Source organism: Cibotium barometz, chromosome 27 (genome assembly GCF_041138505.1).
Source record: "Cibotium barometz isolate CiBa-2024 chromosome 27, ASM4113850v1, whole genome shotgun sequence".
Classification (NCBI taxonomy): Eukaryota; Viridiplantae; Streptophyta; class Polypodiopsida; order Cyatheales; family Cibotiaceae; genus Cibotium; species Cibotium barometz.
The window spans coordinates 5,551,596-5,623,684 of record NC_141072.1 but is presented as its reverse complement, the minus strand read 5'-3'; the positions used below and the strand labels follow the sequence as shown (position 1 = coordinate 5,623,684).

General features: G+C 44.3%; 1 protein-coding gene and 1 pseudogene across 2 annotated transcripts; both read left to right on the top strand.

Annotated features, from left to right (window-relative positions):
- Nucleotides 1-11,791: 11,791 nt before the first annotated feature.
- Nucleotides 11,792-69,820, top strand: TRM82 (Transducin/WD40 repeat-like superfamily protein). 2 transcript variants are annotated; one of them, XM_086821039.1, is made up of 10 exons: nt 11,792-11,983; nt 27,981-28,133; nt 28,258-28,438; nt 58,553-58,609; nt 58,722-58,792; nt 68,325-68,397; nt 68,480-68,539; nt 68,621-68,727; nt 68,894-68,954; nt 69,056-69,820. In XM_086821039.1, the coding sequence occupies exons 1-10, from the start codon at nt 11,853-11,855 to the stop codon at nt 69,428-69,430; spliced, it is 1,269 nt and encodes a 422-aa protein (XP_086677165.1). In that variant the 5' UTR covers nt 11,792-11,852; the 3' UTR covers nt 69,431-69,820. The 2 variants fall into 2 exon arrangements, with proteins under 2 accessions (XP_086677165.1, XP_086677166.1); XM_086821040.1 differs by lacking the exon at nt 27,981-28,133.
- Nucleotides 16,918-18,887, top strand: LOC147623021 (uncharacterized; annotated as a pseudogene).
- Nucleotides 69,821-72,089: the final 2,269 nt, after the last annotated feature.

The window sequence follows — 72,089 nt, the reverse complement described above, 5'->3', positions numbered from 1 at the left end:
TTGCGAAGGGGTGTCTCGAGAACTTACTTTGTCGAAGAGAGGGTTATTTCGCACCATAGGTGCATGGAAATATGGAAGTGTTGTGGAAAACCCTCTAAGAAATGATATATATATATATATATATAGCAAAAGAAATGGTCGTATGCTTTCAGAATGAAAAGGTAAAGGGTGTTCACTTCTTAGGGAAGAAAGAATGCACGTTCACTTATTGGCAGATGGAACGGGCGTTCGCTTCATATCAAAAGTGATTGGGCGTTCAAAGTTAAGTACTGTGTGGAATGGGCGTTCACTTCTCAGGGGAGAAGGAAAGGACATTCACTTATGGATTGGCATAGACGTTTGCTTCAGAGTTGAAGGATGGAATGGGCATTCGCTTCAAATCAGAAGAGAACGGGTGTTTGAAATTTTGGTCGGGCATGGCAATGAAGCCATGGACATTCACTTCCAAAAGAGCAGGAATGGACGTTCACTTCAGATGAGAAGGAACGGGCGTTCAAGGTTGGGTGCAGATTGGAATGGGTGTGGCAATGAAGCCACGGGCATTCGCTTCAAAAAACTAAATGGAATAGGCGTTCACTTCAGAATCAAAAGAGAACAGGTATTTGCTTTGCAAGATCTAAGTTAAAAGATAAGACACAAGCGTAGCAGTTGCAACTACAAAACGGGCGTTTGCTTCTCTTGCAAGTTTACGAATGGACGTGGCACTTCTAGAACGGCTGTGGCACAGTCAGCAGACTGGGAATTTTTAGAATTGATTAGGGTTTAATGGCTACAGATCTCGCAGCCTCCCTGGATATTCTCTATCAGTACAATATCCCTCTAGATTGAATGCACTTCAATGCACTTTATGCCCAATTAAATGCATTTAATCTATTTTTAATGCCTTTGCGAGTTTTAGGCAGCAGATCTTACCAGATTTGGGTTGTAGAGGGAAGGAACAAACATGGCAGATTTGCCATGGCTGTTTCTTGATAAGCGAACGGACATTCACTTCTCAATGCTATTTGATTTCAAGGAGTTGGAGCGGTGTACTATGTATATATTTAAGTAAACTGGAAACTATGAAACTCGATCTCGACATACACCTGGGTGTGTCCTGGGTAATCGCGAGCCCGAAACCGTCTGGTCAGAACCCTCTAGGATCCTCCTTAGGTGTCCTGGCTCGTCACTCAAAGGCCGCTTTGTCGATCCCTCACCCATTGCACCGAGAGTGCACCATTTTTAACCGTACCGAGGGCTAGTCAAGACCTTGGCGGGCTTTGCCGCGAGACGTCCTTCACTGACTCCCCGGTTGTTGCAACGTAAACTCTCCTTAGATTAAACAATAAAACAAATGCTTCCTCCAGCATTCCGGTGTAAGACAATCCTTTACAAAAAAAAAAAAGAGTTTCTATGCAAGTAGGATTTTTCCATTGAGTTTGTTTTCATCTCACGAAAAGCTATTTCACTAGAAAACATCTCTAGTATTGGTTTCACAAGACCTTTCATTCAAAACCCAAGGCACTCACATGCTTCTCCCGCTCTCGGTGAAAACTTGAATCCTTCAATGCTTGATCAAAAACAAAAGCTCTAGGTAATTATCATCAAAACACAAAACAAAACAAGGTTAATCAACCTATTGGTGGATTTGCACTCCAACCAGGCTAAATCAAAGACTCTAGCTAATGAATCAAGTGAAGGACCCCAAGCCAAATGCCTTCCCCGCGGCGGCGGTGTCGGACGTTAAGGAATAACATAATAACTTGCATACATAAGAGAAGAGAGAAGAGAAAGATGCATGCAAGGGTTGAATTCGGTGAATGGCACTTGGCCAACCCTATGAGGGTTAACTCTTTGATGTGGTGAAGCTGCTAGGGGCTCACTCCACACTCTCCTTGTGTCACCCAATGAGAAATCCAATGCTAGGTAGTGAGCAAGAGGGAAGGAGCTATGGAGAGCTCAACCTCTACCTCATGCTAATCATATGAAAATGGAACATGGTAGATAGCAATGAGAAGGTAAAAGAGAAGAGAAGGGTGGGCACTACCATTCTAACTTACATACACTAACAATTAAAGTAAGTAGGCAATCACACAAGCAAGCAAGCAACCATAAGCTCAAATGAGAGAGAGAGAGAGAGAGAGAGAGAGAGAGAGAGAGAGAGAGAGAGAGAGAAGGCAAACTCAATTAAGACAAATGGAATTGTCCCTTTTTATGTTCAATAGAATGTCTTATATACATGAGCTCATATTTACAATGTCCGGCCGCCCAATTACAAATGGGGGCTTAAAAGTAGTCTTCCTAGTTTTACTAGCTCTGTGTACATCAAATCCTCATGAGACTGGCGCTACACATGCCATACGCTCGATCATCCCATGTCTCATTTACAATTAGCTCATTGTGCGGTTACAAAAGGATGTGTTACAAAAAGTGGCGTAGTAGCCGCACGAAAGGTCATGTTAACCGGAGTGGTTAACAACTTCATTCTTGGTGCATGTCCCTCTTATACTTATGTTCATGAGTGTGAGAGTAGAGAGGAGTAACAGTCCTTGTATGAAGAGAGACAACTTCTTAGTGTGACAGCTTGAGAAAGGAGGCAAAGGAGTGGAGCTAGCCACCATAGTGTAGCTTAGAGTCTTCCAGAGATATGAGCTTGGAGCCAACAAGTTTCGCACGACGTGTTAAGGTATGCATTATCCATTGCATTAGGAAAGGGGTAGTGTAGCCATTAACAAGTACCATTATATAACACTTAATATATGACTACTGTTTGTAGTAGCAAGTGACTTTTGTTAAGTCCAAAATGGGGTTAACAATGGTAGAGAATCTTATTGGGGAGGGAGGTAGGTCTTCTTATACATACTCTTATTGGGGAGGTAGGTCTTCTTATACATACTCTTATTGGGGAGGTAGGTCTTCTTATACATACTCTTCTTCTTTAGAAAGTTCATGTCCCCCCTTTGCTTCACGAGGGCATGGTCTTATGGGGGCTTTTTAATCCTAGCTCCTTTCTTCTTCTTTTGTTCCATACCTATGAGAATTTATTTAATGCTTACAATGAGAACATTGTCTTCTTCTAGGTCCTCTACAACAATCCTCCTGACTTATCTTAGTTAGCTCTGCAAGAACTTCATCTTCCATGGGGAAGTGGAGGACATGTAATATGGCTTAAAACTCTTATAAAGGAGATACGTAATTACTAGCTTATTTTGATGTTGTGGTAGGTATGCATAATGCATAAAGCTCCTTGTTCAAGTAATAGGCCCAGTCATCCTTCAAATTGTTGTGGATCTTTTGTAACTTGTATAGGTCAATTTTATTATACCTATCCATGGGCTTGATTCTTATTATTATTGCTACTGCCCTTCTTGTCAATTCACCAGCCTTCTCTTTGACATTTGTGTATTCTACCCCATTATTTTTTAAGACCTTTTCCTTGATCAATCATTTGGGAGATCCTCGCGCTCCACTCTATGCATGTGTGTGGATACAAAAGCTGCATGGCTTGCTTGATGTCATTCTCCCTGATCACAAGTCTCCTTGTGGACCCATCAAGTAGTGTTACCTTACCTATCTTTGTCCTCTTATCATAGGATTTTATAAACTCTACACAAAGGTGGGCATTGATGATCTTTAGTTGCTGCATGTATTGGTCCATTCTAATTGCTTCCTTTGAATTATGGGGTTTTAAGGAAGAGTAGGCACTCTTGTGAATGATATTGAAAAGAGACCTTGCCTTTTGGTGTTGATACATCTTTGGTCATTATTCTCTTATTCATGTTTCTGAGGTATGGCAGGTAAGCTTTTTGTGCCCTAGACACCTTCTCCTTTCCCTTCTTCTTGGTTGGGGTGGTTTCAACATCTCAAGATGTTTCGAGCTTCAAGGATGCATAGTCCAAATCTTTGTTCTCCTTCTTTTAGGGATTCATTCTATAACAACGAGAATAAGATGTGTTAAAGTCCTAAATTAGCTAGTAGGGGGACTCTTAAGTTGCTTTGCCTGTTCTTTTTATTTCTTTTTCTCTTTAAAAAAATAAAATAAAATAAGAGCTAATGTGTTAATGTTATATCTGTTGTTAGTGAAGCTTTCTACATGATCAATGATGCTTTGGATAAGTTGTCTGTTAGTAGGTGTGAAAAACGAGATTGGTTTTTCATAGTCATGAATATTTGAGATATTCACACCCAAAAAAAGTCATCAATTTGAAGCAAAATCAAGTTATAATGGTTCATTAATATAAATGGAGTTGAGATCAGTGAGCAAGAAGTTAGTTATTTTGTACAAAATGATGTTAGTTGGATGTATGAAGGTTAGTGGAGATGAACGATGGTATGAGAAAAGATGGATTTCTAAAGATTTCTCTTGGTGTGAAAAACCAATTACGTTTTTCACTGATGAATATTCACCTCAAAAATTCCTTCACCAATGGAAAATGAAGTACCTAGCAACCCTCAAGAGGATGTGAGTTACCCCTTGTTGGATGAAGTCATTTTGGCATCAAAAGCCACTTAGTTTTTTCATGGTGTGAAAAGTAAACTAATTTTGCATGTCCAAATAGAGACACATATTTTCGTTGTAGTTGTTTTTGTAGGGGATAAAAGAGAGTGTTTGGTCACAGTATGACAACATGACTAGGTTTGTTTGTAAAAATTTTAAGGTTTCTACTTTAGTATGTGTATGACCACAAAAGAACAACATGATGACATGTCACAGAGAAAGAGAAGATTCATGGACATGGTTTTGACACATTAACACAAGTGCATAGAGAGAGAAATTCACAGTGAAAGCATAGTGAGGAAGCGCTTGAACACATGAAAGATAACAACATCAACCATCAAATCAAAGGGAGTATTGAGTGCCCCCCACCTCAATGTAATAGTTAAGACGATGGCATGGAAGAGCACAAAAATCGAAAGTGATGAGCAGGTTTGAGGCAAAATATCAAGAAGATAAAAGAGTGAAAGTGAAAAAATAGTAAGAAGATAAAAGAGTGAAAGTGCAGGATAGCAAGAATAGCTAAGAAAAAAGGACAAAAGTCATTTAAATATGGACAATGAGTGGTAAATATTGGGATATTGATTCATAAATATGGGTCAATGACACGTGTCAACAGTTCACCCCGCCGTTGAAGTTTTTCACGCGTGAACAAGTTATTCATGCTCGTAAAAAACTATAGTTTTTCATGTTTAAAAAAAAAATTTATTCTTTTTGTTATTTTACCAAATGTAGGCCCTTCCCACACCTTCTAGAATTTGGTTGTCACCTGAAATAGCACGTTTCAAGGAATTTTTTAGGCATAAAAAACTTGAGATATTCATGACCGTGAACATATTTTTCACGTCCATTTTTTTTTTACTTTCACACCTCTGAGTTGTTTCATTGAAACTTTTGATTACTGTGCAGCACTTTGCATGATTTTTATTGCTTTTGAACCACATGAAAAACTCAAGATACTCATGGTCATGAACTTTGACTAGTTTTTCATGTTGAAAAAACTTTTGATTTAGATCCTTTTGAGGTGATTGTCTCATTCTTGTGATTCTCTTGACTTGTTGGGTATGATTTTCATGCCTATTGGAATAACTTTTTTGGATGTGAAAACTCCAAATATAGTCATGAGTATCCACTCATTTTTCATGTTAACCCAACTTCAAAATATCATGTTTTAGTATGTTTCCTTTGACCTTTGTGTGGAGTGCCAAGCATGAATTTTGTCCCACTTGGATAATTTTTTTTAGGCGTGAAAAACTTTGAGATTTTCAAAACTTGATTATCTATGGGAAGTGATGCGAGCCCTTATTTATATTCATTATTTGTTATAGGATCCTTTTTCTTAACTTCCTCTGAGTCTTTGTTTCCCCTCATCTTCAAGGCCTAGTATCCACTTCCTTCTTTTGCCTTGAGGGATACTGTTTTTTAGAGATGTTATAGTTCCTTTTTATGCTATATCTCCTCTTTGATGTCTTTAGTTTTCACGCTCTTTCTGAGTAGTTTCTTCCTGTGTGTCAATCCAACAAGGTGGCTCTTACGCCTTCTTTCTCTAGACGAGTGTGCGTGTCCTCTGTCTATGGTCACCTTCCCATTGTTAGCCCTAGTTCTTTCATTCAATTGTTTCTTGGCCTTTGGCATTCCTATGTTTGTGCCATTTATCTTTTCTAGCTCTTGGACCCTCTTAGGTATCTAGATTGTAGTACCCTTGTGTGTTTTTAGAATAGCGTTTGGTACCTAGCTGACCCTCTTAGGTATCCAGATTGTAGTACCCTTATGTGTTGTTGGTACCTAGCTGTTTTTCTGGTTCATTTTTCCATTCTGATTGTTGGTGGTGCTAACCTTTCTGGATTTGTGCTAGGGATTTCTTCTTCTTCTGCTTAGGTATCCAAACCTATTTATTCCCATTGTGCCTTCAGGAGGTTCACACAAGAACCTCCTATTTTCTAGTTGGTTGATTTGAAGGGTGACAGTTCTTAGCAGCGGTTGAAGTTGTAGCCCAGACTTTTCTTAATGTAAACCTCTTAGCTTCCTTGATCATCCTTTGAGTTAGGGCCACCTTGCTTTTGCTGAGGATGAGCATTTCAAGATATGAAGACCAAGGTGGTATCTTTGTTTTGACTTCCTTTGTTTGCACTTGGATAGTTTGTTCTTTCGATTTAATTACACCAATCCATGCTCTTTCTAGAAGTACCTACCCTTCTATATTACTTGTAAGCATAACAAATACCTTTTCGGCCATAGGGTTTATTGTTGATAAGGATTTGAACTTTTAAACAGCCTTTGACCTTTACCACACTAGAATAGAAACTACGAACACTTGCATTAGTTAGTTCTAAGTCTAGTTTACCCAGAGCTTCCCTTATTTCATAGGACACCAAGCTGTGTCAATTAGAGATATGCTCGTGTTGTTGTTTTCATCCACAAAAACTTGAATGTTAACCCTTGTAGGCTCAATATCCAAGTCCTCATCCTCCATGGATGATAACGTAGCCATATTGGTTGACAATGTCTTTCCCATCAGTGGCTACGCTATCATCCTCCATGGATGATATCATAGCCATATTGGTGTTGATAGTGTCTTTCCCATTAATTATTTAGATTTTTAAATCCTAGTTGTAGCCTCCTCCTAGGCAAGTCTTTTCACCCTATCTTCTCTTCTTTCTTTTTATGAATTCAAAGAAGCATGTCTTAGGTCAGGGGTCCAACATAGTCTTTTAGCTTACTCCCATTGATGTACCCATTAGTCTCAATACCATCAAGGGCCTCAATTCTAACTGACCCTGTGGAGTAATTTCAACAATCATGAATGGTCATTATCCAATCTCTTTGCTATGGTACAACAAATCGTTGACACTCATCATAACCTTTGATAAATTTTTTACATCACCAAAGTGTTGGCCACCATGGGCCTGCTTGGAGAACCTTCCTTGTCGTCACTTCCCCAGCGAAGTGTCCTCCTATACTCCTAGAGTGTGCATCCTCTAACATATGTATAAATTCTTCCTCACAGATGCACATTCATAAAATAACACTTTTTACCTAGCTTATGTAGTTGTCCTGCTATTAGTCGATATAGTATCACTAGCTTAATAAGCCACTCCATCTTATCTTTGTTCAATGGTCGATCTTACAGAAAACCATATTGGGGGTATTGAGATATTTCATTGATCCAATTAGGAACCATGTCTATTTTGAATAAGTAGGCATCTGAGAGATCATCATATCAGTTTCCCATGTAGGCTTTGCCATTAGGAATCCGTGACATATGATCAGCTAGAACATGTTGCGTTCCTTTTTTTCTAGTGACTATAAAGTCAAACTCTAAGAGTAAGAGGAACCATCATATAATCTACCCTATTATACAAGGCTTGTTGTGACAATATATAAAAATTCCTAGTGATCCACGAAGAGTATAAAGTTGTTGGCTAAAAGATAGTGTATGTATGTTGACACCGTATAAACCATGGTCAACCCTTCTTTTTCTATGGTTGTGTAATTCATTTTGGCTTCATTCAGTTGCTTGCTAGAGAAACAAATAGGGTAGTCTAGCTTGTGCTCCCTTGGTTGTACCAGTATGTAACCAATGTCAAAATTTGATACATCATTATGCACATGGAAGATTATGTCCTAGTTTGGGAGTCTTAAGATAGGTGCACTTGCCAAGGCCTTCTTTAGCACATCATATGCTTGTTGTCACTCCTTGGTCCACTCAAAGACCATTAGTAGTCTTTCTATATAATGACCCTGAGATCTTTGTATAAAATATAATAAACCTTATGTAGTACCTAACATGTCACATAAATATTTACACTCCCTTTAGGTGGAGGTAAATCCAAAATTAATTTGACTTTGCTTTCATCTATGGAGATACCATTTTTAGACACAATGTGTCTCAGTATAACCCCATGCTTTACCCAAAATTGAAATTTCAAAGAATTCAAAGATATTTGATACAATATCGACAACTTTGAAATACCTTTCTCAAGTAAGATAGGAGGTTTTTCCACTTGGAGTGACCACACAAATTGTCAATGAAAACTTCCAACCATTTCTACAGATAGTCTATAAAAGCTGTATATAAGCTACTGAAATATTGTGGGGGCATTAGTTTGTTAGGGTTTTACTGCTCATTTGTACTCTCTCCTTTGTACTTACAGAGAGCTTCATCTCTCTCCCCTCTGAGCTAGCCATTCTCTCTCACACTCTACACCCTTGTGTTCGTATCATTAAGCATTGTGTGTGTGTGAGTTTAACCTTGTTTGTGAGCTAGCAGTGGTATCAAAGTAAGGTTGGTATTTGGTGTTTTTCAAGCTTTTATTGAAGCTTCTCTTGCAACTTTGAAGCCTCCACAGGTTTGGTGCTCTACAACAATACCTTTCATAGCAGCAATAGCTCTCTCAACTTTCATTCCTTTGAAGCTTTAATAACTTCTTTCACAATAGTCAGTTTGTCTCCAATAATTCATCTCCAACAGTAGGCGACTCGACTTCAACAACAGTCGAAGTCGTCTCTAACATTAACGACTTCAAACAGCACCTGTACCTCGCAGGCATCATCATGCTTCTTCTATAATTGGTGTCTCCTGCTGCCACATTTGTCACACTCCATCAAGGATCACATCATCAACTCCCCACTTCTTCAACAGTCCACACATGGAGGATAGGAGGTTGTTAAGACACTGCTTTACTTGAACTTGACACATGGCAGATAAGTTCTATGATCGTCAACCAAGCCAACATACCTAGCACATGGCAGATAAGTTCTATGATCGTCAACCAAGCCAACATACCTAGACACATGCCCCTCAAATTACAATTAATCAAGGAATATGGGATTCTAATGATGCATAAGCTTTAGAATTATTTGCTTTGTCTATCACAAGGTATATTGTTATGCATATCCATTCTTGCAAAACTTTTAAACTTGCTTGGGACACTTTAGAGACTATGTATCAAGCTAAAAATGATGCACGAGTTGCCTTTCTTAAAAGATACCTTGATAATGAGAAAATCCAAGAGAAGGTCTCCATGAATGAAGACTTAATAAAGTTGTAGGACTTAAGAGCAAAACTTCTTAACATTGATGAGATCATTCCTAATAGGGAAATGGTTAACATCACCCTTAACTCTTTGTATGAATCTTATCTGGGTTTCAACACTCCCCTTTGGCTTTCTTTGAGAGGCTACTAGCTTATTAATATAGGAGGAGTAGTCCAGATTGAATATAAAGTCAAGAGAAAGGTGGATAGGTTTAAGACTAGACTTATCGCAAAAGGCTATGCCCAATAGAAAGGGATTGATTATAAAGTCTAGAGAAAGGTGGATAGGTTTAAGACTAGACTTATCGCAAAAGGCTATGCCCAATAGAAAGGGATTGAATATAAAGTCAAGAGAAAGGTGGATAGGTTTAAGACTAGACTTATCGCAAAAGGCTATGCCCAATAGAAAGGGATTGATTATAAAGTCAAGAGAAAGGTGGATAGGTTTAAGACTAGACTTATCGCAAAAGGATATGCCCAATAGAAAGGGATTGATTATAATGAAACTATTGCCTCCACTGTCCGTATGACCAACTATCAGATTTGTTAGTACTTTGGCAGCCCACCATGGATGGAAAGTGTACCAATTGGGCATTAAAACAATATTCTTGAATGGTGACAATCCAGTCAAGAACAAAAAGGTATGCAAGCTTAAGAAAGCTTTATATGGTTTAAAACAATATTATTGAATGGTGACAATTCGGTCAAGAACAAACGTATACGAGCTTAAGAAAGGTTTATATGGGTTGAAACAAGCCCCTAGGGCTTAGCACCAAAAGATTCATGCCTATTTGAATGTACAAAGATTTCAAAATAGTCCTGTAGAAAGCACTTTATATGTCAAAAAGAACAAGTAAGATTTACTTGTTGTCATTCTCTATATAGATGGCATGATGTTAAGTGGCACTAATGAGGTTTTGATCATAGCTTTTAAGGCTGACCTTACCTCAAATTTTAAGATATCAGATCTTGTTCTTTTGCACTGCTACTTGGGTATACAATTTGTACAACAATATGATGGCATAGTCATTAAGTAGTTTAAGTACATTAAGGCAGCGCTCAAAAGGTTCAATATGGAAAGTTGCAAACCAATCTCTGCACCAATGGAACCTAGGGCAAAGCTCAGTCTACAAGATCTCGGAGAACCATTTGACATAATTACTTATGATCAAGCTGTTGGATGACTTATATATTTGTGTAACTATGGATGTATCTTGTCGTTGAGCTTTGTGTGTGTGTGTGTGTGTGTGTGTGAGTTCAGCTCTGTTTGCGAGCTAATAATTATTAGGGCTCCATAAATTCAAGGAAAAGATACTTTTCAAAGCTTTAGGAATAAACCTTCTTATACATTAACTAAATGACACAACAAAAAATTTCTATGAAATTTTATGACTCATTTACTCTTATTATGTAGCTTGTAGTGAAGTAAAAGTCCATCGTCAAATTTACGAACGACTATATCCGCCACTCTTATACACTAACGAGTCACAACAAACTAATGCACATACAACATCTCACAAGATTGCTAAATATCTCATCTTAGTAGTCTTTAAAATTAAGGAAAGAATCAAATATGAAATTCTAGAATAATATAAAGTGTTACTCTATTAATCGTAGCTTGCAATGTAGATTAATAAATGACAAATTCCAAACTAAATTTCAAATAGATTTATGAGTTAACTAAATGACAATTTTTTTTTTGGTGAGAATTTTGTTAACTCCTTTACTCTTATTATGTAGCTTGTAAAGAATTAAAAGCCCATTGCCAAATTATACGAACAATTATATACGCCACCTTAATATACTAAGATGTCACGACATACTAATTTGCACATGGCATCTCATAAAATTTCTATCTATCTTATATTAGATCAATAAAGCCCACCTCCAAACCATAGAGAAAAAGTTACAAAATATTCCCAATGGTAGAGTATGCCATCTCCATTTAGTGAGATTGCACACCATTTTCACAATGCCGCCTCACTTAATACAACCTCAAATTTAGTTCCACTATCCAGTACAACATGATTAGTCCCACCATCCACTACATCTGGCTAGTGGCACACTCACAACTCAAAGCACCCAAAAACCATGCAAGTTATTCGAAATATATGAACTATTTTGGATCAACATAAGCCACAAATAAGTTGGACATTATTAATTAGTTACTTCAATTTGAAACATTATGTATGGTCGTATGATTGCATTCATATATTATATTTACACAATACGTATTATATTCACACAATACTTATATTGTATTATATTATATATACGTATTATATTTACGCAATCACACTGAGTATCAACAACACGACTAAGGTCTAGGGTTCCGCTATCGCCATGGATGAAGAAGAAGCTCAAGAAGAGACCTTTAATAGCAGGGAGGTGGCGCCTGCTCTTCTGGCGCTGCACCCCCATGGCAGATATGTGGTGGTGGCCGTTGGAACCGAGCTTCGCATCTTCAACATCCAGTGAGTATCTTGAAATCCATGCTTAAGAATTCTTAATCACATGAGTGACAGAAACCACAAGAAAATCCCAAACATTTAAAATTAACCTCTGTTCCAACGGCTACTATACCCCCCCTTTTTTTTTTCTTTCTTCCAAATTTGGCTTGTGTGTTCTAAATATGGAATTAAAGGCTAGGGGTAATGTAGATTCTGTGAGCAGTGAAGAAGAGCCTTGAGCTATGGTTTAGGAAGAGGATTTATGGCTGTGCAACAGCAAAAGAAACATGCCTTTGAGGGTAGTCTAGGGCAAGGGGCACTTGTCTACAGCACAAGCCACAGCACCCAGATTGGTGGATGACCCAGCGTTAGATGATATAAATTGTAATTGTCCAGAGTTCCATATAGCTGTCTTGTGCCTCTCCCCTTCCTTTTTCTGTCTGTGGTGTGCTGGCTGAAATCTATGTAGCTCGTTGGCAATTTTAGGGCCCCATGTTGTGTCTGACCAACCTCAAGGGTACCGTGACATGGCATGGAACTCTTACAGTTTAGGCAAAGAGCCGGCTTGTGAGCATTGAGAGCGTAGGCCAATAATGCAAGCAAGCATGGACAAGTGCTCTTGGTAGATATAGTGATGCCGTATTCTAAATGAAAAAGGCTTTTGTCCTGAATAGTAGATGAACAATCGACATAATGCAAACACCAATCGCCCAAACATTTTCAAGACAGAAAGCAAACATGGGAATGTGGCTGGCCAACATTTGGGGTCCAATGCCATTCTCACCTATGCCAAGGCACCTTCTCTTTCTCGTTTTGACAACTATGATATGGACTCCTATGCAAACATAGTAGTAGTGGGGTTGCCGTATTTATTAAAATGTTGTGCCACAAGGGCTTATGACTCATGAACAAGCCCTTAGTTGGTGATTGTTAACACAATAATTAAGAGTGCTTGTTCAAGAATTTTCAAAGATCTTCTCAAGGGCTACAAAAGAGGTGCAGTTAGAAACACTGAAAGTAGGTTTTGCATTATGTAAGAAAAGAAAAGCATAAGGTAAAGCAAGGCACATTATATATATACATGCACACACTCAAAAAATAAAAAAGGTTAGAGATGTTCAAGACTTAGGAGACTAGCTAGAACTCCCATTCCCGAAGGCTTCGTTGTATATGAGAACTAAGGTGGTTAGCCTTAGTGGGGTGACATTAGCCACAATACCCTAACTTTTGAGTTGTCATGTGGTAGTTGCTGGTTATTTTAGAGTCTTTGTGTGTGTATCCATTGTGTACGTGTACCTTGTTTGTGTCTGTATGTGAACAACCCTTGTACGTGTGTGTGAACACTTATTGATGTAACCTCTTATAGCTGTTTATGTGTGAATGTCATAAGCTTAGCTGTGTGTCATTGCCCCCTTTAATGTGATATGTCAAAGATGAGGCCAGCACCTAACTAGCTTGCGCTACCCTCACCCTCGCGTAGTGTCAATGCCTTCGTCGTGCCTTACTATTACTTCATTTTGTGATGTTGTCACCATCAGCATCTGATGGCACGTGTTGCTATTGACGAACAAGTGCCCTTGGCCACCGTCAACTGAGTTGAGCGCCAACAGCCGCCTAGCACACTGCACCACGTCCGCTTCGTCACCGACTCACCACCAAATCGACCATTACCACGTGTAGAAATCAACATTAAAGTCTTGGGGGGTCTTCAAAAATCGGGTGAAATTCATCAAATTGATGTTTTTACACTTAGATTATTAGGGCTTTTTTTTTGAAAATTTTAGTACTTAGCATGAATTTAAAAGCTTTGCAACACTAAAAAAATTGAGGCTTTTCAAATTTGAAGCCTATTGCGTCGAAATGTGGCTCCCTTTCTTGCATCTCTTCTGTAGCGTCTCCAACTTGCATCTCTTATGCTGCTGAAGGCCATATTTTAGCTGTCATCAGTTTCTACCACCATGGATCTCAACAGAGGCATCATTTCCTTCGATAGGTCCTTTGGTGCTAACTTTCCTATGTGGCAGCCTAAAATCTGGCTTACTCTTGATGTGAGAAGGATTGTGGAAGATCATCAAGGGTGATGAGCCGAAGCTTGAAGGTGTCCTTATGGAGCCTGCGGTGGTAGCCGAGACAGGCAAAAATGACAAAAGCAATGGCATGCATAGGGTTGGGATTGGTAGACAAACTTGTGCATCACATTGACTTCGACACAAGACAGTAAATGAGGTATGGACAAAGCTTGAGAATTTGTTTGGCAACAAAATAAATCTCTCTTACATGCTTCTCTGTGAGGGCAAAAGAGACCAAAGGACCAAATATATGAAAGATCAGAGTAAAACACACAGCATGCAATGGTGATGTGTATATAAAAGATGAAGTCCAGTACAGGAGCTCTATGTGAGACTCCAAATAAGCAGAGAAGGCTGCTATCCCAAAAATGCAGACGCCAATCCAGGAGTACACTTGATGTGAGCGCCTAGAAGTAAGCACTGATGTAGGCGCTTTATTGGGCTAATCATTGCTTGATGAAAAACGCAGAACTGTGCTTTGTAGGCCAGTTCATATGCTTTGTGGGCGACTTGTTTCATATGCTTTGTGGGCGACCTGTTTCAGTCCAGCAGAAGGAGGCGAAACACCCTGTGTGGTGCTGTCCGTGTTCTGTCCAGCAGGAGGCGACTGTGTGCCGTCCGTGTTCTGTCCAGCAAGAGGCGGCGAAACACAGTGTGTGCTGTCCGTGATCTGTTCAGCAGGAGGTGGCAATACACTGAGTGTGGTGCAGTCCACGATGTGTCCAGCAAGAGGCGATGAAACGCAGAGGAAAAAACGCACATTGAGGTGAGGGCGCCAAGTCAATGTGGGTTGATGATTATCATTGATCGGGGGGTGGGGGGGGGTGGGGTTGCGGGGGCTCATATTTATATGAGGTGTTGGTCGGTCAGCAGAGGAGTCGGCTAGAAAAAAAGGCGTGGCCCTTTTTGGGCTGGGTTAAATACCCGTTTTGGGTATATTTTCACACACCCCCTCTCAAACCAAAAAGGGATCATGAGAGAAGATGAGGGGAAAGAAAGAATTGATTGTTGAAGATGAGGATTCCTGTGATTTGAGACCAGAGTATAGGCATCTGGGTTTGAGAGGTACTGGAAGAATGCCACAATGCAAGAGGTTTTCACATGCATGAATGCCCATTTTTGGGTTTTCATTCATACATGTGCCCCAAACACAAAAAACAGAATGCTGTGCATAGGGAATGCAAGATGGAAAAAATGCAATGCAGTTGAAGAAACAAACTGTATCCATATCCTGAGTCAACAACTCTGATAATAAGTAGACACAGGCACAATAGCCAACTGTGTTTCAAATATCCATAAATCCATAAGCCAGATAATAACTAGACACAAGCACAAGAGCCAACTGTGTCCCAAATATGTATAAATCCATAAGCCGCTTTTTTGAATGTTCAGGGATGTTGAATCCTTCCCAAAACATAAGTACGAAGTGAGAACTAGGGTTGCTAGTCCTGAGAAAGATCACGCCATGTAAGGCTACATCTGCCATTCATGTACTGTAAGAAAAACACATCATGTCAAGTTGTATCTGCCATACATATACTGTAAGAAAAGCACATCATGTCATCATGTCACGTTGTATCTGTCATGTCAGCTGTAAGAAAAGCACATCATGTCAGGCTGTATCTGCCATACATGTACTGGAAGAAAAGCACATCATGTCATCATGTCACACTATATTTGCCATACATGTAGTGTCACGTCAAGCTCCATAAGCCACACATGTTCCATCATGTTAGGCTTCATAAGTCATACATGTTTCGTCCCTAGTTCATAACATACGCGTTTGCTTGTGGAAGCAAATGTTTGCAAACGTTTGTACCATACACGTATGAAACACAAGTTTCATACGTGACTTTTTTTTTTGCCTTCTTTTTTTGTGTTTTGTAAGGTTTGAAAGCCCCGAGTCCCGACTTTAATGTTTTTTAAATAAAAAAACCGTACGAGTGCACCGCCTCGAAATTCGAGTGCCTCACGGTTTTGGAAATTCGAAGAGTGCCGCCTGGAAGTTCGAGTGCGCCTGCAAGCTGTCGCCGAGTCCCAACTGCACTTCGAAGTTCGAAACTTTCAAGTTTCAACGTTAGCAACCGGCGGTCAGCCTACATCGTAGTACGTACACTGTACAGCGGCCAGCCTACAGGACCCAGGTATTTCTGTTTCTGTAGAGTCTAGACTCTAGACTGTACTTGCCCAATGCCTACAACTTACAAGTATTCAATGCTTTTCGAAACCCTAACCCTACAGTGCTGTAACTTGTAAGCCTGTACAGTACACACTGTACTGTAGAGTCTAGACACTAGACTATACTATATAGTACTTACTACTAGTTTGAACTTTGTACTATGTAGTATCTACCACAGTACTTGTATCAATATGCTGTACTTCAAAAGTTCAATGCTGTACAGTCACCGGTGTGCTCATTCTGTAGCCTGTACAGTGTAGGGACTAGGGAGTACATAGGTGATAGGCCCCAAGGTGTAGCCTGTAGCCTGTATGTACTATCAACTTTCAAGTTTCACATATCATCTATGTAGTATATACAGTGTACACATGGTGTAATATTTACAAAGGTATTTACAAAGGCCTTGAATCTCATGGATTTTTCTTTTTCTTGCAAGTTTGCAAATTGTAGGCCCCAGGAATTTCGAGAAATGGGCAGACCTAAAGGCTTAGAATGGGAGCATGTGACCGTCATTAAGTCTCTTGGCAGGGGTATGTTCACATGCAAGTGCAAATATTGCCCCCATGGAGGCCCTTTGCGCATAAGGGCACACAGCTTGCGTCTAACAAGCCAAGGGGTTGGCCCATGTGACAATGCCTCGGAAAGTGCAAAAGACATATGTAGAAGGTTGCATGTTGGTTTGATGCCTCAAGGAGAAGTAGCACTAATTGATGAGCAAGTTGCAGATTTGGGTGGAACAGGTGGATCCTCAGCCTCCTTTGTGGGTGAAGATGCAATGCCTGAAGGCAAGAGACATAAAGTCTCTACAAAGGGTCAATTATGCAGAGGATATCCCGCATTTCAAGGTTAAGAGTCCTTACTTCCTTGAAATGGTACGGGCTATTGGACATGTGGGTTCTAGCTTCAAGCCTCCTTCATATGATGCCTTGCATAAGAAGGAATTGAAGGATGAGGTGAAATGCATTGACAAAGACTTGTTGGGGATACGAGAGAAGTGGAAGAAATATGGATGCACCATAGTTTGTGATGGATGGTCGGATAATAGGCGGAGACCTATTATTAATGTTCTTGCTTCTTCCATACATGGCACTGTCTTTCTCAAGTCTGTTGACACAAGTGGACAACACAAGTCAGGAGAGTACATTTTTGGCATTTTGAAAGATGCAATTCTTGATGTGGGGCCAACAAATGTTGTGCAAGTATCAATGGATAATGCATCAAATTGTGTGCGTGCAGGAGAGCTCATAGAGCAAGAATGGCCATCTATCTTTTACACTAGGTGTACATGCCATTGTTTGGACTTGTTGTTTGAGGACATTGGCAACTTGCCATGGGTTGAGCATGTGTTGGAGCAAGGAAGGAAGATTGTGACCTTCATTCACAAGGAAACAAAAGGCACTTAGCATCTTCAGGAAATGTAGCAACAAGGAGCTTTTGAAGCCTGCTGAAACTCGATTTGCCTACATGTTTATAGTGTTGGCCAATTTGTTGGATGAGAAAGTTTATAATGGCTTAAGGAGGATGGTGGTATCTGATGAGTGGTTGAAATGGAAAACATCCCACACAGTCAAAGGTGAGGAGGTTACAGGAATAATCTTAGGACCCTCTTTTTGGAAAGATGCCAAGATGATTGTCAAGATATGTGCACCCATCTTGAAGATTCTTCGATTAGCAGATCGAGAAGGAGCAACCATGGGGCTGATTTATGAGCTAACAGACCGCATGGTGGAGAAGATACAAAACATGCAGGACATTCATACAACCAAGCTTGCAGATGTTCAAAATCTGTGTGTTAATAGATGGAACATGATGCATTCTCCTTTACATGCTACAGGTTTTGTTTTGCATCCCATTTGGAGAGGGAAGGGTTAGGAGTCTGACAATGAAGTGCATGATGAAACTCGCGGCGGCGGGTGCCCGGGGGACTAGGGCCTTTGACACACTTGTTGATACCATCAATGCATATTAAAACATTTAAACATCCTGGAGTCCACCAGACCCCTTTCAGACTGGGAAATGTCCAGGCTGGTGACACATGATGGATGGATGACGGTCATAGAGCGATATACTGGATATGATACAGAAATACAGGGTATCTTGATTGATGAGTTGGATGTGTATAAATCAGAGGGGGGTTCTTTCTCTTGTGCCCTTGCAAAAGAGGAGAAGAGAATGCACCAAGCAGTCAAATGGTGGGAGACATTTGGTGCAAGTACTCCCAAATTGCAGCAGCTTGCTATTCGTGTGCTTTCTCAAGGGAGTTGTGCCTCTCCATGTGAGAGAAATTGGAGCACTTTCTCTCTCATTCATACTAAGAGAAGAAACAGGTTGAAGCCCTCCAATACAGAAATGTTGGTCTATATACATACTATTCTACGACTCATCACAAAAATTAAGGCTCGAGGGTTTGAGAAGATGGAGATCACCTTGGACATGATCAACAAGGAAAAAGATGATGAAAGGTTGATTTCTTTGCAGGAGATGCAAGAGCCTGATGACATTGGGACAGCCACAACCACAAATGTTGGAGGCATCGAGGAAAATGTGGATGATGAGTCAGATGATGATGATGAGGATTCTTCTTCTTCCTCTCATGAGGATGAAGAGGAAGAAGTAGAAGGGGATGAGAATACAACAGAATAGGCTCTTCAAAGTTCCAAGTTTCATGAAGTATTTTATCTCTAGAGTAGTATTTAAATTTCTGCTATGGATGTTTGTTTGCTACAAGTTACAACTTGTGCTTTGATTTATCTAGTTTTCACTATTTAGCCTTGAGGCTTGACCCTTGGGTAAGCAATGAGCCTTTATGTAACTTGTTAAATGTTTTAACTTTGGAAGTTTTTATAATAGAACTTGGAGAGCTTGAGTTTACAATGTATATTTGTATCTATTTGTCTAAATCTCGTCCTTTCTATGAGGTATTATATTGGTCACGTATGTTACTCGGCCCAGGCTTGAAACATACTCGAAACATTCTCACATACCCGATGCGTATGCGTATGCTAAACGTATGTTATGAACTATTTTTTTTGTAATGTCAAGCTTCAGAAGTCACACATGTCTTGTCATGTCAAGCCTCACAAGCCACACATGTCCTGTCATCTCAAGTCTCACAAGCCATTCATGTTACCATGTCAAGCCTCATTCTGTCATGTCAAGCCTCACAAGCCATACATGTTCTGTCATGTCAAGCCTCACAAGCCATACATGTTACCATGTCAAGCCTCAGAAGCCATACATGTTCTGTCATGTCAAGCCTTAGAAGCCACATGTTCTGTTATGTCAAGTTTCATAAGCCACATATGTTGTGTCATGTCAAGCCTCAGAAACTATACATGTTCTGTCATGTCAAGTTTCACAAGTCACACGTATTCTGTCATGTCAAGCCTCAGAAACCATACATGTTCTGTCATGTCAAGTTTCACAAGCCACACATGTTCTGTCATGTCAAGCTTCACAAACCATACATGTTACCATGTCAAGCCTCAGAAGCCACACATGTCCTGTCATGTCAAGCCTCAGAAGCTATACATGTTACCATGTCAAGCATCACAAGCCATACATGTTACCATGTCAAGCCTTAGAAGCCACACATGTTCTGTCATGTCAAGCTTCACAAGCCATACATGCTCTCTTGCCATGTTAGTGGGCTCACACCAGACTCCAGAGTCCTTCCTGGGGATCCGTCCTCATACATGCAAAAGACGTAAACTCTTGTTGACATGTCAGTGGGCTCACACCGGAGTTCTTTCGGGGATCCATCCACATACATGCAAAAGGGATGTGCCATGGCATGATTGATGTGAGAAAATCCTTCTTCGCAAAGTCGCCAAAATAGGCACATGTTCACACAAGCTAGGGAAGCTCAACTGGCACACTGATGTCCAGGACAGCCATGCATATCTTCGACCAACCATGTGAGCGGAGAATACCTGCCATGTTGGTTTCAAAACAACACATAGACTAGAATTAGCCAATCCATGATATTGATAAATAATTCATAGTTTGTAACCGCATATGTGACATATTCTAGCGTCCCATACCACTAGAATGTTCCCCATATGAGATCCTTGTGTAGGCGATAATTCTAGCATCCCATACTGCAAGGAGCCTCCAATACACACGACCAAAACCATAAACTATTTATTAAAATCATAGAAAAGCCTTTTCCAGAATCAAAAATGTTTTCCAACGCCTTTCAGAAAAAAATAACTTTCCTGAAACACATCTCAAGGTAGACATGAGAAACATTCTCCACTTGTGTCAACAAGGGAGTTCAACATGTACAAAATTCCAAATATTAGCAAAAAAAAGGAGCAACTTGGTAAAACTCAAAGTATACTTAGCTTTTCTTTGCTAGGTTCGTCGCGAAGCCAAAATAAAAACCTCCTCAGCATACACATAAGATACCTTGAGATATAGCTCCATATAACTTGCTTGAACAAAATTTAATTTAAAATCCAGAGTAGTCCATATGGAACGACTGCTGAACACGGGCAAGTCCATACTTCGAGGATCAATTCTGTGAATCCATAAATCCTTGTGCCAAGCTGTCTACTGCTCATGCTCTAGACACATGACTGCTTCCATAAGCCCAATAGCCAAGCTGTTGATCACTGAAGTCCCCACTTTTGATCTTTTCTCTTTCTCATTGTTGGAAGGAAGCCTTTGCTTCCGAGAAAGCCTAAGCTCTGATACCAATGAAACCGATAGGGGACCCGAAACAATTGAATAGACCAACACTTCAAATACGAAAGACAGAGCATCACAACACAGCGGAAGAACCTTAAATAATACAATAACACCGCACTGAGCCGGAACGGCCGGCTCCCCGTGGGAACTTCTTTATTCACATAGAAGCTTTTACAAGATACCAAGGTGCAAGTGCATACAACACCGGATTTTCCACAAAGCATCAGCACAGATCTTGCCCAGATTTCTATCCAGTGCCAAGATACAAACATCTCTAGGAGCTGTCTAAAACTGTCCCAAAACAGTCCTCATAAATCAGCTCATAAACCATCCATAAATGAGCCCGGTACGGAGACAAAAACTGCCCTGAACTCCATGCCAAATTAGCCCCAAAATTGGGCCTCAAATCAGCCCCCAAAGAGCTCTCAAATCAGCCCTGAAAACAGTCCATAAAAACAGCCAAAAATACCCCTTTGCTGTGAAAACCTGTACCGCCTTCTGTACGGCTGCAAGACCACTGTATAGCTGCTGTACCATCCGTACAGTCAGCGTAGAGAGTAGAGGAGGTGCTGTACAGCCTGTGCAAGAGGGAAGACAGGGCTGTGTGTTGTACGGCCAGCGCAACAGAGGAGAGAGAGAGAGTCTGCAGTCGGCCAGCCCTGTCAGCATCTATGGAGGAAGTCGACCAGCCCTGTAGCATCTTTGGAGCAATGGCAAGTAGAGAGAAGAGAGAAAAACTCCAGGAGGGATGCGCATGATGATAAAACAGCCCAAACCTGCTTTAATAGAGTCGACTAGCTCTATTTTTTAAGTGCTTTTCCATTTTTTGACTAGAAGTGGTTGAACCAGCCCAAAATATCCACCTTATGCTTTCCTTGGCTTGTACTCCAAGTTTTGGCCCTAAAAGATTCACTTTATGCTTTCCTTGGCTTGTACTCCAAGTGTTGGCCCAAAAATATCAACTTTATGCTTTTCTTGGCTTGATGTCCAAGTTTCATCTAGGTGCTTCCTTTTGTCCACCTGTCCAAGCCCAAAAATAATAATATGTCCAGCCCATCGTTAATGATATGTGAACACACCGATTTATAAATGTTATGAGTCACTTTGATGAATAAATATTAAAATCCCATGTTGCTCATGTTGTATGGCCATCTTTCAGGCCAAACCATGCCAGTAAAATGCTCTAGCTCTCTTTTGTGGAAAATCCCCGTTCATCAATGAGCTTCCGTCCTGGATCTTCTACCAAAATGGACCAAAATAACTATGAGTCCTGCAAAGCCCTCTCAATGACTGAAATAAGTCAGTAGAAATCTCGGTGAACGACAAAGAATTCACCTCTCTAATTCGACTAAGCGCATCTGCAACAGTATTCATGGATCCTTTCCGATAACGGATCTCAAAATCAAAATCTTGCATTAACTCCGTCCAACGAGCTTTCCTTCCTCTCAAATCATCCGCATCACACACATACTTGATTGGCTGATGATCAGTCAATACCACAAACTTGGAGCCATATAAATAATGTCTCCAAACCTTGAGAGCATGAATCACAGCATAAAGCTCCTTCTCAAGGGTTGGCCAACGAGATTGAGTGTCGTCTAGCTTTTTACTTTCAAAAGCAACTGGTCTACCATCTTGAAATAGAGCAGCCCCAATAGCATAGTCACTGGCATCAGTTTCAAGAACATAAGGCCGACTAGGATCAGGTAATGCTAAGATAGGTGCTTCCTTGACTTTATCTTTCAAAAGTCTGAAGGCCATATCCAAATCGTTATTCCAAGTGATAGGCTGATTTGACTTACGTCCACGACCTTTCAATAAGTCGGTCATCGGTAGTGTGAGCTGAGAGTACTCCCGCACATATTTCCGAAGAAAAACTACAAAACCGAGAAAAGAACGAAGTTGTTTCACTGTTCGCGGTATAGGCCAGTCCAGAACCTTCTGAACTCGGTCATAGTCAATGCTCAATCCATCTCGAGTGATCTTGTGTCCCAAGTAAATGATGTCGGTCATAAAGAACTCACATTTACTTAACTTAGCATGTAGTCGATTCTGTCTTAAAATAGATAAGACAATCGTGAGGTGTCTGACATGATCCTCAAGAGTACGACTATATATCAAAATATCATCAAGGAACACCACCACAAATATCCCCAAATGTTCACGAAAAAGATCGTTCATCATTTGCTGGAAAGTGGCTGGAGCATTGGTTAACCCAAAAGGTAATACGAGAAACTCGTAATGGCCATACCTAGTCCGAAAGGCGGTTCTTTCGACATGCCTTTCATGAATACGTATCTGGTGGTAGCCAATACGTAAATCTATCTTCGTGAAATATTTCGCTCCTGCTAACCGATCAATCAGGTCATCTGATCTAGGGAGAGGATAACGGTTCTTAATGGTCTGCTTGTTCAATCTTTTGTAATCTATACACATTCTCCAGGTATTGTCCTTCTTTCTCCTAAGCAACACAGGTGCACCCCAAGGTGATTTACTTGGACGGATCTGGCCCATCCTCAAATAATCTTCGAGTTGTTTAGCCAACTCATCTTCCTCAGCTTGGCTTATCCTGTAAGGTGGAATATTGACAGGATGAGCACCAGGGATCAAGTCAATACGATGATCTACTGCCCGTTGAGGTGGTAAACCCGATGGCAATTTCTTAGGAAATACATCTTGAAACGAATCAAGTATCTTTTGTAATTCTTTGCTTTCAAACACACTTAATTCATTGACATCCATGGAAGGTATGAGAAATGAAGAAAGTGGAATCAATACACAATGGAAAGCGGTATACAAAGAAGAATCCATTATATTTCCAAAATCAATTGTATTTACAAGAGGTCCCTGAGAGGGATGAATACAATCACCTAAAATACTATACTGGGTGTCCTTATGCTGAAAAGAAAAAATATGACTAGACCAATCTATCTGGACTTGAAGAGTCTTAAACCACTCAATTCCTAATAACAAGTCTATATTTTCTAGATGCATTACATAGCTTTCCAAAGTGTCTTTGTAGTCCTGAATCTGGATTGGAAGCATCTCCACCTTTCGATCCCAAACTTGCCTTCCCGCAGGTAGGCGTACCTCATAGGTATGATCGCTGGGTGTCGTATCAAGACTCAATTTCTGCACAAGTTTGTATTCAACAAAGTTGTGTGAGCTGCCGGGGTCTAGAAGAATGTGAATCTTATGGCCATTCACTTCTCCATAAACTCGGAGAAGATCATTCAAGCCAAATACTTTAGAATTGAATAGACAATCAGAACAAGTGCTAGGGCGAGAAAGTACAGTAATTGACGTACATGTCAAAGACAACTGGTTAGCTGCCTTTGGCTTGGGTCCTGCGTTTGTCTTGGTATCCTTTTGCGTTGGGCACTCGTTACGCATGTGTCCTTTTTCGTCGCAGATAAAACAACGTCCTTCCTTCTTGAGCTTTAAAGCCCTAAGGAGTCGTTTCTTCTTCGCTGGTGTCGAACTTGAATTCTTCGAAGGTTGGTCCGAAGACTTGCCTTCAGTCGTGTTAGCCATAGGTGCGGAGAACTTTCTTTTATGCTTGTTTCCCTGCTCGGTAACGGGTTTCGACTTGGAAGAGACCATTGTATCATCATAGATACGAGCTGAATGAATGGCCTCGTCCAATGTTTTACATTTGTTATTTTTAACCTGTAATCGGTATGAGTCTGGTAAACCAGCTACGAAAAATCCCAAAAGAGTAGTGGGATCCATCTTTGTAGCTTTCATCTACAAGTTCCTAAACTTCTGGAGGTAGACCTCATAAGTGAGGTGCTGCGAGGTCATGGTCAAAGCTGAAAACCGGGCAACAACATCATAATCATCCTCTTTCTTGAGGAATTCTTTCTTGAAGATGTCTTCGAATTGTGCCCAAGTCGTTGGCTTAGGGTTGAGTTCCTTCCACCAAAGCAAAGCTTTGCTGGACAGGAAACCTGCTGCTAACTGGATCTTCTTTCCATCATCATATGGATGAAACTGAAAGTGAACTTGCCACTTATGTAGCCACGTGTCCACGATCTCCTTGGTGCGCTGCTTTTGCTCGCTCCCGAACGGTTCCGGAGTAATGTTGGGGCCTAAAGCTGAAGCCAAGGTATCCATACCCGAGAAAGTAGAGAGGGTAGTGGTCAATAGAGTGATGGAGTTCTGCAAAGCTTGCATCTGGGCTGCGATTTGTGCCTGACGTTCCGACGAAGAAGCTTCGAGAGCTGCTTTGAACTCTTGGAAATCTGATCTTGACACAAAATCGTCAAAAAGATCGGCATCGGTACCTTCCGTAGCCGGCAAGTCTTCGCGTTCCACAAGGGGCTCCGGTCGACATCGTGAAGAGGGTAAGAGGAGAAAATTTGATCTTTGCACAATAAAAGTGCGAGTGAACTTGAGAGCTTGAGAGCTTGAAAACTCGAGAGATGTGTGGCAAGAAGCCCACTTAAGGGGGTTTATAAAGGTTTCCACAAAAACTAAAAGCTCCCAAAAGCTATGTTTGGCTTTTGCTTTTGTGTTTTATATATATATATATATATATATGGATATATATATTCTATATTCTTAAAAAAAAAAACACTTTTAAACCTTGGAGGAGGGGTTTGTAAACTTTTAAAACAAAATTTAAACTAAAAAAAACGAAAGCCCCAAAAAAGGCGTATGCTTTCCTTGTTTTTTTTTTCTCTTTCCTCCTGGATTAGAGCCGTCGGTGTGCTGCTGTCTGCTGACGTCAACCTGCGTTGCCGTCGTCGACTACTGCCGGTGCATGGTTTCCGGCCGGCGCCCGAGTGCCTGCCGTCGCCTGCTGTCGTCAGCTGTGTGTCGCCGGTACCTTCGCGCCAGCCTGCGCCTGCGCTAGCCCGTGTAGGCGTGGCCACAAGGCCACGTGGGCCTGGGCGCCTGGCCGGCCTGGCCGGCCTGGCCTGGGCGCTGCCTGGACTGGCTACGCAGGCCTTAGGCGCCTGGCCGCCTGTAGCTGCCGCCTTTGCCTACACGTAGAGCTCTTTACGACCAGCAGCTCCTAACGATCAACACTGCAGTGTGCGCCTGGCTCGCTTTCTCTCGCTCTCTCTCTCTCTCGTTCGGGCCAAAAGCTACGTGCTTTTTCTGTTTTCTCTCTCTGTAGTTCATGTGACTGCACAAACGAATCTCTTCTCTTCTTTGGAAAGCAAACGACCCTACTTAGACTACCACCTCCCATTAACATGGGTTCCTTTGATGAAGAAAAACACATACTATTTGTGAAAACAACAGTATGCACAGAAAAACAGCAAGCTTTTTAACACATACCTTTCTTCGACCTCATCTTCTCTACCTACCGACTTGCTCGTTCACGAGGTATGCTCTGATACCACTGTCAAATCCCCACGGATCTCCTCGTGATCGATCCTGGTGCGAGACTCGAATCTTGCAAACAAACGAATAAACAACAAAGGGGGTGCAAGCCTGACTCACCTCCCAACCATGACAGCCGTGGGCAAGCCCACAGTCTTGGCTGTCCCCACCGAGCCACGAGCTGAGCTAACTAGGTTGACGTACCAACCAATCTCCTCCTCGCGACGTCCCATACCGCCACGAAGCTGCCCTCGCAGGCCTCAAGATTGCTGCCGGCCTCGGCTGCATTAAGCAGGTGCACGTCTGCACTAGATCCAGGCTCCAAGCCCATAGAGCTCTCACAAACTCGCAAGACTCTCTATATCCCAATAACTAACCTTGGCCACCCTTTTATAGGCTCTTGGCCGGTCATCGGGCGTCCATACTTGGGCGCTTGCCCGTCCATACTTGGGTGCCCGCCCGTTAGTATATCCCTAACTCAGCTCGTCAATCAGCTTGCCTAGCTCCAAGCTTCCCCAAGCCTCGAAACTAGTCTTGCGTGCGTGTAGCACACGGTAGATACACACTGTGCACATGACACTTCTATTTGACTTCTATACTTCTAACTTCTTCAAAAGATTCTTGATGATGAATGATGAATGCAAATGATGATCGCTTATGCTTATATAGGCTTGGATAGATCTGGGAGGCCAACGGAAGATGCTGTCGGCCTGCTGATTCTGTCCATGACCTGAATATTCACCATTAAATGCTGTCTTCTTCAGACGTGTGGCCTTGCTGCCCAACCTGCTGCCGACTGCTCCTAAGCCCATAAATTAGCCTTGCTAATGTCCTAAATGCTGTCCTAAACATGGATTATGCTGAATATGCTGAGGTTTATGCCATGGCACTGCTGTGAATGTGACACCCTACACCACAAATACCAAATACCATAAAGAACCCAAATAATTACTTTTCCCAAATTTGGACTTGTGCCACTCCACAAATACCATAAAGAACCCAAATAATTACTGTTCCCAAACCCGGACTTGTGGCACCCGTGGAGCCTAGGGACTCTACCCTATCCAAGGAGTCGACGCACACGAGTGTGAGAAAAGGAAAAAAAAAATTGTAGGTTTGCTAGGTTTTGATACCAACTAATAGAACACTTGTGCCTATGTTCTAGGCTTTTTCAGAGATACAAGAGTGCAGCGGAATCACGCATCGCACACACGAGTCCTAAACTCTTGTCTGTATTTTATGAAGTAATACAACTCAATCTCTAGTACAATGGATACGGTTGAGTGAAAACATCAACTGCAGCCATGTGACCTTCTGTATACTCCTAGCTAACACTTCGCCTATAGAGAAAACGCTTTGTGAAGTCAAACGCTGAGGGAAGCAGATGATGATGACAATTTGGCTACATTTATATGCACCAATGCTACTCGTCAGCCAGCATATGTTGTTGGCCTGCTGTCCACGACCTGCCATGTGTCATTGTTGCCGTGTGGAACCTGCGCCTACCCATGGGCCTGAACATGCTATCCCCTCTGTGTACCACAGGGAGGTGTGTCACAGCCTTTGAGATCATACAAATTTTAAAAAGTTTTTTGTGACACCAAATAGATCTCTGCCAAACCTTTGCCTCTGTGCTCTTTTAAAAGTCTTACAAGTGTGCCCTTTGAGTCTGATAACTGATGCTTTTATTATTTTTGAGGTTTGCATATACGTGCCACAATCATAGGGATTTTGATGATGTTGGCAGGGAGAGGTGCCCGGTTGCCATCAAGGATTCCACTCATGAGGATGCAATCAAAGCCATCAGATTTGATAAAATGGGCAGGCTGTTTGTCTCTGCTGGCGATGATAAGCTTGTGAAGCTATGGGATGCTGATTCCTGGCTGTGCATCAAGACTGTGTAATATTGACTTTTTAATCCCAAAAACTGCCTCCAGAGTAGCGTACATGTCAGTTGAAATGATTCAGAAGAATGGATTATTCTGCATGCAACATGACATTTTGCTGTAATGTGTTGTGGCCAGGCGTGCGAATAAGAAGGTCAGTGCCACTGCATTCAGTCACGACGGCAGATGGCTACTTTATGCTGACAAGTTTGGAGTTGTCTATGCTGTACCAACAAGAGCCAGTGAAGATCGAATAGCCACTACTTTGGACCAGTCGGTGCAGCTACTTGCACACTGCTGCAGTATAATTACGAGCCTGGTATCTGCCTTTGTCTTTAAACTGAATTTTCTGTGTTGCTATGGTAAGCTGGGAAAGAAGACAATAATAAAGCTCATATAATTACCAGCCTGAATAAAGCTGATTTAAAGCCTGGGCAATAAATTTGGATTATCTCGCCAATCTTCAAATGAGTGGTCACACAATTCTTGACTGACCTCTAACCATCCTAAATTTGTGTATGATCTTTCTTATATTAATTTGAGGGTAATGACCAGATCAGCCTTAGAAAGGACACCAGTTTCCTCGTAGCATACACTCTCCTTGGTGCAGTAGGTGTTGAGGTGAGGGCAATCTGGTAAGGACACGGATGAAGCATGAATTGGTACAGAAATCCTTTGATAAGAAGCAGGCAGAAGAATTCCCCCAGTGGGGTTAACTGCCATTGCTAGGAAAGTTGAGTGTTCGCAGGATGCCTTTATAACATAGTTTTGGTGGGCTGTATAATATTAGAAGGGTTTTCTGCATTTATGTATCAAGACAAACTGTGCAAAACCTAGACCTAGAGAGCACTTGCACTATTCCTGTGTATACAGGCTTGAGGGTGAGCTTTTATGAGGTACCTTGTATATGTTTAGCGCCTAGTATGGTTGCTGCAAAGTGGAAGAGGTTTGTGGGGTGGGGGGAACTGACCTCGGGGTTTCTCTAATGCGATGGATTAGAGCACTAATCTTGAGACTACGCAAATATTAATCAGAAAAATGCTAGACGAGCACTTAACCAAGTCGACAACACCACAAATAAAAAGAGTACACGCACACTAGGGCCGGCACAGGCCGACCCTCCTAAGGATTTTATATTATCCATTAGAGTATCGATGTTACAAGCTTTAGGGTGCCTTGCACCATGAGAACAATACAAACTTCTTCAGTCCAAGCTACTAAGTAGGGGTGAAGCATGCCATTTAGCAAGGGGAGTAATATTCACTACCCAAATGACTTAGCAGGGGTATAGACAACCACCACCCAAGTCGCTAATCAAGGGGACTCTTCCAAAGCTTCACACCTAGCCTTGTGTGGATCTCTCAAGCCAAGCCCAGTCTCACTCAAGGTTAAGGATGTCTTCAAGCTGCTTCTTGGTCTTCACACTTGAGAAAGGAATACACCTCTCGTGGGGCAGCAGGTTCACACAGCCGTATAGGTCACCGGCAGTTGGAGAAGGCACCTAGATGAGAGAGTCATTGGAGAGGGTGGTAGGTGATGTGGGTGGCCCATGCAAGGTAGGGTGTAGGTTAGTGACCATAGGAGCCCACGCTTAGTTATTCATACTTGACACTAACCACACGGTTAGTGGGGCCTAATCTGGGGTTAGGGGACCCTAAGGATTAGTGGAGCAGGCTGTGATTACTTGGCTTAAGGTTTATAAGTGTTAACGAATAAGATATAGCCATTTATGAGTCAGCCTATTTATAGGTTGACTGAGACTATGTAAGTGGGGTGAGCCTATTGTGTGGAGGACCGTATCGTACCGGTGTGGTCGGATGGCGGGAGGCTTGTGCCTAGGCCTGAGACATGGTCAACGGAAGACTTAGCCTCAAGGGTTTAGGAGTGGTCTATGGATTTAGACCTACGGTTGGGAGGTGAGCTAGCCTGAACCCCTTCTATTTGCTTTTAGTCTTGTTGCTTGTGTTTAGGGAGATCTTGCGATAGTGCAGACATGCTAGATCCGTACAGCAGGTATGCACGTGGTCGTTTAGTAGGTGCAGATATGGTCCCTCAGCTTAGTGGAGGGTGTTGGAGAAGGCGCCTAGGTGAGCCATTTGAGAGGGTGGTAGGTGAGGTGGTCGGCCCATGCAAGGTATGGTGGCCAAGTGTCACAGAGCAGGCAGCCACCATTGGAGGCCACACTTGCTAAAATTGTGCATGGGCACTCCAAGCCAGCCCAATAGAGGGTGCCTGGGCCAAAACATGAGGAGTGGGTGCCCATTTGCCATAGGTGATTGGTGCCCACATTAAAGGTATTCACACACATTAATATGTGTATGTGAACACTTTTAAGTTATAAAACTTCAATAAAATTTTGTAAGTTCTAAAAGTAGCTTTGGGCATGATTTTTGGCCCATCTTTTAGTTCTACAAAACTTCAACCACTCGTCAAATGAAAGGATCATTCACATGCAAAGCGTGTCTCAACATAGAGTCGTGGAAGTCCCCAACCTAGGGCTGAAAGTTCCAACTTAGGAATAGGGTGGATCCTGTCAGAATACGCAGCGGAGATGATGACCAAATCTGGGAACACAAGAGCAAAAGCAAAAACGCAGGCAGAAAAACAGCACAAGAGAGAGACAGATGTAGGCGTGTAACTCTGCTCTATAAACACAAGAAGATCCCGAGAAATGATACTGAATGAGAAAGTGGAGGAGGATGGGGGGCAATATATACAAGCCCATGAGGGCAGTCGGTCAGCACTGGAAAGGGCCACGACTGAGCAAAACTCCCACGACTGCTGAATATAGCAGTCGGCCAGCATCTGATGCCCCACGCCTGGACAGAACAAGTCGGCCAGCACTCAGACAGCCCACGACTGATACAGATGCAGTCGGCCAGCTTCAGAGTGCTCCTGGCATCAACTGGCAGCCCTCCAGCCACTAGGAAAAAATGGGAAAAATAGGAAAAAAATACGGGGAGTGTGGAAAAATGATATACGGGCGGGCACACCCACAACAGAGGCCTTGGTGTATACAAATAGACAGGAGATGACTTCTAACACCCCCTCTCAGCTCCTGGCTGTGTAACCAACCACTGGGAGCTGGGGTGCCGCTGAGCAAATCCTGAGAGAGCGACTTTGTGAAGAGGTCCACCGTACTGTCCTCCGTCGAACAGAACTCCAGCAAGATGTCATCAGCAACGATCTGTTCACGAACAAAGTGCCTCTGGATGACCATGGGTTCCTCCAGTGGAAGCCCAAACCTGCAATGTAACCTCCTCCTGCTCCGTAAAACTGCTCCTGGGCCTGAAGTAGATCCCCTCGTGTCCGGATCTCCTCCCCAAACCGAGTCACTCCAACCGTGGAGTCGGACTCCATCCAAGAATCCCCCTCCTGTGTACAAGAGTCCATGATCCTTCGCATGCCGCAGAAACCACAGGAAACGCAATCCTGCCTCACAAAGAGACATCTGCAACCAAGAGCTCAACTGCCTCATCAGGAAGCTCCCGTCCAATCCGGTGTCCATCAACCAGATCAATGAACCATACAGCTTCTGAGTCATAGAGACATCACACTGCTCACAAGGATCAACACCTGTTACGGTGCACAAGCAAGTCCTGGAAACCTGATAAAACCTGTCAACCACCCCCTCTGAATCCGGAACCACAAAGCCTGGAGAAACCACCTCCTTCTGCAAGTAATCACCTGTCACCTGCCTGGCTTTTCGAAAGGTCCCCGTGGAAAGAACATCCTTAACTACTGGAAGTTCTATGTCCCGAACACTACGAGACATCAGAGCATAAGTGACCTGTTCAGCTTCCTCTGACTCACGAACACAAGAACTACCAACCTCAGTACTGGAAAGTTCCTGCCAACTACTGCCATCTACTGGCAAGCTATCCACCACCTGGTCTCGGAAAGCCCGCACCTGCAGCGTATCCACACTTGAGTAGCCATTACTACACTGCCACTCATCACAATCTTGAGGACCTGGGAGAGAGAGTGCTGAAAGCCTGTAGACTCCATTCTCCACTCCACCTTCCCAAACCACTTGGCCTGTTGCTTTGTCCCGGAGAGCAACAAAATGCTCATCAAACTCCACCCGTACGCCAGTCTTGCAAACCTGATGCACTGACAACAGATGAAAACCAAGTGCCGGAACATACAACACCTGGGAGGAATGCTTCCCCCCTCTGCCATCGGGAACTATCTCCATCCTGCCCTCACTGTGAACTGGGATAGTGGACGTATCCCCAGTAAGAATATGACCAGAAAGCCTGCAGAGATCCTGTAAACCGGAACGGGAAGGAGTCATGTGCCTGGAAGCACCACTATCGAGAATCCACTCCCGAGTATCCGTGGCGGAGAGTCCTCCAATCTCCTCCCTGCCTGAAGAAAATGAAGCATCGGTGTCCATCACCTCCAGGTGCACAAAAGCCGGAGTCTTCATGATTGCTGAGGAGTCTTCACCCTTCTCGGTCTTCCGCTTGGGACACTGTCTCCAGTAGTGGCCTTTCTCGCCACAATCATTACAGGTCCTCTCTGCCTTCAGTTTCTCGCGGTCAGCGTCGGACTTCTTCTCAGAAGACTTCTCCGATGAAGCCTTCCCTTTGCCCGAGTTACGGCCTTTCGACCGTTGGCCAGTAAAGGCCTCCGAACCTCCACCCTGAGGAGGGTTCGTGAATCGTTCCTCCTGGTCCAGGACCATGGGCACAAGCTCCTCCCACGTGATGGTGCTGAGCCTGCCACTGGTAATCAAAGACGAGTAAAATGCTGAGTACGAAGAGGGCAAATGTGACAGCAACGTTATGGCCATGTCCTCTGACGATATCTCCTTCCCAGCCTGAAGAACTTCCTGCTGAAGAGCCTGCAGCTTGTTAATATGCTCCCGCATCGTCGACGACTTTGCAGGGCTCATAACCCGCATCTGTACTTCCAAGGAAATCCTCTTCATGGGCGATACCCTGTTGTAAAGTGAGGCCAAATGTTGCCATATACCTCTGGCCAGCGTCATATGCTTTACATGATTGATTACCTGCGGTGTGCAGTTGAGGAAAATAAACGAACGGACCCTGGCGTTGACGCGATCCCACATCTGTGTCTGGGCCTCCCGGTCCTTTCGGGTTGACGGCAACTCCCCTTCCTCTACTTCCGGCCGTGGAACACCAACAACGACGAAATCGGCGAGATCGTAGGACTCCAGAACGGATTCCATCATCACCTTCCATATGCCGTAGTTGCTCCCGTCCAACTGACGGTCCACCGGGAACGTGGGGAGTGTCGGGATCTTCACATGTCTCTCGGCCATCTCAAACAGATCTGCCATAGCGGGGATGTACTCTGAAAGGGTGGGTGGGTGGGAACAAAGAAGAACTAAAACCTGCAAGTGGCTGTCCAGCAAATCAGCCCGCCTTCCTCTTGCTTCTTCTCTTCCCGATCAGCCCAAAACAGTCCACCAATCTAGCCCCCCTCTTGCTCACACAAATCCCAAGACCTATCTAGAGCCTAGGCTCTGATACCATGTCAGAATACGCAGCGGAGATGATGACCAAATCTGGGAACACAAGAGCAAAAGCAAAAACGCAGGCAGAAAAACAGCACAAGAGAGAGACAGATGTAGGCGTGTAACTCTGCTCTATAAACACAAGAAGATCCCGAGAAATGATACTGAATGAGAAAGTGGAGGAGGATGGGGGGCAATATATACAAGCCCATGAGGGCAGTCGGCCAGCACTGGAAAGGGCCCACGACTGAGCAAAACTCCCACGACTGCTGAATATAGCAGTCGGCCAGCATCTGATGCCCCACGCCTGGACAGAACAAGTCGGCCAGCACTCAGACAGCCCACGACTGATACAGATGCAGTCGGCCAGCTTCAGAGTGCTCCTGGCATCAACTGGCAGCCCTCCAGCCACTAGGGAAAAATGGGAAAAATAGGGAAAAAATACGGGGAGTGTGGAAAAATGATATACGGGCGGGCACACCCACAACAGAGGCCCTGGTGTATACAAATAGACAGGAGATGACTTCTAACAGATCCAACTTAGGATCACACCCGTCTTTTCAAGTAAGAAAAGAGGGCACTTCCCAACGTAGAGGCAGATGCTGCCTTACTTAGGACTAGACTCCTGCCTTAACTTGGAGTTCAAGAGTACCCAAGTTAGGGTTGCAATTCCAACTTAGGAATTCTATGGAATCTCTGCTACTAGCGACGTTGGCACCTCCTCAAAATCTACCACCGGTCTACACTCCTTACTTGAGGAAACTGTCTCTCGATCATAGTAACAAAAAAACCCGTTTTTAGCTTTCGAAACCTTGAAACTTCGAAACGGTTTTTAAAAACCTCGAAACCTCTGTTTCACCCAAATTTCAGGTTTCGTCACCCCCCCCTCTTCCCCCCTTCCCCGTGGCCGTTTTTCAGGGATTTTTTATTTTTGTTTCTCTTCTATATCCTCCTCATCACCTTCCTTCCCTCTTCTTCTCCTGCCTCCCTCCTTCCCTTTTCCATCTTCTGCTACTTTTTTCTCCCTTGCTCTTCTTCTTCTTTTCTCTTCTTCTCCTCTCTTCTTTCCCCTTTTTCTTCATACACCATCTTTCAATGTCTTAAATCTTTCCCAATTTTTACCTTCTCTTTTTGAATTTCTTAAGTGTCCTTGATTGAACCACTTGTGGCATCTAATCAAGCAAAAGTGCCATAATGCCTCACCAAAATAAGGATGGTTCCTCCAGATGTGTGAGAAGATACCATTTTTTCATCATTAAACTATGTTTTTAGATGGTACTATAAGTTCTTTAAGTATTTATACTTTATGAAATTATTTATTTTGCGAAACCTCGCGGTATCTTAGTCGAGGGATGAAACCTTTCGAAACGAAACGCGAAAAACCTCGAAATGTTTCTTGTGACTATGCTCTCGATTCACTTCCAGTTTTGGAAACTATCCGGTATCCTTGGAATCCCTCTTGCTGAGTTTAACCCCTGGTGAATTCTCCACTTTCGTACCTTTTTCCTTGGGCTCTCCGGTTGTCAACTTGGCACCTTGTCCCTAGCTCTTTCTCTAAACTGGCTTGAGATTACTTATGTGGTTGTTTATCCATCTCCACATATAAACCAGCCCTCTTGTCCTTCCCAAGGCATGCGTTTATCTTCTCTCCTTTTCTACTGCCATGGTTGCGGTTACAAGTTCTTGAAAAGTGGTAGGTGGATAGAGTTCAAGTCCCTCCTGAAAGATTGGTTGCAATCCAGCCTCAAACTTGCGCATTTTCTCCACTTCCGAGATTTGCATAAAAGGCTAATCCTTGAGGAAAACTTTCCAAAAGCGGGCGTGATATGCTTCCACTTTCTCATGTTCTTTTTGGCAAAAAATGTCCCACTTTTTGATAATGTTCTTCTCAAAGTTGGGAGGCAACAGTTTCTTTTTGATTTGAAGCTTTCTCAAGTCTTAGGAGTAATACCAAGAAGCTTCTCCACTAACCACCAAGAGCTAGCAGTGCCCTTAAGATGATAACCAACCTGTGTGAGTTGGGACTTCTCGGTGTAGTCCTCCTCAAGAAAAGCCACTTCAAATTGTGAAATGAAGGCAAGATCCTTGTTCACACACAAATCTCCATGATAGTCACAAAACTCAACTTGCTTATCCCCCGTTTTAAAATCCATAGGCTTCTTAGGAGGATGAGAAGAGTCCTCGGACTGATCATGTAACATGCACAGATGTGGACATACTTAATCCTCTATTCTAGCTAGGTTTAGGAGGCTTTTTTAGGCATTAACCTTCTATCTTATGGGATTTTTGGTGTTCTTCTGTCCAAGGACGTGGCCGATAGCAATTGGGTAGATGTAGGGGCAGTTTCATGAGCCTATAAATAGCAAGGGTCCGTTCAGTGATTAGTCATGTCATATATGATCCCTCATAGGTGGGACATGTAACATGCATAGTTCAGTGGTATCAGAGCTTTACCTTTTGGTGAAGAAATTCAGCCAAGAAAAAAAAGAGATTTTTATTCGCTTGCGTGGTTGGTTTATAGACACTAGAAGCACTCCCCATTCCGGTGCGACTCTTGTCGGTTGGTTTTTATTTTCCAGAAGTGCCTCGAAACATTTTCCACACACATAGTGGATGGTTTATTTGCCATCAAGAAGAACCTTGACCATTCCCACTATGGCGAACTCTGACGATGAGAGAACACTAGATCCAAGAAGAGACCTTGACCACTCCCACTATGGCGAACTTGGACGATGAGAGTGAACACCAGATCCAGGAAGAGACTATCACTTCTATTGCGATGGCATCAGGGAGCGATGCTCTGTGTGGGGACCAGATGCAAACAATATTCTAGGAATTTATGCTTTTCATGAAGCAACAGGGTGATTAATTGCATGAGCAAAAAGCCATGATCTAGGTCTTGGAGAAGCGACTATTTCTTTCAACCTTTTCTTCCACAATTCCTACTCCCCCCCTCTCACCAGTTCTCACTTAGATCCCCTCCTAGATCCCTACCTTGACTAACTCCACTGAGAGGTTGAAGTAGCAGGTATGTTCTTCGCTTCAGTTGCAGATACGAGAGCTTGAGGTTCGGATGCAGACAGACCGCCAAGCAGTAGCTCGTGCCGCTGTGCAGGAGGACCAAAGGACGACACTTGGAACACGAGTGTTTCCTTGCAACTCTCGACACAAGGGCGGTATCGGCGACTTCCTCAATTCATCTTCACGAGAAGGTGAATTTTAGTAAGTAAAAAAATGGTAAACTCGATCCACGGCTTTGTATTCTTGGATTCATCTGTTTGAAGCTTATTTGCTATGGATAGAAAGTCAGATGTGGAGAATGTAGTGTTAGCTAGTTGCTACATTGAGGGTGAAGCTATATCTTGGTGGACTCATTGGGCCTAAGCCAATTTTGAGTTTGGAGTTGCCGCCTATGAATGCGATCAGTTTGTCACCGACCTCAAGAAGCGGTTTTTATTGCCTCATTATCTTGAACAGCTTGAGGACGAGTTTAGGGGATTGCGTTAGAACGCGCAATTGGTCCTCGAGTTTGCCAACAAAGTCACTCATTTGGCTTTATAGTTGAGCAAATCTGCGAAGGACAAGACAGGGAAGTTCCTATATGATTTAGGCATGCAGATTGTTGCATGTGCGGAAGCCTTACTGATCCATAGCCCTAAGCTTGATTACGAACAAGATGCTAAATAAACATGATTAAGATAGAGGAGAGAGAAGAAGAAAGAGATAGTTGGTATTTGGGACACTGGCTTGGCCCCATGTGAACATGGCACAAATGTGGCCGCTCTATGGAGTGACAATCCCATAGAAGTGGCTCCAGAAATGGAGATGGACCAAATGGTGACAGAGAGAAGAAGAGAGAGATAGTTGGTGTCAGGTGTTCTCATATTTCATATGGTACAAAAGGTGGCTGAATGTATGCACATGATTAGGCCCTTGGTCAGCCCTGGAGGGGTGACCTTTGGCCCCTTACATGACTGCTATTGATGGCTACAATGCTAATGCTACTGCTGATGGTATGCTCCTACTGCTAATGTGCCCCAAATGCTGACTTTATTAGGGGGTTGATGATGTTCATGCTGAGGTTTAGGCTTTAGCCATGGCACGGGCATGCACGTGACACAGATCCATTGGGATGTGTGTATGGTTGACCCACTGGCCTTCGAATGGACACTAGCGCACGCATAAATTATTGAAATGAAGTAAACGGCGGAAATCCCAAGATTTTCTAGCCCATAGTGCCCAAGGCAGCTACTATAGGGTCTTCCCCGAGATACCGCACGGGAGTCTTTGGGTCCAAGAACTCGACCAACGCGCCTAAACCTACTCCATACTAGAAAGCTCAGGCAGGCAAGACCGGTGATAAGCTCAGCCAGGATGAGGAGAACCAATATAAAAGGGAGGGATGATGCTTCTATTGTCATATGGACATATTAGAGGTAAATTTCTCTTTGCTCCTTACTTTGAGCCAGACTCCCACACAAACTCCTAGGATGCTGCTATTTCACTTTTCGGATTCTCCAGAACGTGTGCAAGGCTCTTGTCATCATCAAGTGTGAGCTAGGGATACCTATCTTTCCTCTCATAAGCCACATGCAGGCTAATTGAGAAATGTGGAAAGGCACATAGTGTGTGGTGATCTATGTTCAGATCACCCAAACAGTTACCAATGCTTTAGAGAAGTACTAGGCCCTACATGACCGATTCTAGAAGTTTTTTCTTCAAGACAGTGTCCTTCCCAAGCTCCCTCGTCTAGATCGGAGAATCATAGAATTGATCTCCTCCTGGGCTCGGAACCCCCAAGCAAGTTTCCATATTGCCTGAACAAGGCTATGGAATTGGAGTTGGACCGCTAACTCCAAGAATTATTGCAATCAGGGTTCATACATTCCAGTGTCTCCTTTTGCAGCGTTGATTCTTTTTGTCAAGAAAAAGGATGGATGTTCAGGTTGAATGGAGCCAAGGTGTTTTCGAAGCTTGACCTAAAATGTGGATACTAGTACGGAATATTGAGGGGGACATCGCAAAGAATGTATTCATTTTTTTTGGATGACATATTGGTTTTTTTAGCAACAGTAGAGCAACACGACATTGGCGTTGAAAAAGTGATGAAATTGCTGGAAAGCAATGAGCTTTATGTTAATGAAAAGAAACTGGAATTTTATTTGTTCGAGGTTCATTACCTTGGATATATTATTAGTGTCAAAGGCATCCGATTAGATCCCGCCAAACTGGCATAAATCTTGAATTGGGAGATTCCAAAAAGAGAGTACAATGTACGGCCGTTTGTGGAGATTGTGAGGCATTTTCCACCCACATTGACAAGTTCTCCAATCTTTTGGTAGCTCTCACAGATCTGCTCAGGTGTTGAGACGTGTAGGCAGTGCCACATTACTTTGCGTGGACTACTTTGCATGGATGCCACAGGACCATGCCATTTCTTGATATTGGATGGTTGGCTTTTCTACAAAAGTCAACTGTGTCTTGCAATAGTTTAGGGCAACTATTCTTTATGATGCCCATGATAGGATCACTAGTGGTCATAGGGGCATTAACTCAATGTTGGAGAAAATCTAAAGGCAATTCTATAGGTCTAGAATGAGGCGAGGCGCTTTCACGTATGTGCAACATTGTCCAATTTGTCAGAAGGTGAAGGTGTTGCATGGGAAGAAAGCCGGGTTGTTACAATCATTGTCGATTCTTGACAGACCTTTTCAGGAAATCTCTATGGGTTTTGTGACAAATTTGCCTCCCAATCCAGTTAAAGCGTAACATAGTGTTTGACGATTGTTGATCGTTTTAGAAAGTTCGTTATGCTTATTCCTTGCATGGCTAATGTTACTGCCAAAGTGTAAGAATGGGTACTATGTTGTGATACCCACAAAGAAATGCTGCAAGAACTGAACAACACTGTATATGGACAACAAGCATAAAAGAGAAAAGAAGATCACTACTGAATATCACCAGAAAAGGTAGTACATCACGTGGAGCAGCATGAGGGAGGTCCCGTAGATGCTGCCTATCACTGCAGAAGCTGAAAAGAGAGACGATGATGATGCTAAACCTAGCCACCTTTATATAGGAGGGAGAGGAGCTGGTCGGCGAGTAGCAAATCAGTGGACTGGCCAACAATGCAAAAAAATCTGGAATAATGTGCATGGGAAAGTCCATCTGGGGATGAAATAATTTTCAACACCTCCTCTTCAACGCCAGATGGGTAGACCAACTCCAACACGTTGCAAAAAATCCTCCAAAGAGTTTGAAGGAACAACCTCCTCATAAAAGGCACAAAGCTCGCGAAGATACGGTACATTTGAATACCGAGAAGGTCTCCGGAAGAAGCCACGAGAAGATCGAGAAGATGAAACACCAGGATCAATCTGGAGAGAAGCCCTCGGGAGATGGAACCATAGATGGCTCCGAAAAATGTGGTACCTCCTTTGCATCTGCAACAACTATCGGGACCGAAGTAGAATTGTCCTTTGAAGAAGAAGGAAATGAAACAACCACAGGAACAAACTGATCATCAGTGATAGCTGAATTTGCTAGGTTCGAAGTAGGAACAGGCTCCAAGATAGTGGAAGATGCCTCCTCTGAAACATAAGAAGGAGAAGCAACTGCCAGGAGAGAAGCCGCCAAAGTAGGAAGCTCCAGAATATGTGAGGATACCTCAACAAAATCATCCACCTGCTTTGTAGAAGAACCATTATCCTCCTCTAAAAGAGAGGAGAGAAAATCTGCAATAATAGCATCAGCATGAAACAACACAAGGGAAGGAAGATACTCATCCAAAGGGATTAGAGGAACTGATAAGGTCTCTGTCAGAAACTCCTGTAAATAATCCTCTAGGGCACTGACTTCTGAATCAGAAGTCTCCTGTGTGACCACCAGGATGGACTCATCTTGCTCTTGTGAAGATGAAAGAACAAGGGGATCATAGACAGCAAGAAAAGCCATCTTAGCATGAGACTTCGTACTCTCCTTAGTCGTTGGTGAAGTATTTGAGCCATCTGTCGTGGGAGAAGTGTTTGAGCCATCGGAGGAGGACTCTTGCTTTGCTTTAGCTTTGCGGGAAGCGGCATGTCGGGCAAAACATTTGGCCTATGAATGACCAAGTCGGCCACAAAAGTCACAAGAATCCTTCATCCTGGAACTCTTGATGTTGTTAGAACTGTCAGAATCGTCGTCGTTAGAAGATGACTTTGTGGTGACTTCTGCTTGTTGTTGTTGTAGTTCCCTTTTCCGCCTTTGCCTTTGCCCTTGCCCTTGTCAGAGGCAACAAAAGTAGACTCCGACTTGCCTTTTCCACGAAGCATGCACTTGTCGTGGAGATAACTCACAACTTCCTCAAAAGGGGGGAGAGGATCACGGAAATAAATATTATCCTTGAAAGAATCAAAGGAAGCAGGTAACTTACCAAGAAGTTTATGGATGGGATTGTTGATGGTGCTCTCGTACTCCTCAAGTTGCAGTGTGATACGGGAGAACTCTCCAATCTTCTCAATCAAGTTATCTGACTCAGTGATGGTAAGCTTCTCCAAATCTGACTCTAATTTGGCAATCTTCTGACAAAGAATCCCTCTCTTACTGAAGTGGGCTGTAAAAAAACAGCTAAGTACCTCCTCTCAAGCTGTGCACAACAAGAGAAAGAAGAAAGAAAGGGAAGGGAGGGTGGGAATCTGAAAATAGAAGAAGCAGACTATCTCAGGAAGAAAGTGTCATCTCCAGAAGCCATCACCTCCAAGAGCCCAAGCCTCCTTTAGAAAGACTAGAAGAGAGGGTGGGTGGGTTGGAGGGAACCAGAAAGAGAAGGGAATAGAATGACTCTCCAGTGGTAAAGGCTGTAAAGCAGCTCTGTAGAAAGAAATCGCAGCACTTGAGGCAGTCCCGAGTAAAAACGCAGCTGCACAGAAAAACGCAGGTTACTGATGAAGAAAATGCAGCAACTGAACAGCTCCTATGTGCTGTAAACAGTCAACAGCAGCATGGGAATAGAAAACGCAGGTCCCTGTAGATGTTACCCGCTCTGATACCATGTAAGAATGGGCACTATGTTGTGATACCCACAAAGAACTGTACAACACTGTATATGGACAGCAAGCATAAAGGAGAAAAGAAGATCACTACTGAATATCACCAGAAAAGGTAGTACATCACGTGGAGCAGCATGAGGGAGGTCCCGTAGATGCTGCCTATCATTGCAGGAGAGACGACGATGATGCTAAACCTAGCCACCTTTTATAGGTGGGAGAGGAGCTGGTCGGCCAGTAGCAAATCAGTGGACTGGCCGTCAATGCAAAAAAATCTGGAATAATGTCTAAAAATAGGCAAAAAATATGTAGTGTCTAGATGCATATGTAGGGCTTCATATGGAGCCAGATACAAGCATGAATGTGCATGGGAAAGTCCATCTGGGGATGAAATAATTTCCAACACAAAGATGTTGCAAAGTTGTTTATCGGGCATTGATATCCAATTGGTGGCATACCTAGGACCATTGTATCAGATCATGATGCCAAGTTTACCAATCATTTTTGGAGGGCATTGTTTGATAATTTTGGTACTAAGTTGATTTTTTCTAGTGCATTCCACCTATGGACGGACAACGAGACGGAGATTTACATTGGTTTTAAAGCTTGGTGGCAATCCTAGAGGTGTTGAATTGCTACAGATTTGGAAAACGCATAGTACAAAGGTGGCTTTCTTGGTCTAGATGGGAAAACACAGCCAAGTGGTTCTTCAAGTTCAGGTGTCCCAGTGGTGCAGAATGAGGGCAGCCATGGGGTATAGAGCCCCCACATGGGTATCATGGGGTATGAAGCCCCTAGATGCTCAAGGTGGTAGCCATGGTAGGAGGATGAAGGGAGGAACAAGGGGTTGTAGGTTTCCAAGAAAGGATCGAACTCTCAGACCAAGAAAGGTGCAAGGCTTCAGCCTAAGGAGGGGACAAGAAGCATATATGCACACAAAACATAGCATTACAGATTGGAGCAATCCAAGGTCGCAACATAAGGTTTTCAAGACAAGATCTAGGTGGTCAAGAGTGCCTCAAGTTTTGGAAGCAAGATGCCAAGGATGGAGTACACATGTAGTAAAGGGATGATGTCAGACACCCAAGATCAGTTGGATTCCTGTCATCAACCTTAGCAGGAAGGGATATCACATGCACAGATGTGGACATACGTAACCCTCTATTTTAGCTGGATTAGGAGCCTTTTTTAGGCAGCCGTATTAGCGGACATGCACATTTCACATTGTGAAGTTTTCGTCCAAGTTGCGGCCAATTGATATTGTGCTGATTCTTTCTATCTTTAGCGGTGCATTTGCCCTATCAACTACTTATTTGCTGTACTAATTCTTTCTATTTGCTACTTCCCTTAGTGCTAGGCTTCATTATGGCTGAGTCTGCCCTGCATCTCCAGAGGTTTGACAGAAACTCAGTACGAAGGACTTTGTGTGAATATATGCTCTTGTGTGTGTGTGTGTGTGTGTGTGTGTGTGTGTGGAGTGCGTGTGTGAGAGCTTATCTTGATACAGAGTTCTACACCCACTATTGGGCACTAATGACGTTAGTGGGGATGTGGTAGTATCTAGTCCATACTATGCATAATGGAGTTGATAGTTATATAGTCTTGTGGGTTGACTACCATGAGTATATAACATGCACGTTCCTAAAAGGTGAATTTGGGCATGTTCCTGGATTCATCTAGGTGTATGTATTAACCAGCTATTTTATGGGGATTTTGGTGTTTGCTGTCCAAGGACTGTCAGAAAATGCAGCGGAGATGATGACAAAATCTGAGAACACAAGAGCAAGTGCACTGCAGAAAAATACAGCAATGGAGAAGGAGAGAGAGAGAGGCGTGTAACTCTGCTATGTATACACAAGAAAATCCCGAATACCGAATACAATGAGTGGGGGGCAATGGGGCCATTTTATATGGCCCCACATGAGCAGTGGTATAGCCGACAGCATGCTGATGGCCCATGACCTGTACCAGCTCTAGTCGGCCAGCTCAGAAGACTACATGGGGGCAACAGACTCAGTCGGACACCATCTGGATCAACCAGGAGCCAAAGAACAGCCTCCCACACCTGGTAAAAATAGTGAAAAAATAGGAAAAAATATGGAGAGTGGGGAAAAATGAGAAAACACCTAATCCGGGCGGACACACCCACAATAGAGGCCCTGGTGTAAATATACAGATAGGAGATGACTTCTAACACCCCCTATCAGCTCCTAGATGTGGAACCAACCCCAGGGAGCTGGAGTGCCGCCAGAGCATAGTCTGAGGTAGAGACTTCGTGAAGAGGTCCGCCGCATTGTCCTCCGTATAACAATAAAGTAGCAAGATGTCACTAGCCAAGATCTTCCCACGTTTCAAAGTGATATTGTATCTCTAGGTGCTTGGTCCAGGCATGGAAGACTGGGTTCCGAGCAATAGCTATACAGCTCTAGTTATCGCACTGGATGACCGTGGGCTCCTTCTGTGGAAACCCAATCTTGCCAATTAACCTCCGCAGCCACACAACCTCGCAAGCAGCACTACAAGCAGCCCGGTACTCTGCCTCTGTCGATGATAAGGCAATAGTTGGCTGCCTCTTACTACTCCAAGAAACTGCTCTTGAGCCGAGGGTAAAATTGTAGCCTGATGTAGATCTCCTCCCCATTCCGAGTCACTCCAACCTTGGAGTCTGACTCCATCCATCAATCCCCCTCTCGTGTAGAAGAGTCCAAGATCCTTCGTACTTTGCAGATTCCGCAAGATCCGCAATCCTACGTCCTAATGAGACTTCAACGTTGTCTACATGAATAAGCTCAACAGCCCCACCGAAAAGCTCAAGTCCAATCTGGTGTTCAGCAACCAGATCAATGAACCAACCAGCTTCCGATACAGAGAGGCATCAACTGGCTCACAAGGATCATTCACTGTCAACTTTGTGTTCGGGTCCATCGGTGACGTAATAGACTTGCAGTTCTCCATCCCAAAGGCCTCAAGCAACTCATGAACATACCGCTGCTGAGAGACAAAAAACCCCCTCTGGGTCTGCCAGATCTCCAATCCCAAGAAGAAGTGGAGTAAGCCTAAGTTGGTCATCTCAAACTCCTTTGACAAGGCAGCTTTCGTCACGCCAATGTGCTCCACATGACCGTCGGTGAGAATGAGATCATCCACATAAAGGATGATTAACGTAACCATGCGGCGTTCCTGAAAGAGATACAGGTTGGGTTCTGCAACCGATCTCTGAAATCGAGTTTGGAGAAAGAAGGAATCAATCTTTTGATTCCAAGCCCTGGGAGCCCGTTTAAGACCATACACGGCCTTCCGTAACCTGTAAGCCATTCCTTCTGATCTTGGAACCACAAAGCCCGGAGGCTGCTCAACATACACCTCCTCCTGCAGGTCACCATTAAGGAACGTAGATTTGACATCCATCTGATACACATGCCACCTCTGAGAAGAAGCAAGGGCAAGAACGGTCCGAATCGTGGTCATCCTCCCTATCGGTGCAAAGGTATCCTCATAGTCGATGCCTGGCCGCTGAGCATAACCCTTAGCCACGAGTTTGGCTTTGTGTTTGTCCACCGACCCATCTGACACATATTTGGTCTTAAAGACCCATTTGACACCAATGACTGACCATTTTGACGGCCTTGGTACCAACTCCCAAGTGTTGTTCTTCTCGATGGCATCCAGTTCCACCTGCATGGCTTTCCTCCAAGTATCCTGTGCAAGGGCTTCCTTGACGGAAGTGGGCTCTTTGTCCCGCATGATACGAGACATCAAAGCATAGTTTACCTGTAAAAGCTCCGCTGAATGACTTTTGTCATGGACTCTGTGCGATCTTCGAGGTCCGTCCTCTGTGGCCCATTTGGAGGGAAGCTCCGTGACACCTGACTCTCATAGGGTGTCCACTAACCACCTAGGTACTTGAACAGAACGTGGAGCCTCTTGGGGGACTCAACTCCAGTTGCGGGCTCCACCTCCTGAACTGACTATGGTTGTCCAGCCAGAACAATAGACTGGGAACCATCATCAGAATCCTCTGGGTCTCCAAGAAGTGGCGGCTTATCAACAGTGGAAACCGGAACATGCTCAGCAAAGACCACATCCCTGCTGACAACAATCTCATTCCTCTCTGGATCAAACAATTTGTATCCCTTGGAAAGAGAGTTATATCCCACAAATATGAGCTTTTGGGACTTGGAGTTGAGCTTCCCCCTCTGCTTCTTCGGAATGTGTACATACGCATCGCTCCCAAACACACGGAAGTGGGAGACATCAGGATTCCTGCCAAAGTATGCCTCAAAGGGAGTCATGTTAGGTATTGAAGTCGTTGGAGACCGGTTGAGGATATGGACAGCCGTAGCCATAGCCTCTCCCCAAAGCTGACGAGGAAGATCACGATGCTCCAGCATTGTCCTCGCCATCTCCACCACAGTCCTGTTCTTGCGTTCTAACACTCCATTCTTTGAAGGCGAACTTGTATTGGCCAGTTCCCTCTTGATGCCATGATCTGCACAAAATCTGATGAAAGCATTTGAAGAGAATTCACCTCCTTTGTCAACCCTGAGAGTCTTTACCTGCAATCCAGACTCTCTCCACCATCACATGCCACTCCCTGAACCGAGCAAAGGCTTGGTCCTTTTGAGAAAGAAAATAGACCCATGGGAATCTGGAACAATCATCAAGTAGCATGAAATATAGAGATCCTCCCAAGGATGGTGTCTGCATAGGTCCACACAAGTCGGTGTGAACCAACTGCAATGGTTTCGAAGCCCGCCTGGAAGCCTACTTCAGAAAGGATTCCCTGTGCTGCTTACCAGTATGCAAGAACTACAATGTCCTTGCTTGCTACCAACATCCGGCAAGCCAACCACCATTTGGTCCCGGAAAGCTCGCCGCAGCACTACCACATTTAAGTGGCCAAACCAAAAGTGCCACAAGTCACCAACCTGAGATCCTGTCAATGAGGAGAGTTTGTAGATACCATTCTCCACGCCGCCTTCCCAAACAACATGGCCAGTCTCGCGGTCCCTTAGAGCAACTGAATGCTCCTCAAATTCCACCCGGAAGCGAGTCTTGCATACCTCATGCACTGACAATAGATGAAAACCAAGTGCTGGGACGTAAAGAACACGAGAGGAATGCTTACCACCCTTGCCGGCGGAAATGATCTCCATCTGGCCCTCACTGTGTATCGATTTTTATTTTTATTTTTTTTCCGAGAAAAGATCCTTTCATTAGTTATAACGCCCGTAGGGCTACAAAAGACCCTCTCCTGCTCATAAGAAAACAGAGTAGAGATCCAAGCAAGGCAGCTAGGGAGACTCTCCCTAGGTGCAAAAAAATACAAATATCAGTACAAAGAACTGAGGGGCTATATCATACAATAGGAGGAGGGAAAAAGCCAAACAGGTGGCCTGTAGTGCCAGCAGGGGGAACCCGCGTGTAGGGTATAGAAGGGGCCGCTGCGCCAAGTGGTATGAAAGGCTTGGTGCCGCAAGATCGCCTCATCCGAGTCGCCGCGGATGCGGTCATACTGTCCTCGCAGGGTGTGGATCAACTCCTGCCAAATCCCCCGAACAGTCTCTGCTGGTGGCTCCAGTCTCCCCTCAAAGGCCCTGAAACACCGGGCTCTCCAGGTGAACCAGATCCCTCTCCTGTGTCCAGCCGGCGGACGAGAAATCCGGTGAAGGAACGAGGCGAGGCTGGCCCCTAATGAATCTGATGGCCTGGCTGTCTTGCTCCGTCTCGTAGCCCATAGCAGGGCCTGACGAAGTCGACCAAGCAGCGGCACCCCACGTATACATGCCCTCTGGAGAGAGGGGGGCCAGAATGCGCAGCATCCGCAACCAAATCTGCTGCGCCTGAGGACAGTCCCATAGGCAATGTCTCTGTGTCTCCAAAGGGTGGCCGCATCGGACGCAGGCCGTCGGAAGACCGCTGTAGACAAGCCAGGTGCCAACTGCAGAGCCCCTGTGGGCGACCAGCCACTGGAAAGTCGAGATCCTGCGTGCGTGTCGACTAGCCCAGAGCCTGGTCCAAAAATCCTCCAGGAACTCCTGTGAGAGTCCCTGTAGCCGCCAATGCTCCGATGCAGCTAGAGAGACCATCCTCCTCGCCATCAAAATATGTCTCCCCAACCGAACAGTGTACTGGAAAAAGGTGATCTCTGTGGCCTCGGAGGATGCATAAAGATCATGCCACTCGTACTCGCCAGGGTCCCACTGGAGCCGGGCCAAGGGGCGCGCTGCATATGCCCATATGCGCCAATCAGAGTCCACATCTGCAGGGTCTGGATCAATATGCCACTTCCGGGAAGCGGCGGCCACTACCCGTATCCTCTGAAAGATGCACTCTGCAACCAAAGGCGACTCCGCCTCCACTCTCTGAAGTCTGCCCTCATCCTGGATCTCATAGTAGAGGCATCTACCATCCTCAGTGCAAGCTCTGACAGCAATCAGGATCTCCAACTGTGTAAAGGCTCCCATCCACCGTGGGGCCACTGGCTCGAGAGGCGTGAACCACTCCTGTGTGAGTGCCTCCTGAATGTCATCCCTCATAATCAGCCCCCCTCTGAAGTGACTCAGCCTCTCCACCTGGATCTCCTCTGGGAGACTGCAGAAGGCCTGCTAGTCTCCAAAACTACGTGCTGGGCCTACCGCCAATGGTCCCCAGGCTAGACGAGGCTGAGAACCCAGCATATGAGCCTGCTCTGTGCGTACCGTTGGGCTCCAGATGAGCGGCTGTCTGGCCCGCTCCTCATCACAAGAAGGAGGTCTCTGAGAGAGTCCCGGTCTCAACAACTCCCAAGCTCGCAGGATGCTCAAGGCAAATCTGTCCTCCCATCCTCTACTGAGGCCTGTCCTCCTCATCTCTATGAAGATCCATCGTATCTCTGGTGCCCAAGTGCCCCCTGCTGGGGGAGCCCGAGCCTGCAGCCGCTGAAAAAGAAGCTCTTTCCAAGGCTCAGCGCCTGGAAGCAGCCCTCGAACAATAAGCTTCCCCAATAAGGCTCTACTCTGATCAACTGGATCTATAATGCCTAAGCCTCCCTGGGCCAGCGGAAGTGTAATAACTGCCCAAGCAACCTTAGCCCGGGCTGGCTGACCATCCCGCCCAGACCAAAGAAAGTTCCTGATCAGCCTCTGTACCTGGCTGATGCAAGAGCTCGAGAAGATCTAGCAAGACGTGATGTACCACATGGTCGCTAAAAGCACCTGATTTGCCACCACCACCCTCCCAGCCAAGGATAGCCGAGTTGTACTCCAATACAAAAGCTTCTTCCGGATGCTCAGAAGAAGCGGGGCAATCTGCTGCTCAGGTGACAAATCTAGCCCAATCTGGCATCCCAAATACCGCACTGCTATGCTAGGAGGAATCCATCTAAAACCCGGGTCTGGGCTCCATGCCGGAGTGGGAGCGCTACTGATCCAAAAGGCCACTGTCTTGCGCCAATTGACCAATGCTCCCTAAGCTGCACTAAAAATCTGAAGCGACTGCTCTGCCCGCTGAAGATTGGCCTTCTGGCCATGCAAAAATAAACCCGTGTCATCAGCAAACTCAGCATCGAGCAGGTCCTCCCCCCGGACTGGGAGCTGGAGTCCTCTCAAACCAACCTCCTCTGCCGTCGTCAGATACATGCTCATAGCCTCAGCAAAGAATAGAAAAAGAAACGGGGCGAGAGGACACCCCTGACGGACTGATCTAGTCAACTCAAAACTCGGCCCCCGTCCTCCTGCCATCAGCACCTGGCTACGAGCTGTGGAACATAGAGCCGCCACTCCTCGAATCCAAACTGGCTCAAAGCCCAGGCGAAGCATAGTGCTCTCTAAGAAACCCCAATCGACTCTATCGTATGCCTTCTCAAAATCGAGAAGCATCACGACCAGGTCCTCACCGAGAAATCTAGCTCGGTCCATCGCCTCCCAGAAGGTGAAAATGTTGTCAAGGATACTGCGCTCCTTGACGAATCCTGTCTGGGTAGCATGAATCAACTCCCCCAGGAAGGGTTGGATCCTCAAACTCAAGGCCTTTGCTAAGACCTTGTAGACAGTATTGAGGATCGTAATAGGTCTCCAATGCCGAATATCATCTGATACTCCCTCCCCCTTGGGGATAAGAAAGATCAAGCCCTTTGAAAAGCTGTGTGGCATCACCCTAGTGTCCAAAACATACTGAAAGCCCTTGCGAAGGCCTGGCCCCAAAAGGTCCCAATAGCGCATAAAAAAGGCAGGTGTCAATCCGTCCTCCCCAGGGCAACTATGGCGCGGAAGGACCCTCAAGGCCTCAGCAAGCTCAACCTCTGAAAGAGGCTCACCCAGAACTGTGCGCATACGATCAGTGACCCTCCTCTGCACATGGGCCCACACAGTCTGTCTGCAAGCATCCCGAGCCTCAGTGGCTGGCTCCGCTGAAAGCAGGTCTCTATAGAACTCAGTGGCTATGGCTGTGATCTCCCCGGGCTCAGTGGCTACCGATCCGTCCTGCCTCCTGAGCTGGCGGACTCCTGCCCGAGCATGGCGGGGTCCAGTAATCTCAAAAAACTCCCCAATCACTCTATCACCCAGCTGCGTCCACTGGGAGGCCTGGCGACGATAGTAGAACTCATGTCTCTGCTCCTCTGCCTCTCTGACCTCCTGGCGTGCCTGGCTCAGCTGGGACGCCACTCACTCACATGTAGGCTGCTGCTCCTGAAGGCGCCACAGCGAAGCAAGGCTATGTCTCAACCGACGCTCCCGCTCGCGAGTCTCTCCCAGCCGTGTCAAGGCTGCAGCGTGCAAAAAAGAGCTAAGCTCGATGAGTCCTTGGGCACACTGGCCTGCTGCATCCTGGTCGGAGCTCTGGCTGTCATGCCAAATCCTCTCAATGTCCTCAGCGAGACTAGGATCTGTAAGTACCCTCTCTGGGATCCTCAACTGCAAGCTGGTCTCCCGTGTCCTCTCCTCAAGTGTCAAAATAACTGGCGCATGGTCTGAAAAAGAGGTGCCAGCGAGAATGCCGATGGAGCCCCCTCGCTCCCCTAACCTGTCGCCCACATAGAAGCGGTCAATCCGTGATAGATTAGTCCCTCCCTGCCGGCGATCCGACCGAGAGAAACTAAGACTGTCCTGAGAGCGGGAGAAAGCCTCATGCTGCCATGCATCAATGATCCTCAATGTCATGCAAAATCGCTCCCACGCTGCAAGCTCCGTGCCGTGCACTGTAACATGACTGCCTCCCACCCTATCGGCCGGGTCCTCAAGCATGTTGAAGTCTCCCCCGACACACCAATGTGCGGCCTCTGGCAATGCATCCGTAACCTGGGTCCAGAACTCTGCTCTGGCACTAGCATGGTTGGGCGCATAGACATTGAGCACGCCAAAGAGCTCATCATGCATCCTCCGAATGACATACTGTGCTCTACCAGGCACAATGATCCCGCGATCCACAATGGCTTGCCGCCATACATCCGCAATGACCATACATACTCCTCCCTGCCCACCCAAGGGGCCAAACCCTGCAGACCAAAAGGTGTCCCATCTACCAGGCATCACCGAACCGTATCTCCGGATCCTGCTCTCACCCAAATGGTGCTCCTGCATCATCATAATATCAATACTGCCCCCAACCAGGCATCTCTGAAGCTCCTGCCTCAAGCAACCACGATAACGTATATAGTGTGCGCTGCCAAGGCCCTGTACATTCCATGAGATGATCCTCATGGATGACGTGCTGAGGTGGAGGCTGTCTCAGCCGTACGGCGGGCCTTCGCAAGCGGCTTGGATGGAGAATAGTCCCCATCCGAGCGGCTACGAATCTGCCCACCCGGTGTGCTGCAAGAATCTCGGATCAGGCGCCAGTGGTTGTGTCCCATGGCGACTGCCTCCCGCTCAGACAGAGCAACCTCGTGTATGCATACATATCTAGGGTCGTGTGCTAAGTCTGCCACTATGCGAACCACCAAATGTCGAATCCCGGAGGCATCCACACTCCCGGTATCAAAGAAAAAATGAGCCAACTCCCATAGTCGGCCTATCACGTCTGTCACCTCCAGATCGCTCACATGATGAGAAAACTCAACTGCCTGAGTCTTCAAAATGCTAAGAGTGAGATCCAGAGTCCACTCCCGATCGCTAGGGCCACAGAGAGGGAATGAGAAGGCCACCGCTGAATCAAGTGCCTCCTCCCCTTGGGCCGGAGGTATCACTACATGAACTCTGATGGGTGCTGGCTCATGGGGGCCCTCCGCTCCAAAAAGCCATGTGAAGGAGTAATCAAAAGCCTGCGAGCGTTGTCTAGTGTCGAGACGACTCAGCCGACTGCGGATAGAGGATATCCGTGAAGCCCGAATTGGCATGGTAGGTCTCCTCTGCGGTGCTTGAGCAAGGTCGGTGCTCAGTGTCCGCCGGACTGCAGGTGAGCGCTAGGGAACTGCCCGGGCCTCCCGGGGAGATGAGGCGAGCGGGGGGGGAGGAGGGGGGGAGAAGGGGGTGGAGAAGGAGCCGCTGCCAAAACCGGAGCGGGAACGGGAGGAGGCGAAGGTGGAAGCGAGGCGGGAGGGGGGAAGGGGGAGGGGGGGAAGGGGGCGAAGGAGGGGGTGCTGGCATCTCCTGGTCCTCAGTCGGCCCTAGGGTCTCCTCCTGGAGGGGAGCAAAGCTGTTCCTTACGGGAACCCAGTGATGCTGAGACTGTGGCTGCTGCTGCATCGGTCTCTGGGCGTGCTGCTGTGGCTGTCTCCCTCGACGGGGCCCCTATCCAGGCTGCCACTCCGAGGTCTCTGTGGGCTGAGCAGGTGTCCCGGAGGCTGCCAGCCGAGCCGCATCTGTGGGCGGGCCATCGGGAACCTGCCTGCTGCGGTGAAGGTCAGGGTCTCCTGCGAGGGCAGGCCTTGGCCATGTGGCTGACCTACCTGCAGATAAAGCACTCGTTCGGGAGCCCCGAAAACTCCACTCTCTGATCAATCCATCCCCCCCCCCTATCCTAGGTAGCTGGTAACATGGAAAAGGCACTCTCCCTGCTCGGCCATCCCTGCTCAGCCGCTGTTGGGTCAAAGCCATGCTACCAAGGTCTGAAGAATGCCCGAGCTCCCCTGATGTCAAGGGGACTCATGGCTAGGACCTGGGCCACACTCTGGGCTGTCTCGAACTCAATCTGGTAGTGTCCATGGCCCAGTAGCTGAACGTCCAGGATCTTGCCCACATCTGCAAGAAGGCGGGCCTGGAGAAGATCCCGGATCTCCCCTCTGCTGGGGCGAGTGCCGACTATACGACAGATGGTGGAATGTGCCTGGAGGCGTTCCACCTTTGCGGCGAGGCTGGTATCCTTGGGGGCGGGCGAGGGGGCTGCGGAAGAGTCCCTCTGAGGTGGGGCGGGAGGAGCCTCCATCAGAGTCTGAAGCTATGTCGAAGGCGGAGAGTCCTGCAAGAGCCGAGCTGCACACAAATGGCGGAGGGGGAAGGCGGAAGGCAAAAAAAACCCCAGGGGACAGAAAAAACAGAAAGAAGGGGAGGGGGGGTAAGGCGGCGGCGAAGAAAAAAACCCGGGGGGGGGGGGGGGGGGGGAGGGGGGGGGGGGGCGGAAGCAACGCGAAAGGGTGAGAGGGCGGAGACTGGCGGAGGGGGGCGGGGCGCTGAAGACGGGAGGGGGGCGCGATGGAGAGGAGCAGGGGGCGGGCGCTACAGTGCTGGGGCGGGGGGCGCAAGAGAACCAGGCGGGGGGGGGGGGGGGGGGGAGCAAGCACGAGGGCGGCAGAAACAAAGGGCAGGTGTGGGGGGGGGGACAGACGCGTTGGCGGGAAGGGGGGAGGGCGTGCAGGCAGCAGCGCGAGCAGGGGGGAGCGGGAGCTTCAGCGAGCAAGTGATTGTCCTCCCAGGATGAGAAGTATTGAAAGCAGTGTGTATCGGAATTGTGGAGTTGTCGCCAATGAAAATGCGACCTGACTGCTGTTTTAGATCCAAAAAGAAGTCACGGGAAGAGTCATGTGCCTGGAAGCACCACTGTCAAGAATCCACTCCCGAGTATCCTTTGTCACTGGTAATCAAAGAAGAGTAGAAAGCTGAGTATTGAGAAGGCAAATGCGACAGCAATGTCATGGCCATATCCTCTGATGATATCTCCTTCCCAGCCTGAAGAACTTCCTGCTGAAGAGCCTCTAGCTTGTTAATGTGCTCCCGCATCGCCGATGACTCTGCAAGATTCATAACCCGCATCTGTACTTCCAAGGAAATCCTCTTCATGGGGGCGAGACCCTGTTATAGAGAGAAGCCAAATGCTGCCATATACCTCTGGCTAGCGTTATATGCTTGATATGATTGATTACCTGCGGTGTGCAGTTGAGGAAGATGAAAGAACGGACCCTGGCATTGACACGATCCCACAACTGTGCCTGTGCCTCGCAGTCCTTCCGAATTGAGGGTAACTCCCCTTCCTCTACCTCCGGCCGTGGAACCCCAACAACAATGAAATCAGCAAGGTCATAAGACTCCAGAACAGATTCCATCATTACCTTACAGATGCCGTAGTTATTCCCGTCCAACTGACGATCCATTGGAAACGTGGGGAGTGTCGGTATCTTCACATGCTTCTCAGCCATCTCAAGTAAATCTGCCATTGCGGGGATGTAATTGAAAAGGGTGGGTGGGTGGGAAAAAAGAACTTCGTAAACCTGCAAGTGGCTGTCCAGCAAATCAGCACCACCTTCCTCTTGCTTCTCTTCTTCCCGAACAGTCCAAAAAGTCCACCAATCAGCAACAAAACAGCCCCCCTATTGCTCACACAATTCCCAAGATCTATCAATAGCCTAGAGCTCTGATACCATGTCAGAATATGCAGCGGAGATGATGACAAAATCTGAGAACACAAGAGCAAGTGCACTGCAGAAAAATACAGCAATGGAGGAGAGAGAGAGGCGTGTAACTCTGCTATGTATACACAAGAAAATCCCGAATACCGAATACAATGAGTGGGGGGCAATGGGGCCATTTTATATGGCCCCACATGAGCAGTCGGCCAGCAGTAGTACAGCCGACAGCATGCTGATGGCCCACGACCTGTACCAGTTTCAGTCGGCCAGCCCCAGAGAGTCAGCCCTCACACGTGTGGAGTCGGGCAGCATCTGGACCAAGTCGGCCAGCTATAGAAGACTACCTGGGGACAACAGACTTAGTCGGCCACCATCTGGATCAGCCAGGAGCCAAAGAACAGCCTCCCACACTTGGTAAAAATAGTGAAAAAATAGGGAAAAATATGGAGAGTGGGGAAAAATGAGAAAACACCTAATCCGGGCGGGCACACCCACAACAGAGGCCCTGGTATAAATATACAGACAGGAGATGACTTCTAACAAGGACCTGGCCGACAGCAGTTGGGTAGATGTAGGGGTAGTTTCATGAGCCTATAAATAGCAAGGGTCAGTTCAGTCATTAGTCATCTGATCCCTCATAGGTGGGACATGTCATAGGCATAGATGTTACCTTTTGGAGACCATGATTGACTAGGATCTATGTACATCTTGATACATATACATAGAAAACATTGTTTCAGCAACATGTCTCTCTCTCCTCTCTGGTCATCTTTGCATTTTTGCATAGTTCTTAAGACATGTAGTTCTTCTGCATGTTCTAGTTCATCCACATCATCATATACTTGTTTTTCCCTCTTGCCCTTCTTTGTATCCCTGGATATAGGCACATGCTCCTGCACTTTCCCTTTACCATTGTCCATGAATCCAACAAGCTCCTTGCCTTTACCCTCCATATGCATCTCTTTATCCAATAGTGGCATCAAGCTGTTTCTATGCAAGTGTGGGGAAGACATATCATGCATCTCTTCATCATGCAATAAGGCATCGAAGAGGCAAGTTCTGGGTAGAGGTAGTTGTGGAGAGGGTGAATGCACAGATGCCACCATTTGGTCTTTTCTCCCGAACGGTGCCCAGTGAGACTGGATGTCCAAATGCAAGTATTGAGAATGCGAGATTTCCAAAGTATATGTGCATTTGCATCATGCATGGTTACATGTGAATCTAGATGAGTTGCTAGATGTATGTTATGTTTTCCTGTGTTGCTGTGGGTGAGTCATGTAGCGCTGGGGACACCCAGAACTATGCGCTACAAGACCGTGTGTGTGTCTTTTCTTGTTGACAAGCGGTTGTCATTTTCATATACCTTTTCCACGTCCAAAGCTGAAGCAACCAGCTCTTGGAAAGTGCTATTGGGTAGAGTTCCATGCCATGTTGAAGGATCAGTTGAAGCCCTCTCTTGCTTTTTTTGTCCCAACACTTCTCACTCCTTAAGGATGTTGTTCTCGAAGTGTGGAGGTAAGAAATGCTTATGAAAGCTGGTTTTGAACCCCTCCCATGTCTTGGGAGCTTGTCCAATTAACTTCTCAGACAACCACCATGTGCTGGCCGTACGTTAGTATGACGACCCACTTGCCGCAGCTTTGACTTTTGTGTGTAGTCGTCTTCAAGGAATGCCAGCGCAAATTGAGAGATAAAAGCAAGTGCCCTATCCACATTAAACTCCCCATGGACGTTATTAGACCGCGCTTGTTGTCGCCTGTTTTAAATTTCATGAGCTTCTTATGTTCATGATGAGACTCATAGGGATGATTCTCTTCCTCTTGTTTTTGCTCAACACATTCACATGCATTTGCTTTTGTGGCCTCCCAACCACCTCTTGGATAAGACGTTTTCTATGCTTGTCTTGCCCTTCCTTATGAGATACATCATTATGAATGTGGGCTACAAGTAGGGGTTTTGTGGTAGAGGTCGACGAGGTGAAGGAGAGTGAACCGACACCACGAGGGCCTCGGCTCTTGTATTAGCCTTGGCTGTCTGGGCAGCAATCCCTTCAGAGGTTTAAACATGGAGATTTCATAAGAGTAAGGTCCCCACAATGCCCCCTCTTTATGAGGTAGGCCAATGTGAGTTCACAGGCCTTTGCATTCAAATCCCTAGTCAAATCTCAAAATGTATTGAAACCTTGGTCAACAAGGCTTTGGATGCAACTTGGCTACCTTTAGTGCTGCATATTGAACATCCGGGTTATCCTTGAGTTGTTTATTGATGGCTTCTTGCTCCTTAAGTTGTCTGGGCTCTCTGAGATCTTTACACGGGCGCTATCGTCCCGATGTGGCATGCATGGTTAGAATGGGAGAGCCTCTCTAACTCTTGGTCTTTGGCCTTCGTTGCTTGGTGATGCTCCTACAGCAATGTTGGCTTCTTGTGTGCCTTCCACTTGTAAGGTTTAATGGATGGCCATCTTTACTTAACCCCACTAATACTCACTTAGTCTGAGAGAAGGTCTTCCACCACCATGGGAAGGAAACCTGTGCTCTAATGCCAATGTAATGCGGCGGAATAGAGTGCTAATCTCGAAAGTAAGCAAATATTAATGAGAACAATGCTGGATGAGCTCTTAGCCGGTTCAATAACACAAGTGAAAAGAGGACATGCACACTAGGGCCAAGGCAGGCCGACCCCTCCTAAAGATTTTATGTTATCCAATAGACTATGGATGCTACAAGCTTGAGGGTACCTTGCAATAGATTTCCAAGTACGATATGAAGCAAGGGGCATAATAACCACTACCCAAGCCACTCAGCAGCAGGGGCCACCACCCAAGTCACTAAACAAGGGGAGTCTTTAAAAGCCTCAAACCTAGCCTTGTGTGGATCTCTCAAGCCAAGCCCAGTCTCACACAAGGTGAAGGATGTCTTCAAGCTGCTTTATATTCTTCACACTTGAGAAAGAAATACACCTTCCATGGAGTCTCGCAGCAGAAAGGGACTCTCTGCACTGGTCGTACAGCTTCAGCAGCTGTCTCAGGCTTCAGCGCCCCCCCCCCCCCCCCCCCCAAAAAAAAAAAAACAAACCCTCCCCCCAAAAAAACAGCAGATGATGACACCTCGGATCGTACGGCAGCAGGTACAACAGTTGGGGCAGCAGGTTCAAACAACCGATAGGTCACTGGTAACACATACATCAGCAGCAGCACTACAGTCCATACAGTGCTGACGTGGCGGATCGGTACAATGGGTATTTTTGTGGTCATAGAACAGATGAAAATCTGGTTGCTCAGCTTAGTGAAGGGTGTTGGAGAAGGCGCCTAGGTGAGAAAGTCATTGGAGAGGGTGGTAGGTGAGGTGGGTCACGGGTGGCCCATGCAATGTAGGGTGGCCAAGTGTCAGGCCAGCCATCATAGTAGCCCAGTCTTGCTATGGGCACCCCAAACCAGACCAATAGAGGGTGCTTAACCAAAACATGAGGAGTGGGTGCCCATTTGCCATAGGGACCGGTGCCCACATTAAAGGTGTTCGCACACATTAATAAGTGTGTGTGGACACATTAATGATAAAACTTGTCTAAAGGAACTTTGGACATGATTTATGGCGCAAAATGCCAACCACTTGTCAACATATAGGATTACTTACAAAGTTACATGGTCCTGCAGGCAGTAGTTTTGGGTGTCCTTGGCTTTGCAGTTCTGAGTCCTTACGCACGGCAGCACAGACAACACATGAAAACGAATCATTAAGTCAAGCATATACAAATGCTGGATGCATGGAAATCTCCCATTCTCTTAGCTTGTAAAATGTCCATCTGGACGTCCAGTCTCACTGGGCACCGTCTGGATGTCAAAGTAGTGACACTTTCACTTTATAAAAACACTACCTGACCTGTGAAAAGGGGTAAGATACATGCAGTGCACAGTGGGTGAGGGTGATCTTTAAGTATGTTCCTGTATGCTTAGATGCAAGAGATATTTTGTTAGAATCCTGCTTTACCTTTTCTTTGAAACCTCTATTGGTTGCAATCTTTATTCTTGTTTGAATGCAAATGCTTCATGTATGTATGTATGTATAATTTATTTGGATTTTGCGTCTGTGATTTAGGATCGTGCAACATATCATGTTCATCTAGGTGCCTCATCTTTTTGAAACTCTTGTTGCATGTGAGCAGGATTGCTCTATGGATGGTAGGTTCATTGTAACGGCAGATCGTGATTTCAAGATCCGCGTAAGAATACTAAAGGCTTGTTTATAGTGATACTAGGAGTTGCTTTGCTACAAAGGAAGTTACAGGCAGAAGTTCTTGTACTTTCAACCATTCTCAATATTCTGTTTTGCAGGTTAGTGTCTTCCCCAAAAACCCCTTACAGGGGGCACATGAGATTGAAGGCTTCTGCTTAGGGCACACAAGGTATGCTTGAAGCAATTTTTATGTTGCATTTTCTAAGATTGGAGGATAAGACATGGTGTCCACTTAAAAGGACGAGTATAGGTTTGCATGTCCATGTGCAACTTGTGGCCAGATGTGGACCTCTTAACTGATGGCAGTGCTATCCAATGCATGGTTTATATCTTCCCTTAAGGTCTCATTTTGCTTCTCAAAGTCTTGCAATTCAGCCTGCATTGTGGGCAATGTTGTTTTCTTTGCTGTTAGGGCCTCTTAGAGTTTCCTCAAATTTTCTGCCAATGAAGGAAGCAAAGACCCAACACACCAAAAAGTGTTACAAAAGTTCATGTATAAACTGAAGATTATAAACATGAAAAAAAAAGTGCCAAAATAAATGGGCCCTGTATGTATAATATGGCGTTTGTGAGATGAGAGTCTCACTGGAACAAATCAGTGTCATCCTCCTCTACTATAGTAAACATGGAGGAGGCAATGTCCACACCCTGGGCCAGTGCCTCTCATTGTTGCTAGAGTACGTTTCTGATCTGGAGTTGGTGGGAGGAGGTCCCAGATTTTGGGAGAACGAACAAGGCTAAAGAATTTGTTAGGTCTGCTAAAATAGCTTCTTACTTATTTCTCTCTGAATTGAGCAAAAAACCCTTTCCGCAATATGTTGAATTGGAAGCCTCGAATTAACTTGTGTTAATTGCTGTTGTTTGGGCTGAATCTGCCACTCTCTTTGACTCGATCTTCTCTCTTTTGGCAGCTATCAAAAGGCTTGTAGAAGACCTGTAGAATGGGGAGAGGGCTTCTATTTATAGAAAAGTAGGCCAACCCTTGTCAGCATATTTTGGCTTGTGCGTCACATTTGTGAGTGCCACATGGACATAAATCTCAGCTTCAGCCACCTCTTAGGCAAGATGAGAGCAGAATATGGTCAGATTTGGGCAGTTTTGACAGCCCAGTTGGTGCCCAAGACATGACCCAATGTTTGGGACACAAGTTGAGCGAAAATGAATGGCCGACTTGAAAACAACTTGCTATCAGATTACTAAATAAAGGAGGCAAAAGGTTTTCGTAGGGCATCTCTCATAGGCATGCAACATTGATTCAGAGGCATCTTCTTGAGGCGCCTCTTTTAGGCAGTAACTCGTAATCTTGATCCGTGCAAATAGTGGTTTTCATATGCGGTTTCACATGGAGAGGAGCCAGTGACCATTTGCATATGCATCAGTAGTCATGCATGATTATGCAAGAGCAAATCTTGAGATGCATCATTGTATATATTCATTCATTGTGTGATGCAGTAGTTTAGTTCTATGGTTCTACTTTGTGTTTGCCGTCTTGATTATCGTTAATCATATTTTACTTAGCATTAATCACCATTTAAGTCTTCTACTATTAGCACGTGGTCAGTCATTAGAAAGAGTTTGTGCATGTTGAACTAGGGTTTGCAAGCCAAAATTAGGGTTTCTATGTGTTGCATCAATTCAGTCCTTACATCAGTGTTTCCTGCCTTGTTCCAGCTTGCTTAGTAAATTAGGGTTTCAATCCGTTTTTGCATGTAGCATAGGTTGTCTGTAGTCTAAGACATTCAAAAGTTAGGGTTTCAATCCGTTTTTGCATGTAGCATAGGTTGCCTGTAGTCTAAGACATTCAAAAGTTTCAGCCTAGATCAAGCCTAGGTAGAAAGAATCTTCTTCAGCATACTTTGGATCACAATAGTAACTGGAGAGCATTGATGCTTGGAAAGAGAGGTAGGTCAATTCTTTCTAATAAGACTATCTGCACTTAGAACTACATCTTCAAGTTCTTAGTCTCAAGGGAAACTTGGGTAGACATCCATACCAAACAAAACCTGTGTAGTATTATCATAGGGAAATCTTGACCAATCAAATGATCTCTTGGTGTTGAACATGTTCAATGTTCCACTAGAACTAATTTGTTCTCTCCGCTACTTGACAGACTAAGAACAATTATCGTGAGTAGGAACCTATGTCGGTCAGTCTTTGATTCCATCAAGTATCGAGAAACTTCAAGTCCCAACTCAGCCTACTGAGTCAAGGTAATCAAGATGCAAGCGAAATCTGCTAGCATCAACACTCTATTGGAACCAAGTTGATCTAGAATAACCCCATCAGTCAATACCCTACTACACAACCTTGGATAACATCCATAATAAAAACTAATAATCACCTCATAGACGTGGCCCATAAACCATATATCTGCCACATCAAAGGTGTGGCTAATGAATTGGACATCTACCATATTAGAGGCTAGTGCACTCACCCCATGAACTAGATATCTAGCAATCTTGAGTTCTAGATAACTATCACATTAGAAGCTAAAACATTTTCCTTGACGGAACCGTGTAAACTCGCACATATGATATGTCCATAGTTGCCAGGCATTTCATGAAACGTTTTTCAAAAACGTTTCTTTCAAATCCCAGACGTTTCAAAAATGTTTCATACAAAAATAGGGTTACAGGTCCCAAAATTTATTTATAAGTTTATAATATGTAAAAAATATGTTGTCTTACCTGCAAACAATATTAAACATGCATCATTTACACATTAAAACATGTAAAGCATCATTTACACATTAAAACATGTTTACAAGTTAAAAAAAAAGAATCTGGGTAAAATTACGCTTAAATTGTACAGTTCCTAGGTGGACACAAACGCGTTTCATTCGTGTGAAATGTTTATGAAACGTTTTGTTTCATTTAAACTGAATGAAATGCATTTCATTGCAACTATGGATATGTCCTAGCGTATAGTTACATAAAAATGCGTTTCGTCCTCTCGAAACGGCGTGAAATGTTTGTGGCACGAAACGTTGGGAAACAAAAAGAAACCTCTCCATTGAAACGACGTTTCACCCAAAGTCAAGTGAGGTCAAAAAAACGGGCTCAAGGTTTTTTTTTATTTGCACTTGAATGATGAATCTAGGCTCTTTGATTTCATGTTTTTAATAATGTCTTGAATTAAATTTTAGCTTAAGAAAGTTTTTTGAGTTGTGTTGAATTTGATACCTTGAACTTTAAAAATTTATCTTCATCTTTTTGTTGGCTATGTTATAAATTTGGTACGTGTATATAAGAAGTGTCATTTCAAAACCTTTGCGTTTCGTCCAAAAACTAAAGAAATGAAACGAAACGAAATCTTTGCAATGAAGAAACCATTGAAACGGCGTTGCACCCAAATGTCAAGTAAGGTCAAAAAACAGGCACAAGATTTTTTTATTTTTTATTTTTTGCACTTGAATGATGAATCTAGGCTCTTTGAATTCATGTTTTTAATAATGGCTCGAATTAAATTCTAGCTTAAGAAAGTTTTTTTGAGTCTCTCTCTTATGTTAAATTTGATATCTTGAAACAAATTTTACTAAAAAAATGTATCTTCATCTTTCTGTTGGCTATGTTATAGATTTGGTACGTGTATATAAGAAGTGTCATTTTGAAACCTTTGCGTTTCGTCCAAAAATCGAAGAAATGAAACGAAACCTTCGCAAGACAAAAAGGACGAACCATTTCATGTTACTATGGACGGGATCCATGGGCCATGATTATGGACCACTTTTGTGCACATAGACATAATATGGGCTTAGCTCATAGCCTTGGGCATGGACACTTTTGAAAATAAGCGCAAAAAGGCAAGGAAGTATATGAGACAATGGACAAGAGCCTAATCATAATTGACACATTTTGATAATACATGTTCTTCTTGTCAAGAGCAAGCTTTTATGGGAACCTTGCCCATGTGAAACTCCATGTAAACGAGTTCATTCATTCTCTCTCCCTCTTAGTGTGGTATCAGAGCTCGTCTCATTTTTCCTAATTTTTGAAATTTCTATAATTTTCGTGGCATTAGCATGGCTTTCTTAAGCTTCTTTGGGCATTTTTTGTGCAAGATCTAACCCCTCAAAGACAAGGCGACCATGAGATGTTACATACCTAGTGCTAATCCTCAAGATTAGTGGCCTAATCCGATAAGGTTAGGGAAGCCCTGGGATTAGGAGAAAGCAAGCTAATACGGGTGGCTAAGGTTATTATTATTAAATCCATGTGTATTGGCTATTTATAACAAGATGATTATTTATAGCAGTAGTGGACACTATATAAGTGAAACATGGATTATTATTGTCATAATCTCACTATCGGACTTCGGCCAGGTCTCTGGCCATGCATGTGGTAGAGCATAGATCGGCATGCAGAGGGCCTCTATGGGGTAGACTAGCATGGATTTGTGGAAGCTAGACCTTGGCCCCTAGCTCAGGGGCGGTTTGAAGCATAGAACCTAAGGCTGGAAGGTTAACTAGCCGGGGGTTTGTACAAATCACCTGTGTTTCAGGTTTAGGAGATCCGTGGGATTGTAATATTTGGTATTAGAGCAACCTAAGAATTGATAACATAGCCAACAAAAAGATGAAGATGCATTTTTCAAGTAAAATCTATTTCAAGATATCAACTTAAACATAAAAGAGGCTCAAAACACTTTCATAAGCTAAAATTTAATTTAAGCCATTATTAGAAACATGAAATCAAAGAGCCTAGATTCATCATTCAAGTAAGAGTCAAGACAAAAAGTGCGTCTACGATGTTAAATTACATGATAATCTCAAAGTTCGTTGACTAAAATCTTAATGTCAACAGACAAATACAAAAACCCAAGATCTCAAAATGAGTAGCTGCTAGCTGACAGGTGCTAGCATCATGCATGGAAAATAAAAAATCCTAAACCACTATCTGCGTCTAAATCACTGTCATGGGAGGAGTACCCTATCTTCCCCACCCTTGCTACCATCTCCTCTAAAGAATCACTAGTATGACCACCACTCCGACAAGAGTCCATTGATAGCTTATAACATTTTGATGTCTATATTCAAGAAAGGAATTAGTATCTCATCCCTTCTCAACCAAATCTTGCCAAGAAGGTACTAGTATCTTCTCTTATCATGACCAAACATGATGTAATTTAACTACAATCCACATCAATTTAGTGAACCATTTTTAAAGAGCTTGTAGGTTATCGAAAAGGGGTGACTTCCCATCCACCGTTGGATTTCAATTTAGCATATCGACTGTTAGATTTCACACTCTATGTTAGAAGAAAGATGGGTGGGGTTGAGTGTATAAAGCTCTTAGTCCTTGCCAACTTTTTTTCGTCCAATCTTGTGATTAGGTTTGGAGGTGTTGATAAATCATGAGAAGCAAGAAATGTTAGTTATAACCTCTATGCAGACGTCCATTATTTACGGGAATATTTTATTTTTGGATGCGCCTTATATTTATATCATCTTCCAGGATTAATGTGTTTATTCAGTTGTGTGTGTTGATATGATATAGTCGAGATTAATGTGTTTAATCGGCATTGTGCACTGGCTAATAGTATTTTGATTGTAAACGATGATTGGGTGGCAAATTATTTGTTAATCGTGGGTGGAATATTTGTTGGATCACAATGAGATATTTTGAAAGATGTAGGAATGCCTACTATGGTTATATATTTTGGCATTAATATTTGCTAAGGCTTCAAACCTTTGTATATACCAATTGGTATTTATATTTTTGGTGAGACCAAGACTTGATAATTGTAGCTTGCTATATTTTTCACAAGCTCACTACCATAGTCACGAGAGAGAGAGAGAGAGAGAGAGAGAGAGAGAGAGAGAGAGAGAAGAAGACTTAATTGTGATAATGAGATTGTATATCCTTTTCATATTTCATAAGTCGCTTATATATATGAGCTCTCTTTTTACAATGGCCGACCGTCCATTTAACAATTAGGGATCCAAAATTAGTTCTCTAGCTCTATGTACACCTAGGCTTATTGCTTATGGCCGGTGTTACACATATCGTAAGCTCGGTCATCCCATATATCTTTTACATAGAGCGCTTAGCACAGTTTTACATAAAAATGAATCACATGAAGCGTCACCACGCAAGAGTCTCCATAGCCTAGCCACGGTCATGGCCACTTCATTGTATGTATGTGTGGAGAGGAAGTGCCATCCCTTGCAATCAAGGGTGCATCATCTGCTGCAATCAAGGATACACTAGTGGATACTCGTGCAACTGTCTTTGATTGTGCGCGAGTGACGCATCGAAAGTGTCCCTCGTCCTTCTGAATAAAATCATAGGCTATGTCCTCATCCGTATGCCTTTGGATAAATGATATGTCAATGTGCTTCTCTCGCTCAAGACCAAGCTCCAGCTTCGTAAGAACTTCAAAATCAATTTTCTTTACCTTCCACTGTAACATATCTCCTCCATCAACACGGGCATTGGTGTCCGAGCCTTTAAGTCGCTCCAAGAGATGAAGGTTGGCATTTACCTACACCAACCTATCAAGTTGAGATGTGCTCAACCTGTAACAAGTTGAAAACATTAGCTAGTTGATCTGGTATAATCATATAACGAATCACATGTGAAGTCCAAAATTGTAATTAAATTTTCTTTTCTTTTCTTGGTATGTATATTGACACATATACTCTATATGCGCTCAGCTGCTTCACTAGTACACTCTTAAGAGAGAATTCAAAGAGCCAATATATGCAAAGTGGAAGTGAGATGTTCATTTATTTCTCACCACGATACAACGAATCTCCAGTGCTCCGATCTCATGGCGACATCTCGCATGAACTGATCTCAATCATAGACTCCTCTTCAATCCTACAAGATGGCATCGCTAGTTAGTTATAACTTATTGCAAGAATGTGACATGCTTACTTTGCTTCTCTCTCTCTCTCTCTCTCTCTCTTTCTCTCAAGATTCTATTCACATAGGATGTCCAACCACTCACAAGAATGCGGTTGGGCCAATGGTATTGATCCCTGTATAATGTAAGAAACCATGTGGATTGGTTTATGAAATCAATTTCATCTCTCGGTTCAAATCCGGCATAGATCATCCACCTTGCAATTCTAGCCCAATATGGATTCTATCTATTTGAAATGTGAATAAGATGTGATAATGCGGCATGCCACTTGTTGTAAGAAGTAATACTAATAGTTAAAAATACTACATGAGTCTCATATGAAAGGCATCTACAATTGATCATACTTTCCTTGAGCCTATGCATGTAGTGGTAGAGCAAGCTCATTGTATTTCCTTCATGGTCAAACAATCTTAAAATGAAGTACAGTGGTGCAATGGCTATCTTTATAGACGCCACTTCCTTCCAAGAATTACTATGCAAGATATAAGTAGTAATAGTGCGGACCTCCACTTTGTGACTTCCTCTCCAAGCCTCCCACTCTTCACTACAAAGAAGTCGCCTAAGTGTATTCTTTGTTTGCGTCATCCTAATTATATAATCAAGAAATCAAATCTCAAGTAAATATTAAGATTGCAAAATAAGAATTGAAATAGGGAATGAACTCTCCAAAAAAGTTAGCCACTTGTAGCTTACCTTTGCAGAACGAGAAAAAGATAGCCAAATCTCATCTTTGAAGACTTCACGAGATCGTACTTGCATATAGCTCTAAAGAGAGCTAGTGCTTGAGTTTTCCTTGTAATGAATCTAATGATTTGTGTGGTGCTTCGACTTAGCTAGCATCGAGCGTTATTTGGCGTCTTGGAGGCTCTCTTCTTCTTTTCCTTGTGCGTGCCCTAGAGTGCACTTGGGAGGGCATTGACATCTGTTCATACCCACAAGCACTACTAACAAAGCCCGATGAACTTGGAGAAGGCATGGCAATGGGTGGCACATCACTTGTGTTGCATTAGGCAACGACTCACCAATGTTAGATGAATCGGGAGTGACGCGAACATGCATAATTGGGATGAAGTGGTTCTTGTTGAGAGCTTTGTGTTGATGCTGATGCTTCCATACTCGGTCTTCTTGATGTCTCCTTTTGCTAGGCTTCCTCCACCTTTGCATTGATTGGCCTCCGGAGGCAAAGGCAAATGAAGAAGTGCTTGTATTTCTGCAAAATTTGATGGTGAACCGCGGTAGGCAAGAAAGACACCTTCTGGAACATGAGTGCACCCATGTGTTGCTTGTGACTTTTCCCATGTGTAGTGTGCCTTCACATGGGTTGCGGCTCCTCATTGAACTTCTCCACAAAACGTGCAAACCACACATTTTGTGCAGGATGTCCAATACTTGTGAATGAGCACCGAATCTCCCCAAATGTCACGCATATTAGGGGATTTGCAAGGAGCCGCGGTGGAAAAGGGTTGGGACTTGCAATTGAAGGCTAAAAAATTGAGGGGAAATCTGAAATTTCTGAAAATTTCAGAACTTGAGCATGAAAATGCCCAAATTTATGAGAGATTGGGGGAGATAACGTGATTAGAGACTAGTGGGTATGAAATGCATGATTTTGGGAGGGGTTTCACTCTAGGTTTTTTGGTATTTTCAAAATTTGAGCAAGAAAAGGAGAGAAGGCCACAAACTGTAAAAAAAAGGAGAGATGCCGAAGGGAGACTACATTGGACCAGAATGGGCTGAACCCTCTCCCCCCCTCTGCTCCCCGTCTTTTCCCCTTTTTTTTCCCTAAGGAGTATTTCATATGTACAAGACTAAGGGCCTCCTCTTCTCCTTGACTGGAAAAAGGCCAGATTGTAACATGGTTTCCATGAGGCATACTTCATGTATATGTGTGGACAGGATCATAGTTACATATAAATGTGTTTCGCCCTCTCGAAATGGCGCGAAACGTTGTGAAGCAAAACGAAACCTCTCCATTGAAATGGCATCTCACCCAAATGTTAAGGTAAAAAAATGGGCGCAAGGTTTTTCTTTGTGCAAAATCGATTTCTAGCCGTGTGTGCACGTTTGCGCGCCTGTTTGCTGCCGTTGCCACTTCGCGCATCTCACCCTTGCAACTCCCTACTGCAGCTCTCTGCTTCGTTGCCTTCCCTCTTCCTCTTCTCCTCTTCCACTCCTCTTCTTCTCCTCCCTCATCCTCTTTCTCTCTTCTCCTCCAGTGTGCACCCCTCCTCTTCCCTCCTCCTCTTTCCCTCCACTCCTCTTCCTCTCCTTCTAAGTTTTGACCTCCTTCCCTCCTCTTCCCGTCCAACTTATTTCTTTCCTCCTGGCATTCTCCATTCATGTGAGATTGTACATGCATACCTAAGGTTTTGAGGATGAAACCTCTTAGGTGGAGATGGTTTGTAACAAAGTTAAAAGGGACTTACGTCAATTCAGTTTATTGTGAATGTGGCTGTATCCATAAGTGTTTTATTTGCACTAATAGTCAAGTGTATAAGCCCCTGCTCAAGTTACAGGCACTTTTCCAATGACCTGCTAGTGGCCCATATCACTAGCTCTTTCACCTCTAGCTGCATCTGTGGAAAGAAAGAAAGAATGTTCTATTAACGTCTACAAAAGACCAAAGGGTCTATGAGACCAAAAGTGTTACTATGTGTCCATGAAGTGACAAAATCATGGGAAAAAAACATGATAAAAAACAAAACCCAACTAGAGCTGAGATAAGAAACAACAGCTCTGTAAGTTCCAACTGGTACAATGCTACAATAATATAATGTGTGTGTGTGTGTGAGAGAGAGAGAGAGAGGGAGAGAGTGTCTGAAGCTTTTCTGCAGTTTTGTGTCTTGCATTGCTTTTGTAGCTGATGTAGCAACACAACTTTTGGTATCAGGAGGCGGTGATGGCACGGTAAATTATTTTTATCCAATAGGGGGAGAGGACAAAAATGTAACATTTTAAGCTTCCTAACTGACTTGATTTGCTGTGATAGGTGCGATTGTGGGAAATAGAGACAGCAAGTCTTTTGGACACATTCCATGCATCTCCAGAGGTCAGGTAGTTTTCCTTTGTCTTTCTTCTTTCATTTGATGAATCATGATGCTTATGCTTGAAAGAATCATTGTTCCTTTAGGCAGGTCTCATTGATGACAAGGATAGTGGAGAAGCAGAGAAATCATTCGTGATCACTTGCATCTCAGTTTCAAATGATGGTTCACTCATCGCAGTTGGGATTGAGAGGTGATGCATGGTTGTGCCTGGATATGGTTGATCTTTTGCTTCCACTTTGATGTTGTAGAGGCTATTCCGGTCAAAGTATGGTCAAACATGTCTGTGTCCAGGCCCTCTAACTTTTCCATCTCAATGTTGCATTCCTGTCGCTGATGATTTACTCTTGACATTGCAGTCTACATGGGGTTCTTTTCCTACGATGTGACCTCAAGTTGAAGAAGCTGTCTTTCTTGCAGGTCCACATAATTCAATACTTTTTTCTTTCTTCCGCAAACATAAATAATGGGTGTCCTTTCACTTCAGCGTTGTGGTCCTGAAGGTGCTACTTGCTGTGCAGAAGCTTGCGCTTGCAGAGCATTTCTGCCCTACAAGCATTCAATTTGATAGAACTGGATGGGTTTGGATGGTGGCTGGAGCGGCACAGAAGATAGAAGCTTGTGGGCAAAAAGCCATCACCTGGGTGAAAGTACTCTCCAGCTCATCAGAGGATAAAATTGAGTTTGAACCTGTCGAAGCTGAGTGCCTTCCAGGTGGTGCTCTGCTTTTGGAAACAGTTGATGGGGTTGAGTCAGACCTAGACAAGGCAGTTGCTTTGGCTGATGCTGCTAATGCTGTTGTGAAGAACCAGCTTTCAAAACGGCAGTACACACATGAGCATAGAGAATTCCGAAAGCGAATGCGGAATGATAGGAAGTTACAGAGTGAGGCTTAACATTTTTTCATAGGTTTGTGATGGCTTTCTCCTGATATTTTCTCCGTTTTGCATGATATTTATCTCTTTCCAGGTAAATTCATTTTCTCATAACAGGAGAAGAGAAGCCACAAACAAAGAGTGGGGTTGCAATAAGAAAATCCTTTTTTTTGTGTGCTTTTAAATTGATTGAAACGTGTGATCTCATGCAGCCACCCTCATGTAACCAGAATTAAGTACCAAGTTCTAGGTAATCAGTCTTATGGAACTATTGCATAACTTTGTAACCAGTCTTGTGTGTAAGTCTCAAGGAACTATTGAATAGCTCCAGTCTTGTGTAACAGTCGCCAGGCTGATGTAACTGCTCCATGCAGCCAGAACTAAGTAGCAACTCCTAGGTAATTAGTCTCATGGCTTGCTTACTCCATGTAGCCATTGTGCATTCGTCATGTAGGTTGATCTTGAGAATCCATTACTGTTGGTGGTTGAGGTTGATCGATGTGAATCTTGCTCATCCGAATTCTGTGGCCTTTCCATTCTCATTCTCTCAGAGATCCTTGCCCCCAACACTACTCTCAGCTTAACCATCACCAAGTTTTTCCAGTCTAGAGGGGTGGATAGGGAGGCCTATACCACAGTGCCCCCTCGCAGCAGGCCCATGGGAGTCACATCAGATCGGGCACGCACACTCCAAAGAGCTATATGCCCTCGTCCCGTCGGACCCTTGCGCTACCCCCAGCTCATCAGCCCCAGATTCTGGAGATCTTGGCCCATCGAGTGGCCTCATCCTCACAGCAGACTATGGACATGTCTAGCTTTCTTGTATCACCCATGATGGACATCCTGGATGGGCTCTTGCTCGGCATAGAGGGTTGATTGACTCTATTTATTCAGCTCTCCCATATCCCATCACTTACCGTACCCTATACCTGGCATAGTAGGGGTGTATATTTTTCTTCGTGTATAATCTTAGAGTCTAAGATCTTAGCTTTCAGTTTTCAGTTTTAGTTAACTGTTGCCTTTTCTTTTTGCATCCATGATGAGATTTCATGGACACTGTATATACATCATTTTGGTCTCTTAGACCCTCTGGGTCTTTTGAAGACATTAATATTTCTCTCTTTCTTTCTTTCTCTTTCAGTTGGTGCAACTCTTGATGATATTTATTTGATAGTCTTTGTGCTATTTCTTACGAAGTATGGTGATAATCGTTGAATGAGTATGAATGGGACTATGCTCTGCCATTGGGTGTGCCTTCCGCGACCTTTTTGGTAGATTCAAAGGGTGTCAACTAGTTAGTGTACTAATCGTTATCTGTATACCTACCGGGGTTGCTCAACAGTTCTTGGGTCTGCTTACTGGTTTTGGGAGCCACATCAAAACCCCACACCACCATTGGTTCTATCTTGATGACTTACAATTCTGTAGTTTAACCTTGGTCTTATCCCAATCATAAATTACCATTGTTACATTGAACATAGCCTTACTAAGAACGCATCAAGGGGATGATGGAGACTTTGAGGGACTTTGGAAGGACCACAATTAACAAACCTAAGGTTTGGACTTTGTCCTGCTTTGTAAATCTTGATAAGGTTGTACTACAAACTAAAATGCTGGAGACTTGACGTTGACTCCAAGGTTTCTAAAATTTGCGGTTTTCTTTCCCAAGCCCTGTGACCTTTTTTTAATCACATCAATCTAAATAAAATTTGTCGATCCATCAACAGTTGCATTATTATTGGGTATTCAAAGGAATAGCACACCAATGTCTTGACATATGACTTGAGGGGTCGCTAAATTTTTCAGATATTATTTGTATTATGTAGACAAGATAATGTCCAAAGAGACCACAACAGTCTCTAGCTCCCCTAAGCGTGTTGGCACATTAAGAGTCTGTCTTCCCCTTATGAAAATTCATATCAATCCACTGGTTATCATAAGCCATAATAACTATAGACTATTTGAAGTAACTGCCCCAATGGTATGGTAATCAAAGAGTTGATTAGAGTAGTGCTCTAGATTTCCTTTCTACTCCTTCTCAAGGTGTGTGGGTTTCCATATTAGCATGGAAGAGGTCACTAGGTATGTGGGTGTGCTTTCCAAAGTTTTTCCCCTCCGTTTTTTGAGATTGTGGTGAAATCTATTGTAGCTCTAGCTCCTTGAGAATGCTCCCTCTACTCGCATGTACCTCTTTTCTGTTGCTTGATTGGGTGCTTTTCATATTTTCCGCGTAGTTAATTTGTGTCTTGTGTGATCAATCACCTTTTTGTGCCTACTGTTCTCTTTTGCCTCTAATGATGCCCCACAAACTCTTCCTTAGTATGCATGGTCAATGTTTGATCATTTTGGACGTTGCAACTCATTCCTTTAGGAGTTTAGCATAGATAGGGATGTAGCGTAGTGGTAGCACACTTTTTGCTACGTACTCCCATAGTGGAAATTGATGGCATCTAATTTTTGTACTCGCAGCAAAAAAGGGAGAGTTATAGTGGCAAAAAAACTTCCTCTAGCTTTGATTTATCAACCATGGTTGTATTATTGTGAAGTTGATCTGATGTCGATGCCCTCCCATGCAATTATATGGAAGTTCCTTCTCGACCAATCTCTATAAGGAGGTTGGAACTACACGTGTACATTTTGTTGAAGTATGGTTACTACTAGATCCACAACCCTTTCTTTC

Coding starts and splice junctions, on each gene's coding strand:
- TRM82 (XM_086821039.1), top strand. CDS start 11,853: ATGGATGAAGAAGAAGCTCAAGAAGAGACCTTTAATAGCAGGGAGGTG. Junction 28,134..28,257: donor TGGCTGTGCATCAAGACTGT/GTAATATTGACT, acceptor TGTTGTGGCCAG/GCGTGCGAATAAGAAGGTCA. Junction 68,398..68,479: donor CAGGAGGCGGTGATGGCACG/GTAAATTATTTT, acceptor TTGCTGTGATAG/GTGCGATTGTGGGAAATAGA.